The sequence below is a fragment of the Leptosomus discolor genome, chromosome Z (assembly GCF_034619465.1).
Source record: "Leptosomus discolor isolate bLepDis1 chromosome Z, bLepDis1.hap2, whole genome shotgun sequence".
NCBI classification, from domain to species: Eukaryota; Metazoa; Chordata; class Aves; order Leptosomiformes; family Leptosomidae; genus Leptosomus; species Leptosomus discolor.
In genome coordinates this window covers 43,471,388-43,543,476 of record NC_141419.1, presented here as the reverse complement: position 1 = coordinate 43,543,476, position 72,089 = coordinate 43,471,388, and the positions used below count along the sequence as shown (strand labels likewise).

The 72,089-nt window shown below is 40.1% G+C and overlaps 1 protein-coding gene across 1 annotated transcript; it reads left to right on the top strand.

Annotated features, from left to right (window-relative positions):
• The first annotated feature begins 16,259 nt into the window (after positions 1-16,259).
• On the top strand, positions 16,260-48,874 carry SLC71A2 (solute carrier family 71 member 2). The gene is made up of 12 exons (XM_086478941.1): positions 16,260-16,421; positions 27,204-27,299; positions 30,666-30,728; positions 32,998-33,125; positions 33,997-34,111; positions 35,927-36,145; positions 37,296-37,409; positions 37,964-38,035; positions 39,977-40,089; positions 41,000-41,097; positions 42,954-43,111; positions 47,363-48,874. The coding sequence occupies exons 1-12, from the start codon at positions 16,260-16,262 to the stop codon at positions 47,558-47,560; spliced, it is 1,536 nt and encodes a 511-aa protein (XP_086335067.1). The 3' UTR covers positions 47,561-48,874.
• Positions 48,875-72,089: the final 23,215 nt, after the last annotated feature.

Sequence of the window (72,089 nt, the reverse complement as noted above, 5' to 3'; positions counted from 1 at the left end):
CTCCCGTCTCCCTGGGCTCAGCTCTGCTCTCTTGCACAAGGTGTCCCCGTTGTTCCTTCCCCCTCAGGGAGAGGGGCCCTCGCAGCCCTCCCCTGCCCCACCGCGGGGTCCCTCTCCCGGCAGACAGCCCTCCAGGAACTGCCCCAACGCGAGTCGTTCCCGCGGGGCCGCAGCTCCCCAGAACCCCTCAGCGCGGGGCCCTCCCGGGGTTGCCGCCCTCCCACCGACGGGCGGCTCCAGCGCGGCCGCAGTCGCGCTCTGCTCCGGGCCCGGGCCCTGCTCCTCCGGCCCGGGGCCCTCCGCGGGCTGCAGGGCGACCTCTGGGCCACCGCTGGGCTCCAGGGGCTGCAGGGGCTCAGCCGCCACCCCACCGCGGGCCGCAGGGAACCTCTGCAGCGGCACAGCTCCCCCTCCCCTGCCTCACCGACCGGGTGTCCGCAGGGCTGTCTCTCTCCCATCCCCCTTCGCTCACCAACACAAACACACAAAACAAAGACAGACAGCAATCAAGCCCTTCTTTCACTCTTAAATAGTTATTTGCAGAGGCGCCATTGGCCTGGCCTTGGCCAGAGGCAGGTCCGAAGTTGGAGATGGGGGAGATTCTCGAAGCCTGTTACGGATCCACCTCTGTAGCCCCCTCCCTGATACCAGAACCATGCCAAAACCCCTCCAGACGCCAAGCCACCACATCTGATTATCCTTAAAAGTAATTAAATACATTTAACTAAATAATAAATAACTAAATAGTAATAAAAAAGATAACGTAACTGGGCACAGTTATTTTTAAATTAAATGAAAAAAAAACCAAAACCTGGGCACACATCTCTTATTATTGATTTCCCGTGATACTAGTATTCCAAATTGGAGTATAATTTGTGACTGTATTAAAAAGTAGGCATTTTTCATTGTTATGTATAGATTTTGAGGTAAACCAAAACTAGGCTGGATAGGAAACAGGATTTTCTTTTTAAAAGAGACATAGAAATGAATGGTGCACCCTGATCTGACGTACAAATGTTAAATATCATATGGGGTACCATAATGTATATGTATGTAAAAGTACATGTCGTTCTTCTACTGTCTGTGGTTTTTGTGAAGTTTATTCACAACTGCTTTACTTCCTCTATAATATGGGTTTGTGGAGAAATGTCTCTATGGAAAGGGTAAGACAATAAAGCATGGAATGGTCACTTTTCCACAGCAAAGCACATTTTCACTCAGTTACACAAAGCATTCCTGAATTCCACTCCTCTCTTGGATTCCAGGAGGAGGGGTCTCTATTATTCTTGCACTGGTGGAGTTTGCAGCCCTGAGGGATACGGGTCAGGCGAAGAGTAAAGTCAGGACCCTGAATTTTAGGAAACCAAACTTCCAGCTCTTCAGGGAGTTAGTCAATAGGACCTCCATGGACAAGTGAGCAGAACAGAGCTGACAGATCTTTAAGGACACTTTCCATAGAGCATGAGAGCTCTTGATCTCCAGGTGTAAGAAATCAGGAAAGGGTGGCAAGAGACCAGCACGGCTGAGTGGAGATCTGCTGGTCAAACTGAAGGGCAAGAAGAAAATGCACAGGCAGTGGAAGCAGGAACAGGTATCCTGGGAAGAGTATAGGGACGCTGCCCGGTTGTGTAGGGATGGGGTGAGGAAGGCCAAGGCGCAGCTGAAGCTGCACTTGGCAAGGGATGCAAGAATAATAGGAAGGGCTTCTATAGGTATGCCAACCAAAAAGGAAGGTTAAAGAAAGCGTACCCCCACCGGTGAGCAAGACTGGCAAACTGGACTGGTATCAATGGATGATGAGAAGACTGAGGTACTCAACAACATTTTTGCCTCAGTCTTCACTGGCAGCCTCTCTTCCCACACTTCTCCAGCGGTCGGGCCACAAGACGGGGACTGGGAGAAGGAAGTCCCTCCCACTGCAAGAGAAGATCAGCTTTATGAGCACCTGAGGAGCCTGAACATGCATAAGTCTGTGGGACCTGATGAGATGCATCCCAGAGTCCTGAGGGAACTGGCTGATGTAGTTGCCAAGACACTCTCCATGATATTTGAAAAGTCATGGCAGCAGGTGACTGGAAAACAGGGAAACATTGCAGCCACCTTTAAAAATGGTAAAAAGGGAGACCCTGGGAACTACCAACCTCTCAGCCTTCCCTTTCTATCTGGGAAGATCATGGAACAGATCCTCCTAGAAGCTGTGCTAAGGTACATGGAGGGCAGCATGGCTTCAGCAAGAGGAAGTCCTGCCTGACCAACCTAGTGGCCTTCTGTGGTAGAGTGACTACGTCAGTGGACAAGGGAATAGCTACAGATGTCATCTATCTGGACTTCTGTAAAGCCTTTGACACAGTCTCCCACAACATCCTTCTCTCTAAATTGGAGAGATATGGATTTGATGGATGCGTTGTTTGGTGGATGAGGAATTGGTTGGATGGTCACATCCAGAAAGTAGTGGTCAAGGGCAAAATGTCCAGATGGAGATCAGTGACGAGTGGTGTCCCTCAGGGGTCCGTACTGGCACCAGTACTGTTTAATAATTAATCAATGACATAGACAGTGGGATCGAGTGCACTCTCAGCAAGTTTGGAGATGAAATGAAGATGAGTGGTGCAGTTGACAAACCTGAGGGATGGGATGCCATCCAGAGGGACCTGGACAAGCTCAAGAAGTGGGCACATGTGAATCTCATGAGGTTCAACCAGGCCAAGTGCAAGGTCCTGCACATAGGCTGGGGCAACTGCTGGCTGAACAACCCCACCTGAAGTCCTGTGTCCATGTCTGGGGCTTTCAGCATAGAAAAGACATGGACTTGTTGGAGCGAGTTCAGAGGAGGGCCACAAAAATGATCAGAGGGACGGGACACCTCTTTTATGAGGACAGGCTGAGAGAGTTGGGGTTGTTGAGCCTGGAGAAGGCTCCGGGGAGACCTTATTGTGGCCTTGGAGTACTTAAGGGGGCCTATAAGAAAGATGGGGACAAACAAAACAACAATTTTAGCAGGGCCTGTTGCAATAGGACCAGGGGTAATGTTTTTAAACTAAAAGAGCATAGATTGAGATTAGATACGAGGAGAAATTTTTTTACAATGAGGGTGGTGAAACACTGGAACAGGTTTCCCAGAGAAGTGGCAGAAGCCCCATCTCTGGAAACATATAAGGTCAGGTTGGACAGGGATCTGAGCAACCTGATCCAGCTGAAGATGTCCCTGCTCACTGCAGGGGGGTTGGACTAGACGACCTTTAAGGGTCCCTTCCAATCCAGCTACTCTGTGATTCTTGCATTTTGAATGAATTACAGAGGTTACGTTAGTAGCTCTGTCAAGTTGACGTGTCTCTAATTAACATTAAGTGTAGCTATCGTGTATCCTCCATTTTGAAATACAGAGTTGCTCTATTAAGAAACTGTTTTATAACTGATATGGAAATTGAAATAGGAAATACCACAGAGAAAAATGTTAACGCTCACCTAACTGTTCCCTAGTCCCTTCCCCTGCTATAAGGTAATTTCACAACAAGCAGCAGAGAAAAAAATCAAGCCAAATAGTTATTACAATTCATTAGCAAAATTATTTTTGAAAACATCTACATGTTAATCTCGAAGGTCTTCTCTGACTACACTAACAACTCAACAATAACACTTGCTGCTCACTAGCAATGACATTTTTACAGTTCTTACAAGGATATTTACCTAAGTTTTATTAAATTAGTTATTTTCATGTACTTAACAATAAAGCAACATGTAAAGAAGTAACCCAAGACTGCTTTGAGGAGAAAACCTAAATTGATGTCTAAAATTGGATGTATTTCAATAAAAAAAGGTAAAAGGTGCACAAAACCTTCATCAGTTCACAGTAACTGATACTTTGTCCCTGAAGGATAAATTACAACAGTATTTCGTATGGGCAACCGATGGAGACGGAGAATGGCTGCTTTCTACTGCAGTGGGTCACGCAGACAGGGAAGCCAACAGGGGACGACGGAATATTCCTGTTCTTTCGCTTCTCTGCCACGGCGCTGCACAGTTCTCAAGGACCTCACAGGACAGATAAGGCAGCATCAATCCCTAGCAAAGTGGTGGTCTTCCAGGGATCCCCAGAGCCGCGGGCAAAGGGACCCCTGTGCCCATTTTCAGCTGATGCCATGGGACTGAGCTCCTGGCACTAGCTCTAGGGATGGAGTGGACATGCCACAGTGGGCAGAATGTTCAGGGTGGCAGAGGAGCAGCCAGGTGAGATGGGGAAGGGAGGGGAGGGCATGGACTGCCCATGGTGGTGGAGGGTGGCTGCTTTATACCGCAGCTGGATGAACGGACAGGGAAGCCACAAGGCCAGGGCACACTCCTGTCCTCTCCTTCCTCTGCCACTGAGCTGTACAGTCGCCAACAATCTACAGGACACATCAGGCGGCACCAACCCCTGTTCCCCCACGGTGGTCTTTGAAGGAGCTGGCAGCTCCCCCAGCTGTTGGCAAAGGGACCGCTGTGCCCTTTTTCACTGGGTACCCTGGGGCTGAGCTCCTGCCGCTAGCCCTAGTGATGAAGCGTCTGTGGCACAGGGCGGCTGCTGCTTTCCAGCCCCCGAGGACAGCCTTCAGGAGGCCTGCAGCTCCCCTCTCCCACAGCTTCCCGGGCCTTTCTTTGCTCTTCCGCTGCCAGCGCCACAAAAGCTCTAGCACTTCGCCCGTCTCTCTCGGCAGAACAGGGCATCAGGCAGCAAGGAAGACCTGGAGGGGAGCAGCTCTGCTGCGAGGGACGGCGGCACGAGCCGGCTGCCACCGGCAGGGCCGGACGAGGCAGCAGAACGCTCCCGGTGCCCCATCTGCCTGGGAGACATCGAGGACGCAGCCTACGTGGCCTTCTGCCTCCACCAGTTCTGCTTTGCCTGCACCCTTTGGCAATGGTGGCCACCAGTGGCCGGGACTGCCTTAGGAATGAGGAGTGCTGCCCGCATTTTGAGGGAGCAGACCCTTCCCCTCTCCTCAGCGCCGGTGAGGCCACCGCTGGCATACTGTGCCCGCTTCTGGGCTCCCTACTGCAAGAGAGACGCGGGTCTACTGGAGAGCACCTGGCCAAGGGCTGGACAAAGATGATGAAGGGACTGCAGCATCTCCCATAAGAGGAACGGTGGAGAGAGCTCATCGGCCGAGCCTGGAGAAGAGAAGGCTCGGGGAAATTCATCGAGGTCTCCGGCTACCTGAAGGAAGGGTGTAGAGATGATGGAGCCAGGCACTGGCCAGCGGTGCCCGGTGACAGAGCAAAAGCAACGGGCACAAGCTGAAACACAGCAGGTTCCTCCTCAACATGAGGAGATACTTTTTATTGTGACGGTGACTGAGCACAGCAACAGGTTGCCCAGAGAGCTGGTGGACTCTCCCTCCTTGGAGACCTTCAGAAGCCCCCTGGACAGGGTCCTGGGCAACCTGCTCTACATGAACACGCTTGAGCGGGAACACTGGACATGGGGACCTCCAGAGGTCCCTTCCAGCCTCAACCGTTCCGCTGTCTTGGGGGTTTTCCCTACGGTGAAAAGGGGCAGTTCCTTCTCCCCAGAGAGAGGCCCTTGGAGGAGCCTGGTCGGGGCACTCCACTGGCACCCAGGAGTCACCAGGGTTAACCCCCTGCCCACTGCCAGGTCTTTGCGCTTGCGGCAACGGCCTCTCATCACAGGACGCGACAAGCCTGGGGTTGAAACCCGCTTGCAAGGCCACGAGAAGGTGAGGTCTTCCGGAGCAGGCTCTCCGCCTTTGAAAGGGCGTTAGCCTTCCTAGCTGGATGGTTGTTAGGGGGCACCTCTGGGGTGTCACCGGGGGGGAGTGGCTGTGACTGCCTGTGACCTCACTGCTTTTCAGCAGCAGCAGGCTCTACCCCAGCGCATTTTGTCCAGAGCTCCTGCGGGCACACACGCAAGGCGTGCAGGCTCCTGCAGGACCTTTGGCTTGCTCTTTGGGCTTTGGTGTGGGCGCGACAAGCAGCAGCTGTGGGCGCTGAGCAAGGCAGCCCCTTCCAGCACTCCTCTCTCCTCTGCCCGGCTGAGCAGTGCTGTGGGGCCCATCGGTGCCTGTCCCGGGACTGCGGGTGCGGCGCGAGTGCCAGGGACATCGGCAGCGGTGAAGATCCCCTCGAGTTCCTGCGCCTTCCCTGACCGCCTCCTGCAGGTGCCCTGTGCTAACCTGGTGGTGTCTGGGGGGGGAGTGCGGGGGGCTTTGGGGGCTCGGGTGATCCAGCGCTTCCCCCAGGGCCCCCCGACAGCTGGCGAGAGCCCAACCCAGGGGTCTTACCCCAGGTGCCTTGAGCACTGCCAAGGAGATCCCAGCAGGCTTTTCCCCTCCTGCCCTCCATCCGTCCCTCCCTGGAGCCCACCTCCAAGGGGGTGCAGACATAGGGGCAAATCCTGGCCCAGCCCCACATCTCTCTGCCCTGCCCAGATCCTGCCGAGCTCCAGCTGGAGCCTCTCCCACCCATAGCCACACACACGCCCCCTGCCCAGGGCCCTTTGCCCAAGCCTGCCTTCCCCTGGCACCTCTCCGTCCAGTGCAGGCAGCCTGCCTGGGGAAGGCAGGGTTGCAGGGCAGCCCCTGTGGCTGGCCGGCCGGCCCACAGGGCGGCTGCTGCTGCTGCTTTCCAGGCCCCGAGGACAGCCTTCAGGAGGCCTGCAGCTCCCTTCTCCCACAGCTTCCCGGGCCTTTCTTTGCTCTTCCACTGCCAGCGCCACAAAAGCTCCAGCACTTCGCCCGTCTCTCTCGGCAGGACATGGCGTCAGGCAGCAAGGAAGACCTGGGGGAGAGCAGCTCTGCTGCGAGGGACGGCGGCACGAGCCGGCTGCCACCGGCAGGGCCGGACGAGGCAGCAGAACGCTCCCAGTGCCCCATCTGCCTGGGAGACATCGAGGACGCAGCCTACGTGGCCTTCTGCCTCCACCAGTTCTGCTTTGCCTGCATCAAGCAATGGGCCAGAAGGAGAGCTAGTTGCCCACTCTGCAGGCAGCGTTTCCACATGGTCCTGCACTCGGTGCAAGCGGACAACGACCACAAGGTGTACGTTGTCCCCTCGTTCAACCGCCGCCGGAGGCACGTGGTCAGAGAGAGGGCCCGGAGCAGATCCCCACAGCGGCACAACAACCCGCACAGCTCTGCCACTGACGACGCCCCCTCCGCGGGCAGAAGGGGGCCTGTGGGCAACCAGCAGGCAGAGGGACACGGCGCAGCTCCGGGGCCCTCCTCCCAGCAGGCTCCCGCACGCCATGCTTCTCAGCAGCAAACCCCGCCGAGCGCAGGGCAGCACTCACTCGGCCCTGCAGCTGCAGCCTACGAGCGGCTCAGCAGAGCGGTGCGCCGAGCTCGGCCTTTTGCCTCCTGTTGCATCCAGTAAACATCCAGATGCTTTCCAGGGCCTGGTTTTTCCCAAAGCCAAAGAGCTGCCCACCGTAGGGAATGCTTCCCAACGCTGTCTCAGCAGTGCAGGAAAGCCAAGCGGAGAATTTCTTGGGGGGTGGGTTTGTTTAACGTCAGTGTAACATCTTTGGTTCACTTGTTGGTTTGCTGCAACCAGAGCAGCAACATTTGTTCGTTCGCCGCTAGAGGGAATCTTTCCCCCGTGCTCTCCCAGACTCCCAAGCACCTGCGTAGGCTTGTCCAAGCCCTTCGAGCAGCCACCAGGCTGCGGGTCCCAAAGACCTGCGCGTCTCCCAGCTGCCATGGGCGCACGCCATGCTGACGGCCCGAGCCTGGGCGGGTCCTTCTTCCCATGCGTCCGCACCCAGATGTTCCCACTCGTCCTCCAGTCACACCAGAGGCTTTTCCTCTCCCTCCTCTAAAATAGCAGCCTGACTCTTCCAGCTGAAGACCCCATTGCTGTGCTTTGCTTTGCCTTTCTCTTGATACGCTGGCTGGGTAGCTACACCCACACCAGGAGAACGAAGCCCTCTTGCAATGCACATGTCTTGGCTTGATCTCTGTCAGGAGAGCACAGCTCCAGCCCTCAAGCCTCCCAGGGTCCAGGGGTAGCCCAGAAGCAGGCTGCAATGCAGGCACGGCACAGTTTGGCCACAGGCAGAAGCACTGCAGGAATGCGCATTCGGGAGCAGCACCTGAGAGCTTGTGTTGACGGGGAAGTATGGACAGCCTCTTTCCAAAAAGGAGCCCCTGGCAAGTCCCCAGGAAGTAGCTTTGGCCAATCACGCTCTTGTCAGAAGTCACACTCATGTGCAGAGTTGCTGAATAGCCCTGTGCAATAAAAGGTATGTATCCGCAAACGCTCCAGACCTCCTTGCTGCTGCTTCCTTGAGCAAGAGGTTATACAGAGGACATCCTGGCATCCTTTCCAACCTGGATTTTCCTACGGGCTCATCATTTTCCACCTCTGTTCCACGCTGCTTCCTACCGCATCAGGCAAGGAGGGGAGGGCACGGGGGCAGGGGCTGCCGGTGGAGGCAGAGGGTGGCTGCTTTCTACTGCAGTGGGACATGCAGACAGGGAAGCCAAGTTGCTTTTACTCAGAATTTGATCAGTGAATATTTTTAGTTTCAATGTATTTTGAGTAATTCCATTCTCAGAATTTGAACTAACATAGAACTCACAGTATTACTCAGGAGGAGAGATGTTAAATCACTTTTTAAATTAGAGTTTTGATAAATTTTAGATAATTTTTTTGAAAGTTGCTTTATTTTCCAGCACATTTTACTGGACGTCACAACATTTGATATTATCGTTAGATTACTTTCAGTTTCCCCGTGTTCCTGTCCTTGTCGAGATCCCCCTCCTTTTTTTTTTTTTCAGTGATTTTAAAAGCTAAATTTCATTTATTATCCTTTGTATTAAAAGTAGATAAAACTGGTTTAGTACTAATCAAATTAAATTAGCTTCTTTACAATGTCGATGTCCCTTGAGATTTCTATTATCATTCTTCAAGTGTAAAATGCAAAGGTATCGCTATGATTACCAATAAAATTGATGTAGGAATGAAAAGTGTGCTAAGCATAATAACAACAAATATGGTATCAGAATGTTAATATAGTTTTAAAATAACTACAAATCAGGCAATGTCAAAAATTTATTTTACCCATTTATCTCAATTTGTTTTCACTGCATTCAGGTGTATGCTTTCTTCCTTTTAGTTATTACTACATTTAGTTAATTCTCATTTGATAAAATCCTTTGAAATCTGAGCAGTAAACAGGGGTCTAAGAACATGATTATTACTTACATTCAATGTAATTATTTAGTATTTGCCTTCAGGTGAATTTGAACCCAGTCATAGGGCAACCCTATGCTAACCAGTCTTCCTTCACAAAAACGAATAAATGAATAAAACCTCTCTTTCAAATGACTCATAGATCATGGCACCAACAGTGTTAGTAATTCCATATTAAGATGGTTTGTGCCAGAGTTTTTTTCTGTAATTGCTATATGGTAGCACATAAAACGGTAGTGCAGCAGTGCTAGGGATAGAGAAGAAAAGAACAAACAAAAATGTAACAGTTTTTCACCCACTGGAATCACTAAGAACAGTGGTAACAGTGCCCCAAACACATCAATAATTTACTCAGATAAAGGTATGGTAGCTTGTGCTGAATGTAAGAATGGTCAAAAAAATCTACTGGTGAACTGAAGAGATGAAGAGAATATAGTCTAACTGCATAGAATTATGTAGGTAACTTGAACAAAATAAGAAGCAAAAAAATGCGTGTCCTCAAACCGCCTTAGCAAATACTCTTCCTTTGAAACTATAACCCCATCTAGTGGGACTCCTTTTTCATAGCTGACAGGATTTGATCGGTTCCTATGACTTTTGAGTACTTTGTTTTAGTAAAGACCATCAAATAAAAGCGGGAGATTCCTAGGTTTTGCCTACACCAGATTTCTCCTTAAAGTACACTATCTTTGCTACTGTTATGATTACTTTATCAGTAACAAAGGGTTGATGCATGCAGGGAACTGTCTACTGTATTATCTGGATGAGCTTGATAATTGAAATCTTTAGGGTTGCAATTGTCAATTAACTTAAGGAACAAAAATAAATAATTGATGTAAATCAGCTGGGTAAACAGTTCTTGGCAAGACAATGAGGTAGAAGGAACAAATGGACCTAAAACCAAGAACAAGAAACTTTAGTGGACCGATTGCCCAAGAAATCTGGCCAAATTGCATGCATCAGCTGAAATCTTGCCCTCTAGTTGAACTTAGCTGACTATAATATGAAAACCACACCTCCAGAAGTTAGGATACCCTGCTCCGCTTGGAGACCCTCACCCACTGAGCTTGTGCAGTAGCATTAAAAATTACTGTATCTTTAAATGAAGGCGAAAGTATTTTACACCAATCAGCTTTAACTGAAGGAACTATAAGCACCAATGAAAAAGTGGTAAACAATTAATATATTGTTTATGCTAATTTACAATGACTGTTTCAATGCTATGTGTGCTAGCTTTGCAGAAACATCCCCTAGCACCTCCTTCTGCAGAGAACTGCCAACAAACAGCTAGTACCTTCACTCTGTGTGTTACCCGCTTGCACATCAAGTAAAAAAAATCCCATGAGTTTTGGAACAAGACGCTCTGAAAAAGCTTAGAGTAACATTATGGAAAAAAATATAAGTATCCAGTTTTACAAGATGTAAGTGATGGTAGGCAGAAAAGTACAATGTAGAAATAGTGTTGGTCAGTTGTCCCTGTAGTACCCATGCTGCATGGATTTCCTTCAAAGTTGTCTGTGGTCATAGGAAATTAATTACAAGGGGTTCCAAGAGCACAAAAGAAAGTAATCTTACTGTAGTGAATGTTGGGGACTATGCAACAATGAATTCTGGCAGTGTACACAGCTAAATTGCAGTATCAGCACATTCCACTGGTTTTGTTCTTCTTGCCTTTAATGACAGAAAGAAATTGAAGAGGAAAGATGGCTAGTCAGTTCTAAACTCTTCACACCAAGAACTGTGATGTATAGAGCAAGGAGAGGTTGGAGGGTGGTCCTGGTTCATAACACCTGTATCTCACATTATTGTTACACATAGCTCAGACTGAATGCAGAAGCTACAGCAAATGTGCACCCTGCAGAGTGAACTGGCCCACCTCTTGCACATGCTATTGCTTCACTGATAGGAGCCTTCAAGTTATTTTTATTGACAGCTCACCGAGTAAGAGGACCTTCATCAGCACCCTGCCAAGACAGAGCATTGTCACAAGCTACAGCGATTGCTTTCCAAAGCTCCGCCTAGCTGGGCCCAACAAACAACATCACCTTCTATGTTCAAATGATTCTGTAATCTTTGATAATTCTTTGATCAGTAGTAATGGTTACCAGCACCAAATACAAATAATCATCAATTTTCTAGAGAGTGTACACCCAGTAACTTCTGTCAGACCAGCTGCTGAATACTTGCAAAGTTGGTCAGACAGTGCTGTTGTTGTTTCTGTCTCAAAGACTCTGAGTCTGTAAGACTGCCAAGACTCAAGCCTTAAAATAAAAGAGCAGATATGCAGACCTACACCAAAATTCCACCTATACTGGTTCTGAGGCATTAGTGTATGCTTATGGAAAGAGTGGAAAATATGGCAACAGCAGAGGGATCTTCCAACTAAACTCAGCCACCTTCATGCAGCCAGCAGCTTAGGGACTTTCTATTGCTTAACACCCCTTAATGGAGTTTTATTCCACAGATTTGTGTAATTGACTTTTAATCTACTTGTACTTTTGAACCAAAATATCCTGTGGAAATGAGTTCCATGATTCAGTGACAATTTGCCTGGAAAAACACTTGCTTGCTTTAAATTTGTTGTCTGATCATTCTGTTTAGTTCCCCCTCTTCCTGCATTACAAGAGAATATCAAACAACGATTACAGACACTTTCTCCACACCAGTTAGGATTCTATACTGTCGTATCGTTCCCTTCCCTCAGTTATCTCTCAATACCGAAGTCATTCCCTGACTCTGCTCATCCTGGTCTCCATGTTCTACTATAATTTTTTTTTTTTGTAATTACTTCCTTTTTGAGATAGGGATGAGAACAGCATAGAGACTTCATGGACTCATGATATGTTGACATAGTAATTTCAACTTTTTTCTCATCAAGTTATTTCCTAATATTTTCAAAATTTTGGTTTTCCTTTTTAACCACTTCTGACCATTCAGAAAACTATCTATACACTTTCTAGTATCTTTCCTAAGTAGAAATAGCTAACTCAGAGATCTATAAACCCATAATTCAGAGATCTATAAACCCAAAGACTAATTAGAATTCTTTTCCCCTAGATGACCTATCTTCATTCACCAGCACTTTCAGCTGACATTTTAGCATTCACTCAAGTTCATTATATTCTTTTACAACTCTTGTTTTGATCATGCTGAATAGCATTCTGCAATAAACTTTATATCTTCATTATTACTCTCCCTTCCAGATAGTTCAAAAATATTGCTTAGGAATATTCTAAGAAGCATAGAGCACGGAATTGAGAGGAACTGTACTAGTAATGTCTTTTCATAAACTGAGTATTTATTCCTTCTTTTTGTTTCCAGTTATTTGGTTAATCTGTTCTTAATAAATATTATACCTAGCTCAGCTTGTGAACAAAACCCTTCTAACTTCAAATTCATACGAGAAAAGGACATAATGACATAAAATTACTAGTAGCTGTCTTTTGAGCCCGAATCAACAGCCATAAAAGTTGATGGAAAACTTTCTATTAAATATATGTGAATTGGATTAAATACCTATGTGATATATGTAAATATTTTAACATTGAAATTTTCAAAATCCAATGAAGATTTCAAGCAACACTTTTTACACCAATCCAATGTGGTAGCCAGAAACCTGTCTACCTACAAAAACTGATATAATAACCTTATATATTCATCTTTCTAACTGAGGAAGCTGTTTGAATTTAAAAAAATTCTCACTATTTTGAAGCCTGTTAATTAAAAAAATCCCCAAACACCCAAAACTGTAAGGGATGAAGTCCCTTCAGTTTTCAAGCCAACAGGAAAATGGCCAAGCCTTCAAAGGAGCAAAAATATTATAAATTTCATAGTGGTGACTACTTTTGGAGAAATGAATGGTTCTGTAAGAGCTTCTAGGCTACCAGAACAAAAAAAGTGGAAAGAAAGCATGCAATTGTACACACAATTGGCTTGGGCTGGCTAGGAAAAGTAATTTTAAAGAACATGTGTGATTACTAATCCATATGTAATAAAAAAGATAATTTTGTGTATCTATTTAGTTCACGGTATCCTCTTAAATGTTCCTCTTAAAATGCTTATGCCTACTTCAAGCAAAACAAAGCTTCAAAAAAAGTCATATAAAGAAATTCTTTCAAGTCAACACGTGCTACTTTGGTAAAAGAGAACACTTGTTAAATTGCTGTGTAATGTATCATAGAAGATAAATTTCACAATGCTGTATTTAGCAAGTATATAGCTTGTTATACACTGATGACATAGCTACACAGCAGACAGAAAATGGAATTTTAAATTAACATTTATTATTCTAGCAAACTGAAAAGTTCTGATCCTGTAAACAGCTTGGTACTTAGCAGAGAACATCTGAGTTACCAGGGTAAACAATGGCTTGACCCCAGTAACATATCAAGACGGAAGGAAGTGTTTGCAGGATGAAAGCCTCTCAGCATTGGCCATACACCGATGTGTTGAGCTCCCTGGTGAACAGCTTATTCTGGACAGGCTGACTGGCCTGCTGTAGCGATTTTTCATAGTCTGTTAGTAGTCATAATCTCTGCTGTCAGCAGTACATTATCTCAAAGTACTCCGTTTGTGCATGTTTGGTGAATTGAGAGGTAAGCAGCTCTACTTCTTATGATAATCTGTGGTACTTCTTGGGGAATAAAGAAGAGGAGTTGGAGATGTGTGTACACCTGCAGGACTATGATCTCATTGACATCACAGAGACCTGGTGGGATGGTTTCTATGACTGGAGTGTTGGAATCGAAGGGTACAGGCTCTTTAGTACGGACAGGCAGGGGAGACAATAAGGGGGTGACACCCTCCATGCCAGTGACCAGCTGGAGAGCATGGAGCACTGCCTGGAGATGGATGAGGAGCCAACCGAGAGCTTAGGGGTCAGGATTAAAGGGTGGGCAGGGACAGGTGACATTCTAGTGGGGCTACAGGCAGTCCAACCAGGAAGACTGAGCGGATGAGGCCCTCTATAAAGATAGGAGCAGCCTCATGATCACAAGTGCTGGTCCTTGGGGACTTCAGCCACCCCAATATCTGTTGGAGGGACAACACATCAGGGCACAAGCAATCTAGGAGGGTCCTAGAATGCCTTGATGATAACTTCTCCAAATGATGGAGGAGCCAACCAGGAGAGGAGCTATGCTGGACCTTGTTCTTGCCAACAAGGAGGGGCTGGTGGGAAATGTGAAGCTCAAGGGCAGCCTTGCCTGTAGTGACCATGAGATGGTGGAGTTCAAGTAAGGACTGCACACAGCAAGCTCGCTAGCCTGGAGTTCAGGAAAGAAGACTTTGGCCTCTTCAGGGAACTGATCAGCAGAGTACTTTGGGATAGAGCCCTGGAGGGGATAAAGCCCTGGATGGAAGAGGGGCTCAGGATAGCTGGTCAATATTCAAGGATCACCTCCAAGCTCAGGAGCTAAGCATCCCAATAAGTCAGGCAAAAATGCCAGGAGGCCTGCATGGATGAAGAAGGAGCTCCTGGGCAAACTCAAACAAAAAAAAGGAAGTCTACAGAAGGTGGGAGCAAGGACAGGTAGCCTGAGAGGAATACAGAGAAATTGTCTGTGCAGCCAGGGATCTAGTTAGGATATCCAAGGCCCTGAGAGAATTAAATCTGGCCAGGGACATCAAGGGCAACAAGAAAAACTTCTATAGATAAGTCAGTGACAAAAGGAAGACCAGAGATCATGTGAGCCCTCTCTGGAAGGAAACAGGAGACCTGGTTACCCGAGATATGGAGAAGGCTGAGGTACTCAACAACCTTTTCGCCTCAGTCTTCACAGGCAAGTGCTGCAGCCACACTACACAAGTTGCAAGAGGTGGGCCTGTGCAAACCTCATGAAGTTCAACAAGGCCAAGTGCAAGGTCCTGCACCTGGGTCAGGGCAATCCCAAGCACAAATACAAACTGTACGAGTGGATTGAGAGCAGCCCTTCGGAGAAGGACTTGGGGGTGATGGTGGGTGAAAAACTGAATATGAGCCAGGAATGTGCGCTTGCAGCCCAGAAAGCCAATCACATCCTGGGTTGCATCAGAAGAGATGTGGCCAGCAGGTCGAGGGAAGGGATTCTGCCCTTTTACTCTGCTCTGGCAAGACTCCACCTGCAGTGCTGTGTTCAGCTCTGGGTCCCCCAGCACAAGAAAGACACAGACCTGCTCGAGCAGGTCCAGAGAAGGGCCATGAAGATGATCAGGAGGCTGGAGCACCTCCTCCACAAGGACAGGCTGAGAGAGTTGGCACTGTTCAGCCTGGAGAAGGCTCTGGGGAGACCTTTTAGCAACCTTCCAGCACTTCAAGAGGCCTACAGGAAAGGTGGGGAGAGACTTTTTACCGGGGTGGGTAGTGATAGGATGAGGCCTAACAGTTTCAAACTGTTAGGTGGATTTAGATCAGATGCGAGGAAGAAGTTCTTTCCTGTGAAGGTGGTAAGACACTGGCATAGGTTGCCCAGAGAAGCTGTGGCTGCCCCCTCCCTGGCAGTGTTCAAGGCCAGGTTGGATGGGGCTTTGAGCAACCTCGTCTAGTGGGAGGTGTCCTTGCCCATGGCAGGGGAGTTGGAACTAGATGATCTTTAAGGTCCTTTCCATCCCAAACCATTCCATGACTCTTATGATAACTGGCTGGCCAGTGAGTGAAAACCAAGTTTGCTATCACACCTTCCCAGTGATGAAGGGCCAAAGTGCCCAGCAAGGTTTAAGGAAGCCACACAGCGCGCTAGTTCGGAGCACATTCACTTTCCTGGAGGGTGGCGGGGAGCCGTTACGGTCCGTACCCCTGCCGGGCAGGGCAGGGCGGCCGGCGGCGCCTCAGCCGTTAACAGCCCCGCCGCGCACGCACCCCCTCGAGCCCGCCAGAAGGGCGAGCACGCAGCTTCCGGCCGGCTGGGAGCAGTTCCGCGGAGGGGGCGGGGTGCCGCCGGCGGCTCACGTGATCGCGCAGCTCTGCCCCGCCCCGCCCCATCGGCGCGGCGGAGGCGGCTGCTGCGGGCAGGGGCGGGGGCGGGAGGCCGCCCTCATCCCGCGCAGCAGCCGCTGTTCGTCCGGCCCGGCCTCTCCGGGAGGATGGTGCGAGCGAGATGAGCCTCGAGCCGGAGCCACCACCAGCCCCGGCCCGGGAGGGAGAGGGAGAGGAGGGAGAGGCGCCGCCGCCGCCGCCGAGGGAGGGCGGCGGCGCCCGGCGGAGCGGCTGCATCATGCTGGTGAAGAGGGTCGGCCTGAAGGCGGGCGGCGGCGGTGCGGTGAGTGCGGGTCGGGGCTGGGCGGCGCTGGGCTCCCCAGGGGTCGGCGGCGGCACGGCGGTGCGGGTCGCGCCGAGCCGGGGGTCCCGTGGCAGCCAGCTCCCGCCCCGCCGCCCGGCCCTTCAGGGGCCGGCTGCCCCCAGAGCGCCCTCCGGCTGCCCCCGCGGCCCTGGAGGCTTTCTGGAAGTTGGGGTGCGGCGGGGTGCCGCCAGCCGCTCCTCAGACCGGCCCGGGCGTCCCGCCGGCCGTGCCGCCTCGTCTGTGTTAGCCCCGGGTCTCTGCCGGCCCCGGAGTGTTCGGTACCAGTTTATCCTGGTCAGAGGCGACACCTGTAAGCAAATGGTTGTAAATAAGTTGTTTATTTTTTTTTTTTAATTATATAAATGCGAGGTCACTTGATGTAAAGCTTAGTTTTCCTTTTGAGTTCTAGGAGGCGCGTCTTGGTGAAACGAAACCGAAGAGTTACCGTGCAGTTTTAATAACTTACTACTCTTTCTGTTTCATCTCTTCCCACTACATTAAGCTATCTTTGTGAAAATAAAAGGAGCTGGAAAGGCGTGGTCTGTGCGCTTTGTTGAAAGCATCTCTAGGATAAAGTTGTGTGGCAGTGGTGCGTAATTACTTGCCAGCAGAAACGTCTTTCGAGTGAATTAAGCCTTTCACTTTCTATATGCATGCTCACAAAATGCCTTAGAAGCAGATCTGAGGTGACACTTCCTGAGCCTTCTGCATTAGGTGGGGACCGGTGACTTTTTTTCAGGCGGGATGGTCTCGGCTGAGATGATACAGCCCATCCTGTTTTGTTGGCAGTGAGCCCAGAGCATAAGATGGGAGTAGAGGAATCCAGAGGAACACACAGAATAACAAAACAGATGATCCTGTCTTGATGGTTTTTGAAGGGGTACAGATTCAATACTAAAGCAAAGTCTTGCCATGATAAGTCTCTTGGCAAGTTGCAATAACGTAAATTTTATTTGCAACCTGACTTAGTAGCTATTAATACTTTTTTAGATTCTATTCGTGTTTGGGTGTTTCTGAATAATGTTTTTAATATTAGTTTACTCAAAATTAGATATGCTGAAGGCATTCCTTATGTCAAAAGTTCTAAAACAATGTTAAGTTTGTGTCAGGGAGACAACATCTGGTAAATGTGTCACCTATCCTACCACAGATAAGCCTCTTTACTATGGGAGAGAGGATAGTTTACTGTTTTACGTTGATGTGAAGTGAATGAACTTGTAATATCTTTAGCGGAGCATTAATAGTGTAGCATTAATGTGGTGTCATGGATAGAGCTCAAGAATGTAAAAACGAAAATAATCCTAAGGCATGAATTCTGTGAAACCATCTGTTTGGTATCAGTAGGTTCTTTGTCCCTTACTCACACCTGATGAAGGTGTTAAGGTACTTTTAAGATGTGATTAACACAGAGAAGATGTTAAAAAAAAAAAAAAAGTTCTTCTATGGAATTCATTAGTCAAATAAGTTATTTTATGTAAGGTAGTTCTGAAGTGACTGCTTAACACTTCCTGTAACTGATCACTTCTGTATTCGAGTCTTTCAGTTGTCTTTTAGAAATGGTTATGTCTTCCAAACAGCAGGTTGGACTCATTCAAGAAGTGCAACTGATGTCTGCTGTATGATCTATTTGCTGTCCGACATTTGTGTACAGCAGCTCTTGTTTAGGGCTCTAGCTACATATATATGATGCAGTACCCCAATCTGAAGACAGAATACAAAAGTAACTCTAGAAGGGGCCTGTTAAGTTTTTAGTGAAGAAATACAAGCTTTTAGTTTTATCAGCACAGATGTGGTGAAAGAAATAAGGGATGCTGTCATTATATAGAAGAAAACCAGATGAATTTATTTAAATATGAACAGAGAGTAGGAAATGGAGGGTATAGGTAGGAAAATTTAAGAAAAAATAAAAGAACTTCTATTTCGTTAACTCTGAAGAAGAGTAAAATTCAAATGGAAGATAAATCCATAACTGACAAAGGCACTAACCTTTTTTAAATTATTTGAATGGAAACAATTTTTTATTAATAGATGGAATGTTTGTTAAAGTTGGATTAAGGATTACTTAAAGTATGCTGTTTTATCAATTTGAAAATGTAGCTTCTAAATGACATAAATTCTTAATTTATAAAATGACCTCAGGTTTTGCTTTGTGGGTGGTGGGTTTTGTTCCCTCCCTCCTAGTTGTGCCCTTAAGGGACTTTGTGTCCCTTTAATGCATTTCCTACAAGAGAGAAAGACATGGGCTCTAGTCTTATCTTCTGTATGTTGGTATAGCAGTGATGCAATTATACCTACATCAGCTTAGGGCCTGCTTCAGAATTCCTGACTGAACAGTCTGTTTCCTGCTTTGTTACTGCACTTTCTGCGCCTCCCTGTGATTGTCATGTGGCTGTCATACTGCTAGAACTCCCTCTGCCTAGACTTTGTTGAAAGAGATTATTCAGACTAAATATGAGGGGCTGGATCATGGCTTTAGATGTAATTGCAGAGATCTCTTTGATATCAGTGGGAGTGCATCCCTGACATTTGAAAGTGGAAGCTTGCCCTTTGGGCTGCTGACAAAGAAGTAAACACGGAAATGAAATTTTGGTGAGCTGCTTCTTTGGTCTGTGAAGGATGTTTTAATTTTAATTTTTAGTCTGATTCTTTTGTCACATCAAATTGGTAGGACAAAGTGAAAGAGTATGACTAAGTCTGTCAGGTTGTGCAAGGCTTTCTCCTTTTACTGCTCCAGCTTGGGAGTAACAAGCTTCTGGTTTTTGATTTCTGTGTAACTAACTTCACCCTGTTGAATGCATAGGCTTCACTGATTTGGAGAACTAAAATATAAATGCTGAACAAATTACTTTTTATGAAGTGAATTCCTCGCTCAAAACTAAGAACAACAATAGTATGTTTAAGTAAATTCCACTGGAATTAAGTCAGTTTCCTTGGGCAGTATTACCCAGATTTCAGTGAGAAATTGAAGTAAATGATGCCATGGACATTTTGTTGATGGTTATGCAATCTTGTTCCATCTGAATTATGAACACTGATAGTATAAAACTTAGCATAACATTCAGAATATTCATACCATGTACTACTTTTCTGTGCAACCTGTTGTCAGTAAAATAGTGCCACACTAAGGAAGCTTTTCAGCAAAATACAGTACTTTATTGTCTAAATAAAGTGCTCTTACGGGAGAAGTCCCCAAATGGGATATCTAAGGAGAAAACTCACCTATGTACCTCTTTGAGAATTAATCATACATTATTTTCATGTTTTTGGATGCTATAAAATGCTTCAGCTATTGTGAAGCCCAAGACCTCTGTGTGTTTTAGAGGTTAAAACTGTACATCTCAGAAGTTTGCCAGGCTTTACTCATTAAACTGTTTTCCAGAGCAAAGCACAACTGGTATATACCCAAAGGATTACAGCGTTTTACCTTACTGCTAGCATCTTTCTGTTTAATACTTCATAAAAAACAGCGTGGTGAAACTGAGGGAGCATGTTTAAGTCTTATGAGTCTTCATTGAAAGAACTTTCAGTCCAGTAAGCAGTTTCCTTAAATTTCTCGCTTGGAGGATTTAAACTGAATTGCTAGTAGTAAGCACATTGTTCAAATGGACAGTTTGGGTATTTAGTCCTTTGTGAAGCACTGTTTTCTCCCCCACAAAAATAATTTTTCGTCTTAAATCTGAAAAATTAGAGATAAATGCCTTTTTGAGACTGCCAATGTCATTCCGAATCTTCCCATCATGTTAAATTAACACTGAGTCTGAACTATTAGGAGTGATTAGCTGTTGTCTTTAAAAACAAATATTTCTTGCTTATATTTATGCTGAGAGGGCACTTTGGCTGTTCTGAGTTTGCTGTTACTGATCCTCCAGGTTCTAGCAATGTAGAAGGTTTTGTGTTCAGAGAGAAGTATGCTAGGCTAGAGAAATAGGAAGTTAATTGTATAAGAAAGACCTGATATTTTAGTACTGAATATCCAAACTTAACCATGGGCAATGAGCTTGAGTGATTGTGTATCCCATGGAGAAGCATGTGAATTAACTAAACAATCTGTGCTTTTTAGGGGGACTTCTCAGTGTCATACATCTTTTTATGTTTTAGGAAGAAAACCGTAGCAGTGAATAAATCAGCATGCAATTAGGTGTGACATAATATGCTGGTTATATATTAGGTCTTTAAGAAGTAATTTAATTAGACAACGCAGTACTGTCTAAAGCTGAGCTTTCAGAACGTAGCAGGGCATATGGTGATTGTTCCCTTGGATGCTCTTCTTGCCCTCAATGGCCTCAGCCTCAAAGAGTGAACCAGAAATGGTGTTTCCATGTTTTGCGCTCCTCAGAAGGTTCCTGCTTCATAAGCTTTTCCAGTCTAAACTTAAACAGGAATGTGCTCCCAGCAGAAAAAATGATGTGGCAAGATATTTTAGACCCTGAGAGTAAATTGTGTGAAGTGCCATGCAATTTAAACTTGCTGTCTTGAGTCCTGCTTTACTTATTTTCCTGTATTTTAATGTAAGACGGCAGTGACATTTGTTTTCTCTTCACACCCTTCATGTCACTCCAGTTCAATAAATGCCAATTGTATCTTTCTGGAGATGTTTTGACTGCAGCTTGAAGGAACCTACTTCAGCATTCCTCCCTACCTTTGACAGTGTTCTTTGTCCTTCTGTGGGCCTCTTTCACTTGTGCTTCTGTAAAATAGACTGTTCATCAATGTGTATTGCTTAAAGCTTCTGAACAAAACAATCAGTCCTGGGTTAAGTGAGAGGATCTTTACATAGATCTAATAAAAATGGTCAGAACACCAGGAGGAGAGGGTTAGCAAGGCAGGAACATCACATGTTTATGTAGTAATATAATACTAACTTTTTCCTAACAGGAGTGCACTTTGAATACACTGCTGTAAACCACTGCTGAATGCTAAACTGGTGTCTTGCATGGAACTGTTCTCTCCAGGATCACATTCCTAAGTAGTAGTCATCCTATATGTGGAATTAAAATTGGGGGTTTTTTTATGTTTGTGTTGGTTAGTTTATTTACATTAATCTGCCATTTAATTTGTTTTACTGATTCCATCAACTTCTGATGTTCTTCTTCACCATTGCCCCCTAACTTTTCTAACATTAAGTGAACTTAGTTGCTTGCTTTCACCCTTTTAACTGCTCGGTTATGAATGTGTTGGACTACATAGGCCCTAGGACAGAGCACTGGGACTCATCTGGTAACTTCCCTCTGCTCTGAAAACAGATTGTTGGTAGTTTTTTTTTAATTTTATCCTATTTCTCTTTTACTTTTTTTTGATTTTACTTCTTAATTCCTGTGAAAAGTTTGCACGCTTTTTTGCTTGCTTTGAGAGCCTTTGGAATGGTCTTCAAAAATGCTTATTTGAATTTTAGGCGTCTTGTTAATGTCATCTCCCGTATCCATACATGTTCCTTTGAGAACTCCAGGAATTTTTTAGGGCACTATTTCTGTTTACATAATCTGTGGAGGCTTTTTCATTTTGAAGGAGTTGTGGTTCTGACCTGTGGAATATGATTTAGCCTAGCTTTTTCTTGACAGAATGCATTATGATCTTACTGTCCAGATAGATATCTGCTTAAGGTGTTTCTTTTGCAACTGAAATACAGGTTTGGACAAGCTATAAGCTGAATTAGTTGTGATTTATATTCCCACTCGTGAGGTTCATCTGAAGTGCTAAAGGCTGTGTTGGATTGGAAGGTACTTTCGCTTGTGTTCGGTGTATTTTTGAAGTGGATACAAGTTACGTATCTTAGACTGGGGTTTGTGCACATAATCACTTGGTGATTGCTTCACGTGACAAAGGCAGCTAAGGTCTTCAGGGTGCCTTTTGCACTTGAGTGAATTCTTGCCACTTCCAAGAAATGGGGAATTTATGGGGAGCAGTTGCAATTAAGGTGGTTCCTAACTATTTGTTTGAAAATTAAAGACAATAGGCACTAGAAAGACGTAAACATGCAATATGTCTAGAGAGCTACCTGGGTAATATGCATGTAGAAAAGAGTATCCGTAATGTAGTGAGGTTGGTCACATAATATTTGTGCTAGAATAAGCTAAAATGATTAACTAGTGATTTAGTGAAGCCTACCAGGAAAAGTTTGCATTTGAAATGGTTGAATTTTGGGGGGAACTAAGAAAATAGCAGTGAAGATAAATGTGGAAAGGGAATGAGTTTTATACTTTGGCGTGAACTTCAAGGTCTGAATGATTTATACATGAAAGCATGTTTCTCAAAATGTTTCACTGATTCTGTTAGTTCATTTCTTTGTTTTCTTGAAAACATGAGAGTTGACGTAGTGGGTTGCAGTGCAGGTGGTTTAAAAAAAATGTAGCAGTTAATTTTTGTAGAGGGAGAATGTTTCTGTATACATTTTTTTTTAAAAGGTCAGAAAACTCTTTGTACTAATGCACTTGGATGTTGGTTTACATGCTACAGAAGGACAGTGGGTGCTGTTTGCAAAGTCATTTCTGTACTGGAAGCAGAACCAGCAACTAGCAGGCTTTTCTGAGAGACTCTCATGCTTGGTGGGAAAGAATTTCCTGGAGGAGGGTGTGGGGGGAGAAAGGCAAGTTCCTGTGATTGTCCGTTCAGAAGTTGGGCTTGAGTTGGTTGTTACCTGCCTGAGAAATAACAAGATTATTTAACTGGAAAGGCAGGGACATCTTATCCTCCTCAGGGCAGGATCAGCTGAGCAGGTTGCCTAGGGCTTTTCCAGTTGGGTGTTGAAACACTTTGAGGAGAGAGAACCTGTGTCCAGCTCTATGGACAATGGAGTCTGCTGCTTCATCCTCATGAGAGGAAAAAAGCATGCTGCATCTATCTTAATCTGCCTAGCAGGACTATATGACCCTCATCAAAAGGTGAGAAGTTTGAAAGGGTGATCTGGAGGACTTCAGGATTGATTTTGTCCTGAGATAAGCACGTTGCTTAAGAGAAACAAACAGTTAAGCATGTTTGAAATTGGATGCTAAGGTGCTTTTGCAGCCTTTTGAATAGTTTTAATTGTTAAATTACAGACTTGGATTAACAGATATAAACAGTTACCTGAAAGTTGTGTGAATAATGAATATTGTCAATTCTAGCTTTGCTCTGAAGATCTGGGTCTGGCTATAAAATTGTGTCTTGCTGTGGAGTATTTTAGGGTGAACTGTACTAGCTCTCCTTCAAAATGTCTGAGATAAGGTAGTCTTACTGATGCTATAATGCATTTTTCCCCTTTTCTATGAGCCATTACTCACCAGCTGGATTTATGATCTTGACACCGTCTTGTGGGTTTATTAATGTTCGACAGCTGTGTTCTGCTTCTAAAAAAACCCTGATGTTGTATTGCATCCCAGTAGTTCTCTTTCTTGTCTTCAAATCAACTTTTGGATTTATTCTGCCTTCAATAACGTCAGAAGAAAAAATGTTGTTTAAAATTGAATATAGGCAAAAAGAAGCATAGAAGGAGCAGAAGTGTAAAATTGGAGAAATAGTAGACATTTTGGTAGAACTTTAGATTTTATAATGATGGGCTTAAACTTTTATTGTTAGTCATTTGAAGTTATGTAATGTTTTGCTCAATATTGATTGTGCAAGTGTAATAGCTTGTTCAGCAGCTGCATTTGAGAGCAATCGTGATGTTGATACATAGTTTGTCAGCCCACACACTGGGCAGTCGCATGAAGATCTGTGTGAATAGAAAATAGGCCCGTAACAGATTTTAAGACTTTCCTGAGGGCACTTAATTTTTGATATTAGCGCTTTAAAATTTTGGGGTGGGGGATGATGAAAGCAACCTGTATGTTGGCTGTATCTGCGCTATTCCTAAAATTCCATTTAAAACTTTTTAACCATAAAGAATTCAGTAGGTTATCTCCATTTTGTCTAGTTCAAGAATCCTAAAGCCCTTTGAGCTTCAAGTTTATAATATTTTTTTTTTGCATGTGTGTCTTGGGTTCATTCTTTATGTAAATTGCATGCAGTTGTGTTCTGTTGCAAAGTATTTTGTCGATGCAGAAATGAACCACACCCATTATTTCTGGGGTAGCTTCATCTTAAAAGCAAGTGTGAAGTGTTTTTAGAAAGCTCTTTGATTTCAAAATGAGTGAAGGGTTTTTGTTGCTTTTTGATCAGTAGTCCAGGCTGTGTATGTGATCAATCATAAGCTACTTTCTTTTCTTGAAAACAACTTCATGCTTGATTAAAAATTGAAAGCTTTTGTGATAAGAGTTTTTAGGACCTACAGAAAAGATGGGCATCTAGAAGTAACTGTCTGCATTGGTCCATGTGACAATGTCAGTGAATTTTCCTGTTTGCGTGATTTTAGTTTCCTGATACAGCCATTTGCACAAGTGTTCTTGAATTAATCTAGATACTTAGGGCTCTCTAAAGAAAACTGATTCATCTGCAGTCTATGTGGGTCACAGATCTGTAGCTATTAGTATATCTTGTATGGAATGCTTAACTTCATTTTGATGGGTGCATGTTCCTTTCAGGATTTAAATTCTACTTTTCCAGGTTATGTCTTGAATCCAAAAGATTTCTGGGTTTCTTTTGTAGTTCAGCGCAACTATCTGTAAGCTGCATGATACTGCCAAAAATGATTTGCAGACTATTTTATTCTCCAGGAGATATTCATTTACGCTCAGTACAGCAAAATACTGTTCTTTCACAGAAGTTTTAAAATTATTTCTGAAAAAAAAAAAAACAGGCATGTTTGTTTGAATATGTATGTATGTCATCTTTCTGGTAAACCATGTAAATCTCAGATCAAATTTGTATGTACTAAAAACATTATAAAAAAAATCAAACAGTCCAAAATTTCATTTTTAGTGGCATTGGAACTGTTTGCTGAATGCAAACCAGAGGTTTATGGTCCAACATCATGCTTAGTGATACAAGTAAGCAGTGGGAGGAGAAAGGCTGGGGAGGCCTTTACCTACTCTTTACTGTAAAATTTGCCTTTTCCACAGGAAAACACTGTGGAAGGGATCTCCAGGCTTCAGTGTAATCTGTGTTAAGTGCTAGTCTGACTAACATACATCTTGGCAAAAAAACCCTCTTAAAATTGTTACCCTATTACATTATGTAGAAGTGTTTGCAGACTTCTCATATCAGGAAGATATTTTCCTCCACATAATCTTTGGAATCTGCTATTTAGAGATCAAAAATTGCATGGTTACCTAAGGGGAAATGTTTACAATCCTTGAACGTTATCAGCCTCCTAGAGATAATATTTTATCTATGGTGTTATCATATTATTTCCCATGAGAGAGAGAACTGTTTTCTTCAAATCCTCAAGCTTTGAAGCAAGCTGCAATGTTGACAATAATCTGAATCTTACTAGCTAGAAAAAATGCTGTCTGGATTACTTTTAGTTTACTGTTACAGGTTTTGATAAACTCAGATTTAATAATTCTTAGAGATCTGGGCACTTAGACTGTCCAGGCGGTAGGGATTTCTTTAAAAATCTTTACTCTAAGCAGTTAGCCTAAATGAATCTTGTAATACAAGTGTTTCCTAAACCTGTGATTCCAACCAATCTAGATGAATGTTATTGAGCAGGGGAAAAACACCAAATATGTCTGTTTCACCTTCATTGCAGGCTGTCTTGACTTTTTTGGGGTTCAGTGGGAGACCCTGAGTTTCATGTTCTTCCTACTCTCCGCCTGCTGAAATGACACATTCTGATTGTCACTAGATAATGTCTCTTCAACTGAATCTTGCATTATTAGTTTGCGCAGTGCGAAGAGAAGTGTCCTTTTATATTTTGGGTAGACTTTAGCTATGTATGGGAGTACCAGATGAGAGCGCTGTACTGGTCCTTTCTAAGAATTGCTAGTCTTGTGGGAGTGTAATGGCTTTGGATTGGCTAGAAACACCGAAAAAACAATCTTCTACAGGACAAGTGTTAGGGGAAAGGGAAAGAGTGATTTTAGAACCCAAAAACTTTGTAGAAGAGTTACTATGGCAAGGGGCACATGGAATTGGAAGCAAGGAGCAGTTCTTGCTAAATCCGCTTTACCCAAAGGTTCTGCCTGCTTCATGTAAATGAAAAGACTCCAGATCTCTCATCTGGGATCCAGTCCTTTGGTCTTGAATGTCATCAGTTTCACAGGATCGTTAGCACTCCTGTAGTTTGATATTTCTTCCTGGGACTACTTGTTGACTACTAGAATAACTCCTGGGTCTCTCCTCCATGGGCAAACATGAGCATGAAATCAGTTGGTCAGAAGTCACAGAAAGTAGTTGTACAGATGGTATAAGGTGCTGCTCCATTTTCTCATACTTTGGGAGTTTCAAATACAAAAATCGGCGCTCTTCTGATTATGTACATTGCCACTTTGTTGTAATGGTGATGTGATCTTCATAAAGGATCTGTTTCGTTGTCACTTGTGTAGGTAGCAGGGAGAGTTACATCCTTTGTCACCCTGCTGTGGAAGGGTTGTGAGTAGTGCTTAAGGGGGAGGATGCCTAAATGCACACTGGAGCTGAGAGCAGTACAGGGCAACGTCAGGAATGGGGAAAATAGTTTTATTCAGTCAGCAAGAGTTTCAGGGAACAAACTTTCTCAAGTTCCATGGACATCTTAGTTGTTTTGTAATAACTTTTCTCCACCCTTGTTTGGCTTATTATTGTTCCCAAGGGCTTGGTAGTAGGTCATCCTGAAAACCGGTTGTGCTCAAAATATGTTTGTAAGAGCTCTTTGCACATGTAATGAACTGGCTGTGTACAACCACTGCTTGTGTTTTTCTTTCTTAGCAACAAGGTATTGGTCGGCCAAGTGTATACCATGCCGTGGTGGTCATATTTCTAGAATTCTTTGCCTGGGGGCTCTTAACAACTCCAATGCTAACGGTAAGTATCACTGACCAGCTGTTGTCTTCGCAGTAATTACAAAAGTTCGTTTGCTGATTCGTGGGGATCAGGGTTTTAATTTGTTTTACACTTCCTGTTTACCTGTTTACCTCATTAACTGAATTCCAGGAGTCTTAACATTCAACACTGCACAATAGTAGTATACTACAGGTTAGATCTGGAATGCTGAAAGACTGAAAGATAGTGAAAAATAAACTAGCAAAATGCTGTACTACTCTAACTTTTATTTGCCTTTTAGAGTAAGATCAGTTTAGTGTCTTGATGACAGTCTCTTTGGAAATTCTTTTTTTTTTTTTTCTTTTTTAGACTTCATAGTTCAATTCATCTTCCAGTCATAACAATTGAATAAACTATGCAGCCGATAGTAAACTTTGCATGCTATTGTGGGCTGGCTGTTTTGCTAGCATGTAACTTGTAGTAAAATGTAAAGGCTTTTATGTAAAAAATGGATTTTATAAGTATTTAATCTGTCCCGGAATGCAGTTAGTTTCCAGATGAATAGATAATCTGAGTGTTTGGTAATAGAATATGAAGCCTTTCATATGAAGGCATGGGTTTTATTCATTGAAATCAGACCTGCCTGAGAGAAGTCATCAAAAATTTATTTGTTCGGCTTTTCATTAGATAATATCTGAGAGTGCGCGCTTTTTGCATACATGACAAGCGAGATTTTCTGGCACTGAAAGACCTTGGAGTTAATTATTTTCTTTCCTGAAACTCCAAATAAAATAATCTACATAATTTTTGTAAGCTGTTTGTCTAATCTTCCAGACAATCACTGATCTTTTTAACATAGCTTAATAAAAAGAAGGTCCATATAAACAGTTAAGATTTTGATAAGTTAGATATCTCAATAAATGACCTTCCTGTCATGCTGTCTTGTCAATGTCAAAATATGGGGAAGCTTACTAGATGATCTTTCTTTTTTCTTTTCTTTCCCCTTTTTTTTTTTTTTCCTTAACCAAAATGCTCTACTTCAAGTTGCCCAAGCTTGGATTTCTCATTTGAAGGGATAATGTGGAAATAGTTAACCCCCACTTTAATAAAACTGTATGTTAGGTGGTTTTTCAATAGTTTCTGAATAGTGTACTCCAGTTGAAATAGTTCCGTATGAATGTTTACTCTTAGTCACATGCAGCTGCAATGTTCTTGAAATTAGTATGTATCATTGCACTGTGTCTAATGGGAGTGCTGTGAAATGCTTCTAATATAAAGCTAAATTCTTGTTTTGACTGAAGTATGTGGATTCAGTACGATCGTGGTCTTGAATGTCTTGTATTTTGAATGTTCTCTTAGATTGTCTTGAATACTTAGGAGGCTGTTGCGTTGGATTAAAATCTTAAAGCACTGAGTTACATATAATAATGTAACTTATACAGGTGTAAATGACTTCTGTGTTCTTGGGGGTGATCACCTTTATTTGTAGTCAGCTTTGCATACACTGAAAGGCTGATGTTTGTTTTAAATAATATAAAATCTGATTTGATACTCTGCACCCTTCTGTCTTGTAACGTATTTATGGTAACTTGGCCTGCTGATCAGCCAGCAGTATTAGAAGTCATGTAGAGCTTTCTTATGAGCAAAGTTCAGCCTTTGAACTGCCAGCTGCCCACTTTTGCTCAAGCAGGTTAGTCTGGTAGGGAGGGCAGAAAAGGAAATGTCTGGCCTGTTGATTAGAGCTCATGATCATTCAGATTTTTGTGTTCGTGTTGTGATTCTCCTGGTCTTTGTCCACATTCAGTCAGATTAAAATGTTGTGTTGTGTATTATCAAAATAAATTTTGTGTTCTATGATAGCTGAGATTATTTAAAGTTCATTTTTTAGATGACTTTTTCTTTTGATATCTGTCAGCAAAGCTGTAGTGCTTGTTACATGACACTATACTTAGAGAGAAAAAGATTTGACATGCTTATAAAGCACAGAAAAGCTGTGTTGCTCACAGACTGCTCAAAGCTTATTTATGGACTTGTAAGCCAATATTAGTAAATTACCATAAGCAATATTAGTCACTTAATGGGATATTATGTCTTCAATATAATATTTTTTTGACTATGTAAATATTTGTATTGGTAGAACTTGAGTAAGGCAGTTCCATCTACCACTTTGTCAACTTGCATTTCTCTTGTCTATAAAGTAACAGAAATTAATCTCAAAAGCTTGAACCAGTATAACTGGTGGTTGCCTCCCAGAAAAATACTGGAAGCACTTTACAGAAAGATAATTAGATTTGACTCTGTGACAGCTTCCTGTTTTTTTTTTTTTTTTTTTTACTTGGAAGACATCTGCTTTCGCATTTTTCTCTGTTCCTATCATAAGATCGATGGTCAAACAGGTGCAAAACCATTTTAAATATCTAAACAGAAGATGAGACCAGAAGGACAAAGGGGTGTGAATAAGCAGAATTATCTGACCAGTAGTTAACATGGGAACAACCACCTTTATGAAACCTATGATTTGAGAATCTCAGTCATCCTTGAAAAATGATGCTGATACTTTTCAGTGACACCAAAGTTTTGTGTTTCTTGAGGCTAGTGGCTTTCTCAATATGCATATAAATAGTGTTTGTAGTTGTTGGCACTTATCTGTAGATAAAACCAGCAAATTAATTTGAAGCGTGTGTGCATACATGCTTTGATCATTGCAATAACTTTTTTAATAGACACAGTACCACCTGTGAGGCCTTTTAACTCTCTTGGATATATATGGTAAATCTGTTTAATATAGATTAACATGCTTGCCCTTGAATTAAGACTGGTGGTAAAGCACCTTAAATGAATTCATAGCTGCACTTAAAGGATACGTGAAAAACTCAGAACTGTTGCTAGTAGTTAGAAGTATCTACCTATTCATCAGAAGTGTTTCAAACTGTATGATTATTGAATATCTGCAATTCGTTCAGAAAGTTTGCACAGAGCATTTCTGGGCAGTTGTGAATATAGAGCTGTTTTTTCTTAACAGAGTAAGTTAGCTGAATCTCATTTTCACTCCTAATTAGTAACAATGAATGGAGTAAACCTTTTGAAGGAAATCCTTCTCAAATGTTCTGTGATTTGTACCACATAGAGGTGCTTTTTGCTTACATTGATGCCCTTTCTGAGCAAAGTACTGTAAACAAACCTCCACAGTACAGTGCAGGCTGTGCCAGCAGAGGAATTTATGCCAATAAATTTATATTAAACTTTGCCACTATTTTCTCATGAAGACAAGAAGAGTATAATTCTGGGATAAGATTCTTTATTTAACAAGTCCCCATAGAGCTATCCTGTTTTACAAATCAAGTTTAAACTTTGAACCAACTTTCTTCTGTATCTCCTGATTCAAATAATGGTTTTTTTCCTTGTTAGGTCTTACATGAAACTTTTCCCCATCATACATTTTTAATGAATGGTCTTATTCAAGGTGTTAAGGTAAGATTTTTTTTTTAAAAAAAACTGATCTAAATAATTCTGTGTGTTCCTGTATTGTAATTTGTCTCTCTGTCATTCTTCATAAGAACATAAAAATACTGAGAATGTAATTAATTCTTAAACCATTTTTTCATTATAATGGTTGTGTACTTCATGTCAGTGTAAGGTTTACTGCTGAACGGTAGCATCTTGAAACAAGTGGAATATTTCTCAGAAGTTTAAATTCCTCTCATTTGAATAGGTACGAGTTGAGCTATTATAATCTTGATAAGGATCCTTCTATGAATGGAGCTAGGCTTTTAATGTCTGCTTCCTAATGTTAGATGTTTTATATCAAAAGCAGATTAATGCAGCCATGATAATACCATTGAGATAAAAAATTAAGGACTTCAACACTGTGGTTTTTGTCCAAGATGTGGTATTAAAGCTAATTTTCAGCAGGGTGGTTCGTTATTTTTTTTCCTGGTCGTCTTTGTATCAGTTTTTGAGTGTTCTGTGATGGTCAAGATATTCAGGGCAGCTTATAGCTTACTTATACCACTTCATGCACACAGTGGTCATGCTGGATTGTTCACACAAAAACTTGCAATGTTTCTCTAGAGTAACTGAAACTTGACAGTCTCTTCTTTGCTAACTGTTCTACTGAGAGCCTTCAAAGCTCTTAGGGTAACTTATAACTAAGTTAATTTATAACACCCAGAAATTATTTAGCTTTTTATTCTATAACAAATCTAAAGCATTGTTTTTAGTTGGAAGAATGTAACGTCTTTAGGATGGACTTGCCATCTTGGTATCTGTAATGCTAGATTGGCAGAACATCATGCACTAGGGATGTCAGGATGTCTCAGGCTGAAAGAGGAAGTTAACTTTGCGTTGTTCTCTTAGAAGAACAGAGTTCGTGTTCCTCTTAGTGTTTTCTTTCAACTCTGCTCGTTCACAGTGTGGTGTAACTATTGAGTATCACTCAAAGTAGCAAATGCAGGGTTCCCCATGTATTTTCTACAGAACGTATCTGTAGAAAATTGCATTAATATCATGGTCTAAATGCATGTATTGCTCTAACAGGTGTAGTAAACAGGGGCATAGACCAGAGTGAACCCGGACTTAAGTGTCCAATATTTTCTTTAAAATTTTGCTTATTAAACATCAAAAGTGTTTTGGGTGACAGTTAGCAAAATATGTTAGTTCATATTTACTGAAATCTGACTCTAAGGAGCAAAACTATTAATTTCAACTGAGTAAGGTATCTAACTTTCCGAGAATCTGGTGAGCTGGCTTTGTGGCTTTTGCTCGCAATTTACTTACTGAAATAATTGGAATCAGAGTTGCTTATTGGTGATTTAGTACAGTAGTCTGTACCCATGTTAAACTTGAAGGTGACTATATTTGAATACCAGAGGTTAACTAAAGTTAGCTGGAGTAGACTTCTGGTGTATTGAGGTGCTTATAGTATTTACTAATGTTTGGATTTATGGCAGCGTTGGACTGATGAGGGCTCACTATACTAATTAGGAGGAAGGTGCATCTGTTCTGTAGGTTTCGCAGTTAACAAACCTGTGAAAGGCTTTGCTTATTTTAAATCTTCTGTGTAAGAGAACAGATTTGAGGCCTAGGTTCTAGGACTTTATGCAATGCTGAAAAATCTAGTATTTGTTCCTTAGTCAGTTTTTTCTATGGCAACTATACCTGTAAGTCTGACTTTTGCCACTGGGATATCATCATGGTGTTCCACTGTCTCAAGTTGTCCAGCTTTCTCAAATGGTCCTTACCATTCTTGCAATGTACAAGTGTCCTGTACATGATAAATATGCAGTATAAAGCAATGTGTTCTGTTTAACTTGTTTCAGAGGACAGTTAGGTTCTGTTCGTTGCCCAAAACTCTCCCTTAGGACAGTCCAAATTAGAGGGGAATTTGGGTTTGGGATCTAGCGCTAAGCCTTGCAATAGAGGCTAAGAAGATGTCCTTTGTGAAGCTAGACTGTAGATTTTGGATATTAAGAAGCTTTTGCGGTCTCTGGTACGCCTAGATTTAATCAAATTGATCTTGAAAAAATGTATGCCTTTTTTTTTTAATGCAGTTTGGTTTAATAGATTTGAAACATAATCAGAATCACAGAAAAGTAGACTGTAGAAGAAATTGTGTACAATTTAAGTTATCTACAATTTTGTGTTTGATTTCAAATCAAATTGCAATTTTAGTCCTTTTTTCATATTGTGATTAAAGTGAAACTTATAAATATAGACATTAATTGTTTTTCTCCTGTCACAGGGTTTTTTGTCCTTTCTCAGTGCTCCGCTAATAGGTGCTCTATCAGATGCATGGGGAAGAAAATCTTTCCTCCTCCTTACAGTTTTCTTCACCTGTGCCCCAATTCCATTAATGAGAATAAGTCCATGGTAAGTGGTATGGACTACATTAGCGAGCTTGTTAGTACAGCAGAAATTCATTCAGGGGAATAGCTTGGGGAAGTGGGAGAGGGATAGTAAGACAAGAGGAAAGTCACTTTTTCTCTCAAGACAGGATTGCATTATTCTGGAGCTTTTCTGTTTAAGAGGTGTTAAAACTGTGAATCTTAAAAGTAGAAATTATGGAATGCGATTAATTACTGTATTCACACATGTATAACACTAATTTAAATGGTTTGGTGGCCCTGTCAACTCAGTTTTGAGCTCAGCTGTTATTCCCCCCCCCACCCTTGAGGGCTGACAGTGCTGTGATAAACATATTTTTAAAGCTAAGTGAGCCTTAGAATTTATTGACCACAGAAAAGTATAATTGCTGCAAACAAGATCTTTTAACTCTTTGACCAGGCAACTTTGAAGTCTGAACTGAGTGCAATTGACTTGGTTTCAGTTTCATTTACATTCATTGTGAAACTCAGGAGGATTACAAAAGAATTTTGTGTAAACTGAGTACACTCAGAGTTCAGCTTCTGAAGCATTATATATGATAGTTTTATTCCTTAACTGGTTGACAGTTCCTGATAGATAGTTAATAGTTCCTGCTTCAGCTTTGAGAGTGTGAAAACATACAGGTACCATGTCCTGAAGGGGCCACTTCCTTTAGGCTGATGTAGAGTAAACAGTAGAATATAAAAAAATACTGTTTTCTAGTATTTAAGTGAGACTGCACAATCTTTTCTAGTAAAGCTCTGTGGTAGTTCTTGAGGAACTCTTCTTGTAGCTTAAATACAGACTTGCTTGATTAGTAAGAGAAAAGCAAGAGGTCTTAGCTTAAACTTTCTAATTGTTGCTTTTAAATCATTAGGTGGTACTTCGCAATGATATCGGTATCTGGAATCTTTTCTGTTACCTTTTCTGTAATATTTGCCTATGTAGCTGATGTAACACAAGAACATGAAAGAATTACAGCCTATGGACTGGTAAGATACACTAAACTTGGAAAAAAAAAAAAGATCAGATTATGACCTTCATATTGAACTTGTGTTTTGATGCGCAGTTTGCTTCCTGATGAACGTAATGAAGTTGATGGAGAAAGGAATGAACCATGCATCACAGCACTGCATTAGGATTTGAGAAATCTAATGTAGACTCCTTACTGCTGCGCAGGCTGCTCAGTGCTCGTAGGAACAGAATAAGAATTTGGCAACTTCACCTGCATAGAGGGCATGTGTAACAAGATGTTTTAAGTTTCACGACCAGAACAAGCAATGTTGTTAAAGGCAATGCAGGTTATTTGGTACTTGTTCTGGCAGTATCTTTGCACCACCCAAGAATTGAACTTTCAGTTTATGTGGTGTCTTTTTCATATAGACTGGCATTTTCCATAGTCAATACAGGCAAGAAGGGCAAAAATGCATAATGCAGTATTTTTAATAACTTAATCATGACTTTTCTTAATTAGCAAGAGAAGAGGAAAATAGTTCTGTTAGCACAAACTAGCCTTTCCAGTAGTAATTCCTGCTTACTTTGTTTTCCTGAATATCTGTATTGGTTTAGGTTTTGGAGGCCCATTGGTAGATGCCTTTAAGATGTCATTCACGCCTTCATCCTCTGTGTATCTGTTTTTACTCTACAGATATTCATGGCCTTGATTTTTGGCTGACCGTACTGTTCTTTGAGCTGTTAAGGTTTCCCTTTATTTTGTAGCCTTAGGGACATATGATTCCTCAGATGTTGATTTAACGGTTAAGAAAATAAGGCACTCTGTTCTCTTGAACCAAACTTGTGTGTATTGTTGTAGAAAAGCACAAAACAGGTTTAAAAGTTCTGGACTTCCCACTTTATTTCTCCTGCCCATAAAGAGGGCTTTAAGTATATTTGGGCCATCTATTTGCCTGCCTTCAAGCAGCTTTTTCTTAACAGAAACACCTTGATGTAAAATTCTATAAAGAGACAGACAAAAATGCAGTTGTTTTAATGAGGTCTGTATCTCTTTTGATGACTTTCTTTGGTTTACCTTTTCTTTAGGATTTTTTTTTTTCTAGCTTGGCATGTAGAAAACTAAATTAAATTTCTAGCTCCTGTTCTTACTTATTTTATAGAATAGTTGTGCAGAGTGTTTTTGTTTTGGGGACTGGAAAAGAGTAGTAATTAAAAAACCTGAATGAACTAGCTTTATTCTAACTTTTTCTGATGATTTTTATAGTGAAATTTAACTACAGCACTTGATTTTTCATCATGTTCCACTGTATGTGAATATAGTAAGTGATCTGCTAGTAGCTGTGTGTCACTACAACGTAGTATGAAGCAATACAGTGTTGTTGAAGTTGTTGCCATAGCTAATGATTTCTTAGTTTGCTGTGCTATGCAGTGGTAGCTATGTATTTAAAATGCAGAGCATTATGTATTGCTCTATATGTATTACCCAGAGTGCTGAGGCTTAGTTCATTTAGGCAGGCATTTAAATGTGCTGACAACTTTATCAGTGAAATCTCATCAAATTCATAACTGGAAAACAAAAAACATTTTCATTTGAGCCAAACTTGCTCTTTGAGTGCAAATCCTGTTTCGTGTGGTGGGCTGTGGAGGAGATTGGAGAAACTTTATTTGGAACCATATTTAGTGTCGTAAGTTTTTTGGTTTGTTTTTTTTTTTTTTTTCCCCTTAAATTTTGACCGGTGTTTTTTTAAAAGCACACTTCTGGGGAGGCATGACGGTGTTGAGCAAGTTACTTCATTTTTCTGCAATGGCAGAATAACCATTTTGGCAATTTCGTAAACTCTTCTTGTGCATAGGTATCTGCCACTTTTGCAGCAAGTTTGGTAACTAGTCCTGCCATTGGAGCATACCTGTCTGCCCACTATGGAGATAACCTTGTCGTGCTAGTGGCCACATTGGTGGCTGTTGTGGACATCTGCTTCATCCTGTTAGCTGTGCCAGAATCTCTGCCAGAAAAAATGAGACCTGCTTCATGGGGAGCTTCTATATCATGGGAACAAGCAGACCCTTTTGCAGTAAGATGCACTTCAATAAATAATTAATAAATAATCAATGATTAATAACAAGAATAAGGATAATAAATAAGCATTTTGTAAGCTTGAGAAATCATTAATTGTGTTGGTAGCTTGGCTATTAAGTATACCATAACCTCTGTTCTCTGTTCTTACAGAAAAAGATCTAGCTACATTTAAAAACCAGAATCAAACCAAACTTTGTGGATTAAATGATTCTTGAATTAGAAACCATGTTTGGTGTGAAATTCAAAGGGAGAATGCATTACTTTTCTAACTTACTTTATTTTAAGAGAAATGCTGAATTCTTACACTGCTACAGACCACAAAACCTGATATTGTAAGAGTTTTCTGTATTCATTTTATGCTTTGCACTTTTGGTTGGCCATGTCTTTCTCCGCTTTTGATTCCACTTTTTATTGTATGTGATTTGTTTTTAATACAGAATGGAGCTATCAAGCCTAATTTTTCTACAGACTTATAGGAGAATTACATATCATGCAGTCTTTCTAGTCACGTTTTCACTTATACACACTTGCTCAGCTCATTTGTGTTTGTGTTACACCTTGGTATCTTAAGAGAGGAAAGAGTGATTGTTCTTCATGAAATCCATCCTGCTCAGAACAGTTTGTGAATGTTGAGAGATCAGTAATATGCTTGAAAGACTGCAGTTAAAGAATTTGATTTCTACAATTTATTTTTTACTCAGTGATTCATATTATGGGCAAACAAGTATAAGAAATGTGCAAAGGAAAATACTGTTACTATTTGGGAAAAGGAAACAGTTGTAACGAGGATATATTTTTACTAGCATCTTTCAGAACAGATTATTATGGGGATCAATTAGAAGATATTATGCATATTCCTAAATATTATATGATGCTGTTTTCAGTGAATACTTGTAATTCGGCACTGAGCGATAGCTTCAAAAATCTTAACGGAAACTTTGCAGAAGAATCAGATACCACAAACTTTATATAACGGCGTTGTTTCTAATTTAATGTTCAGCATAACTGTTCCTATGTGTGATTTTTTTTGAGTCATATGCATGGGTAAAGATGGATTTAAAAAAAGTTTCCACCTTCTGCTTTCTTTGTTTTCATTAGAGTTTGTATAAAAGTGCCAATACTTACTTTGTTTCTTTGTTTGGCAGTCTTTGAAGAAGGTTAGAAAAGATTCTACTGTTCTCCCGATCTGCATTACAGTCTTTCTTTCCTATCTGCCTGAGGCTGGCCAGTATTCTAGCTTTTTTCTGTACTTGCGACAGGTAAGTGTTGGCGTCTTCAAATCTAACTAAGGATGTTTAAATAAGTATTCCCTAAGACTTGCTTCTTGTTGAAGACTGCTCAGAAAACTGCTTTCTGGCAAAATGCAGCTTTAAAAAATAAAGATAGGGTACTTTGCTAAGCCAAGAACTGAGTAACACTTGACTCCTGATGCATAAACCCCGCTATGGCTTAAGATATATTCATAAAGTTGAGCAGACGTTTGTTCCATTCAGTGCAGCAGTTTGTATGACTTGGGGTGGGATCTTGTCTGTGGAAGACCTTTGTGTCTGGGAGAAGATAGAGAGCTTCTCTTTCCAGATACATGACTTTGTCTCCTTTTTTTTTAAGACAGTTTGTTGTTTTTTTTTTTCTTCTTGTGTGGATTTCTTGGTAAGCAGTCAAGTTAAGGATTATTTTTGGGAGTGGATGCTTCCTGTATGGATTTAGATTATAAGTAGGGATCAATATTTTCTTTGAAGAAGATACCTCTTTGCTAGTGGTTGTCCTGTATTGTGTTTGGCATTTGTTTTAAGCGTTTTCTACTTCTCTTTAGATTATAGGTTTTGGATCTGCTAGCATTGCGACATTTATAGCTGTGGTAGGCATTCTGTCTATAATAGCTCAGGTAAGTTTTATTCCTTTTAGTGTTTTATTAAACAGTACAAACTGAATGCTGAGGCACACTCTTCTGACTATTAAGCTTGTCTATGCACTTCTTACATGCTCTAAAATGCTAGTGTATCTTGCGTGCAGTAAAGGTTGTATTCTTATATAGTCTTTGTAAATGTCTTGCTTTAAATGTGCTTCCTTGGAAATACTGAGCCTGGACATCAGAAAATGAAATTGAAATTTGCTAAGCTTGGATCAGTAAATTTACTTGAATTCTGGCTTTAAATTATTAAAATGAAGTATGAAATTGAGTACTTAATGCAAGGCCTTCTGAAAGGGAAAAGTGTTATTTATTTTGAGCAAAAGTCATGCTACTTGCACCTGTTCAATTGGCTCATGCTATCAAACTTTCATAGAAACAACGTAGGTATGGTCTGTCCAGGGTTACTTAGGCCCAGCATGGATGCCTTGGTGTATTGCTTTCATACCTTTTAATTGGCAACAGTGAGTTGGTTTTTGGACAGGTCCTTTATACCTTTTAGAAATCAAACAGTTTTTGATGATCTTGTGTCTTGATGGATACAGTTTATATTCCTGTTGTGATAACAGCAATGGCTCATACAATGTGCTGTGACCTTGTTGCCATCCTTAGCAGAGTGGAGGTTTAACTGTTTTGATGTAAACAACACAGTCCTCAGCGTTCACCAGTTTTACTGGTGTGAGTTGTGTCCTTCATTATCAATTCATTATTTTAATCCTTGCTGTGTGGTTTGTTCTGATGCAGTGATGTGTGGTCACATTTGTCACTCGTGCATTATTCAGACTGGTATTTTTGCTAAAAAAATCTCTAAAATGGCTGCCTTTCTGGTTCATAATTTTTGATGTTAATATGAGGAAACTCTGCATTGATTTTTGAACTCTTTGAAGAGTGCTGCTTGTCAAGATAAGCTTTGCTTCATAAATACTGATTTGTGTTGGCATGTTCTTCAGAAAGAACTGATCACATGTAGATAGAATTACTGTATTTTTGCTATTTAGCTTTCAAACTAGCTTTGTCTAAGAATGAGAAACAAAAAAACTAGTGTGAGGAAGATGTACATGGGAGAGGAAGTGTGCTCTGCTCTGAAGTCCTTTTGATTCCTTTTCTCTGGCTTTTTAGTGATGCATTGCTAAGTTTCTCATGTTAAAGAAAAACGTGTGCTCTGTTAACTGGGTGAAGTTGTCCCTATGGACTTTTGTCTTGCTAGAAACAGTCTGCTTCTTGCCATGAATGTATTGCTGTCATATCTGAATTGGGACCTCCTTCCCCCACAACAGTAACACTTTTTAACAGATGAAAAACAGTGGTCTTCCTTTAGGATTAGTTTCCATGTGCAAATAAAAGGTCATATCGGCCGTATAAACAGTCAGCAGAAAATGTAATTAAAGGTGCCTAGAAATTGGCCTTGGCCAAATTTCAATGGATGTGGTGAAGTTGGAAAAGCAGCAGGATTTACTTGTTGGTGATAATTGTAAATTTGAATAGTAATGCACCTGACCTGAAGAGATTACTTTTTTCCTGAGCTAACAGGTTTTTTCTCTAGTATTTGTGATACTAGTAAATTAAACCCATATCCAACACCTACTGCCTTCACTTGACACCAGCATTTGTTGTGGAACTCTTGTCTGTAATGAAACAGAACTGCAGAGGTAGAAACAAAAGCCTGTTTACAGTAGAAATAAACACTGAGATACAATGTCCGTAGAAAAGAGCATAAATACACTTCTTGATGTCCTAATTAAACTCTTTAATAGTTAAGAATGTCTGTACATCAAATGTTGGTATGACGAGTCTGCATTTTGGACTTAATAAAGGGGAAGTAAGAGCATGAATAGTGTGAATTTCCTCAGCAGCTGAAATTACTTTGACAACCTGGCTTTTAAAAATAACTTTTGGGTGAACCAATTTCTGTTGCAGACTGTGTTTCTCAGTGTCTTGATGCGGTCTATAGGGAACAAAAATACAGTTCTCCTTGGCCTTGGCTTTCAAATCCTTCAGTTGGCTTGGTATGGTTTTGGATCTCAGTCTTGGTAAGAACACATTTTCATAGGTACATACCTGTTAAGGAACTGAAAATATTTTTCCAAGAAATTCTACCATTTAGTTCTATCATCATGAATATTAAATGTTCTGTGAATTAAGCATTCTCATCTGCATTACACTAGCAAAGTTTGGTTTGTATTTTGCACATGTATGAATGACAGAATTTTCCAGGTGTGTAGTGTAAGTTGCAGACTAACAGCCCTTTTGAAAAAAGAGTCTTTGCACCATTTTGGTTGACTGAGTTTTATGTCTACAAATGTGATTAAAACCTTTTCTTAAACTCACAAGCTAGTAAGTAATATCTTCTCGCCAGTAATTCCACTCGATCCAGTCTATCAGTCCGTTACTGGATTTTTTTTTTTTCTGTCTTTTCTAACATGTCATTCTCTTGCTGTAACCATATTTGGTCTAGAGCTGCTTTTGTTGGAAAAACTGTATGTAAGTAAAGTGAGCTAGAACTATAAGCTGGAAAAGCTTTTTCTTTACAAAGTTTGTCCTGACAGTGATGAAGGCTTGTTCTTTATCAGAGCACTTCCTGGTGAGTTATGTAAGTTAGAAAACTGCCTCACTGGGACACCCTGTGAAATTGTTCCTTTGTACAGCCTTTGGAGAGGGAAAATCTGTGCATCACTTCACTCCCACTCCCCTCTTTTCCTCTGCTGTAATAGCAGAATCAAATGTGCTTCTGTTCCAACAAGCTCAGGGCAATTTGTAGGTGGGGAAGCAGGAAGAAAGCTGTGACCAGGTAATTTCCAGTCTTTAGGTCTTTTAATAAGAGTACTTTTGAAAGAGCATTAAGCCTTAAATGAGGGTACCCTTGTGGCCCTTTTTTTAGGGGGGTGGGGAGTAATTATATGGGCAGTCTAATTTTTAATTCCAATTATTCATTTAATACAGGATGATGTGGACAGCAGGAGCTGTAGCAGCTATGTCAAGCATTACGTTTCCAGCAATCAGTGCTCTGGTTTCACGAAATGCAGAGTCAGATCAACAAGGTGAGTATTGAATTAATTTGTTTCAGCATCAGACTGCTTTCTTGGGTGACTCCTCTGTCTAGAAAGCAGAGCGCTTACCTAGGTGTACTTTTCAAATATGTTGATGAGTAGTGAGTTTCTTTGGTAGTAGCTGTGGAAGTCTGCCAATCTATGTAGAGAGGCAGGAGATACATAGATTTACCAAATTTGCATTGCAAAATACAGTTTCTGTCTGACCAGCTAGTTCTCTTCTAACTTCCTGTAAAAGTACTACAAAAGCAACAAAAACAGATGTGTTAACTTTCATGGGTTTTTTCCTTCCTCTTTTTTATTTAAAAATATTAATTATTTTATTATTTTTTAAAAAAATTAAATTCTCTAAGTAGCTCATGAGGATTAATGTAACAATACCATCTTTTTAATGGAACCTAAACCCACATTTTACCAGATTAAAATAAACCTATACAAGAAGCTCTATTCTGTGTGGAAAAGTTGGCCTTATTTTTATAATACTCCAGATTTTCAAGGCATAAGAGAAGGAAGCTTAAGTAAATACTTGAACTAAGAAGACAGAAAAAATTCATTGGTTTTGATGTGAACAGGAATGAACAATCAGAAAAAACTTTTCATTTAAAATGAAGTGAGGGAAGGAGTCATCACAAAGTATGACACTGGTATGTAATAACTGAATTTAGTGTTCTCTTTTAAAAAAATCATGTACGTATAAATTATAAGTATCATTGTTGCTTTAACATTGTACAACTTGAAGTTAGGTAAGTGCAATTAATATGGGACGTACAAAGGAGGTGCAGTTCTAAGAGGCAGATTTCTATGGAGTTTGAAAGTTGCGAAAGACAGTATTTTATGTGTCTTTTTATCATTCCCTGCTCCTCATTTTCTTTCTAACAGAGACATTTAAAATAATTTTGAAAGACTTGTTTTATGTTTGTCATGAAACAAATAGTTTAGTTAAGTTGATAGAAGTCATTGATCTCTCATTTTATGTTGAGGAAGCTACTGTTAATAGCTCAGGCATGCAGTAGTTTCTAGAGTGTAGTTTTGCCATCTAGTGGCACGAAGATTTTAAGCTTAGATGTCAGTCTATGAAGAAAAAACTTGGACAACTCTTTGGGATGTTTTCTTTCCTTGCATTTTATGAGTTACTGTCTTAAGAATGGAAGGGGTTAATGCAGACTACTGATGTTGTAAAAAGAGGGTTCTGTAGAATCTTAATCTGTAAGATCATCAAAAAACTTCTTACACTGTTGTCACGATCACTTAATGAAGTTGAAACAGAAATACACCCATAGAACTTTGATAAATTAAGATTTCAAAATAATCTAATGCAAACCTGCAGCCAGTCTAGTATTGTGAATTTACTGCAATACTGCTGAATTTAACACCCTAACGCCCCAAATGAGTGACTTGGTACTGCTTTTAAACTGGTGAGGGGAAGAAATCCTTTACAGTTTGTGCATATTTTACCAATAGCAACCCTTAACCCATAGAGATGTTACTCTAAATCTCACTTGAAAATAAATTAGGCAGGTTCCATGTTTAACCTCTGCTTTCTTCATTGTAGGCTTTGGGTGAGGGTGGAAGAATTCAGATCAGAAAATTAGATTTGCATGTCAATTTAGTCACTCATTTTCAAAACTTGTGTCGCTTCCAGTAGCATGCAAGTACAGTGACTGAACTGTCATGCAGAAGATGATTTTAATCCAGTCAAAATACACTGAAATTGTCTTCAGTGTATTTTGTGAAATCTTAATATGTAGAAATAATTGAGGTGTGCTGTTTTAGAATAGCCATTAGAATACAGCCATTAAAAAATTAAAAATATAAATAATTCTATCCTTAGTTTTTTTCTTCATTAGGTGTTGTCCAAGGAATAATAACTGGAATAAGAGGTCTGTGCAATGGCCTGGGACCAGCACTGTATGGCTTTATTTTCTTTCTCTTTCACGTGGAGCTCAATGAATTGCCACCTGATCAGACTTCTGGAAAAAAAGCAATACAAGATCCCAGTGATGAGGCAAGTTTAAAATTTGATGTGAAGTTTGCAGTGTAGAACTCATAAGGATAAAAACCTGTCATTTTTGATTGATTTAAAATCTCGATAGCTAATTCTGAAACTACTTAATTCTCACTTGTCAGCTTTGTTAAACTAATAAGGTAGCTCATAATTTAAATTTGATGGTAAATAATTAGATTTACAGTAGTAGCTTTGGTTTCAGTATTTAATAGAACCAATTAACTTCTTTTGATGTAAATCCACTAAAAACACAGCTGTAATCCTGAATTACAGTGAAACATGAAAATTTGGCAATAGGAAGGTCATTTTTGTTAATTCAGTAGATGCAACAACTTTTATCTTTGAACCTCACAGCAATAGGTTAATTATTCATGCATACAGTAATTCAGTAAACAGTTGAGATGTGTTGTGTTGTGTTTGTTTTTTTTTTTTTTTCAGTGGCAGTAACAATGCTGTTCATCACCTTTCCTTAGCTGTATGAAACTTGGGGGAGAGGGGACAAGTCAATCCTATGCAACATTTTTTTGGAACTCTCTTCAGTCTTTTCTTTTATCCCTGCCATCTTTGTTTCAGGTCTGCGTTTTTGTCTACTTTGTTCTTTCCTATTTGGCTTCCAAAATATCAAATGTATGCTTATCAGAGTTTGGAGAATCTTATGGACCCTTTTTTCTTTTTAGATTGATCACTCTGACCTCCTCAGCTACAATTTCATTGCTTTTTCAAAATCTAAGAATGGTGATCTCTTAGCTTGTCACTAAGTTGGCTAAGAAAGGCAACAGATTAGTTGGATGTGTAAATAACTTGTGGTAGTTTACTGTGGAAACAACTGTTTGTTGTTCATCCCCCAGTCCGTGCGTCTTTCCAGGTATTAACTGTAACCAGTGCTTGAACGTGTTGCTCACTGCAGTACTTATGGTGGGGTGTTCCATAATTTGCTCAAGCAAACCAAGTACAGTTTTAGAGTAAGGGGACAAAGATACTCCTTGTTGTACAAAAAGGAAACTGTAGTAAAAATGGGAAAACCATTATGATAATGATTTCAGGTTTTCAAGAGCTTTGTCATGCTTTCACTAGTTAAAATTTTGATCTTGAACTCTGTTTTTTAAAGCATCGAGTCACATAAGCTTTTCTTGGGGGCACAGTGTTGTGGCTTTTTGACCTTGTACACACGTTTCTGTTACAAGTCCTTTCAGTATGTTCTGTTACTTTAAGAATGTCCATGCGGGTTTTTTGTTGAGGTAGCCCAGATGTATTACAGTGGAGCAACTGGCTGTTCCAGTAAGTTATAACAAGTCAAAACTTCTGTTGTGGAATTTTCTAAGGCTTGTGGTAGAAATTCCTGCACTGAAGCCCGATGTATGAGCTTCCTTATAAAATAATGATTTTTTTCTAAGCTGTAAGTGAAAATTAAACCGTCGTTTCAGACATCCTTGTTTTCTTGAAAACCTACTTAAGAAGTAGACGGTTTTTAGTTAGTAGTACAGCAAAATCAGAAAGTATTTGCATAACTAAGATTGCCTTTTATTCTAATTTCAGTGGGACAGCTCTTATGTTTAATTATGTATGTACTCATAAGCTTTGTTAAATGCCTGTAATTATGTCTCTCCCTGTTAATAGTTACCAGGCACTTAACACATGAAACTATCATTCAAGAAAGTAACAACACAATTTTTGTTCTTATGTTCAAGCCTAACAGTGGAAAAGAACTCTACAGTTTAAATATTATATAGCTTTAAAAACTGATCTAAGTAGAATGAGTGGAAGTGAAAACCAGGGAATGCACCAAGATTAAACAAGGAAATTAGCAAACGCGTACAAGCCTCATTTACAAGACTAGTACCTTGGATTTGCAAGGCCCAAACGCAAGCTAACTGTCTCTCGATTTTGTTCAGTGTTTTAAATTGATAACTAGGAGTTTCTTTACACATATACATAGTCTTAAAAATGTTTTATTTATTTTATTAAATGCTAGTAAATGTTTGGTAAGAAGCGTTTTAATAAGTGTAACAGGTCAACTACCTTGTTTTAAAAAGTTACTGGATGTCTGTGGAACTGCAGATAACTGATATAATGTGTTTTAGTGATAGCACTGTTTTTGGGGTTTTTTTTTGATGATGAAGCTTGTATTCTACCCCTGTTCGTCAAAAGGAACTGAACTGAGAATGCACCATTACTGTGCTGAACCTTGATCAAACCCAGTGTGCTGTTGAGGTGGCTTAAAAACAGTTCATCCTCCTTTGTTTCCACTGCTGTAATACCGGGTGTTACTGTAACTACAGCAAATAGATTTTTAAGTCGTTATCTGAAATAGTTTTTTTATATAGGTATTGTTGAAATTAATCATGTGAAGAATAAAGCTGTTTGGATAACTTTTGACACAATTTACTTTGAAAGCTGTCTTGAAAAACAAAAACATTTAAATTTAACTTAGCTAGTGAAAGCTGATTATTGTAATAACTTAGCATTATACCTTTCAAATATAAAGTCTTCTGTGTTCATTGATAGAGTGCTAAACCAAATTGTTAAATATAATGGTTTTCTAACTCTTCATATTCAAACAGTGGTGACAGGAAGTCCAGATGCAAATTTCAGTTAACATGTAGAGTAAATAGACTAGAATACATCTTAGTGGTCATTTCTGGTGGTTTTTTACACAGCTCAAAATCAATTTTTTTTTCTTTTTTTGACGTGCCTTTAAGTGTTCATATCTTTTACTCTAGATGACTTGAGAATAGGTATTTACCGAGTATCACTTTTTTTTTCTTTCGTGTGGAAGTGGGAGAGTTGCGATGTTACCACAGGTCACAGTTGTGATTCTGTTCTGTCAAAGAAAAGGTCTTACTCAAGAAAGACTGTGCATCTGCTCTGCAGAGCATAAATAGTAAAATTTAAGCAATCTGTCTTAATTCCCATTTAAATGTTTTTAAAACTGGAGAGCCTAAAGAGAAGAGTGAGGTTGCATCATTACAACTATCAACACAGCCCTTACAGCAAACAGTGCAGTCATAGGCTGTGTTTGGAGAGTAATAATAATACTTGGCAATGCAATGAGCAAGGACTGCTCTTCAAAGCTGCTTACTCCCTCCAGTGAAACTGCAGCCGTGGAATATTCAGAAGGTGCTCTGATAAATCCACTGTTATACTACAAATGAGCATATTAATTTATGGAAGTTTATTACATTCCTTAAGTACTTATGGGCTTAGCACCACTTGAAGATTTTAGTAATATTGTTAGTATAAATTATGTTAATATGATTATATAAATTTAGAGACTGTCAGCTGAAAAATTAGGCCTCTACTTGTAACAAGAGTTGAAGGAAGGTAAATACTTTATTACTGTATGCTTAATTTCAGCTGCTTTCCCGCTTCATATTAGAACAACTTCCTTTATTTCATTTCGTAGAAAAAACAGGGGATTGACAAGTTTCATCTTTTGATGTTTATTTAGTTGTAGTTGATAAAAACACAGAAAAGTTGTTTAAGACTAAAACCAAAGAAAATCACTGTATTAATAGCTGACACTTTCTTTTGCAGAGTTTTGTCATAAAACCTGGCTGGTTTAAAATTAGTCTTAACTTTTCTGGGGCTTGTTTTTAATTGTGGTTATGAAATGTAGATAAATTGTATTTTAAATTAAAAAAACCCAGACTGTTTAGAAGCAAGAGAGAATAACTCCAAATACATAGCTTTCATACATGCCAACAACCTGTCTGTGCAGTGAGACCGGTATGTACTGCATAGCCTGCTGTTACTTTCCTCGCTCATGTATTAGTTTTTGGGGATGTTTGTTTGTTTGGCCAGCTTGGTTCTAAAGCATGTCAACCATTGAAGCAAGTGGAAAAAGTGAAGTTAAGTTAAAGATTTATTGAGCATTTGTACTTCTGGATTTTGAAACCTTATCCTACTGATCTTGAGAGGAGTCTTGCTGATTTAACAGGCATGTTGCCTAAAGAAGAAGAAAAAATTACAAAGAAGCATCAGTCAATGTCTGTTCCATCTGCTAGGCAATCCCATTGTCAATTGATAGTTATGTGCATGTTTCTATTTTTTAGCAGACAGATCGAGTGATGAATTCATAGGGACTGTAGATGCAGAAAATTCATGTTGCAGTGCACACATGAACTTGTTTGCGTGAACTTTATCATCACTGTAAATACGTCTCATTATCTCCTGCCTTAGTGGTATAGTTCTTAATGCAGAAGTCAATGTCTAAAACTTTATGAATTCTTTGATATGCTTATTTCCCTGCAGAGAGCAGTTGTTCCTGGGCCACCATTCCTGGTTGGAGCATGCATTGTTCTTCTGGCTTTTCTAGTCGCCTTACTTATTCCTGAGCACAGCAAAGCCAGCAGTACTAGGAAACACAGCAGCAGCAGTACTCTGAGTAACAACTTAGACCGAAGCAGTGAAGAGGACATTGAACCATTGCTGCAAGATAGCAGTGTATGAAGGCTGACTTGTGAGGAGACTATGGAACAAATTCATGCACTGAATTGCGGCTCTGGAAGCTTGGTGGGATGTACGGAGTATCTGGCGTCTGAAAGGAAGGCAGCTGTGTACAGGGGAAGGTCACATGCTGTACGATAGTTGAGGTTGATACCATACTGGCAGGAGAGTTTGTTTAGCGTGGCAGGTCACAACTAGGTGTGATTCTACCTGATATTGGACTGCAAATGCTATGTCAAATCCTGGTATTGGGTGGAAACCCAAATATACAGACATAATGAAATTTTTTTAAAGTTTGAATGTTCATTTCCCAAAGTTACATGCGAAATAATCAGGTTTGAGGCAGAACAGTTTCTGCCACCACTGTTAAAAGTTGTTCTGTGTTTCTTATGCCTTTTGTCTGCATGTATGCCACACGTAGTCCTCACGATGTGAGAGGGACTGATCTATATAGTTCTGGTACCTGAAATAGTGCTTATCAATAAAAGTAATTAAATTTCCTGAAGACACATTCTCAGATATTATTTAGTAATGAGAAGTCCAGTAGTTACCAGAGAGCAATGATGAAACAGATGACTGCTGAGGGTGTGTGATCGCACATGACAGTCATTACCCATAAATGACGGTCTTAAACCCACATTCCAGAACAGTCAGTTCTGAGTGGTTAAAGCAAATCCAGATGGCACCTAAGGGCACTGATCACATTAATATTTTGCTGATAAAAAAATAGAATTTTAATTATAAAATGAGCAGTAAAATGAGCAGTGTCAGAAATACAGACACTCCTGACTTCTGAGGCAGGAAAAATGGTGCCAGAGTAGTTTACATCAAGAAATATGTATATTTATTGCATTTTGTCACTTTATCTGCCGTATGAAATAATCTTTCCTGTTAATTCTTTTCACCCCTGCCTTAACTGCTACTTAGTGTTCAGTTATTAATCATATTTAGCCTTCATATCACTGTCTTACCTGCTGAATCTCATGGGTATATTCATATCACATGTCCTTTCTAAAAGATGCTTTAAAGGAGTTATGAATGGCTGAAAATGTGCTAATTTTTAGAGACATTTTATGAAGAATACACAGATTTATATGTATTTTGCTGCAGTATAAATGGACCATTAAACCCAACTTTAATGAAGTACTCCTATGAATGTTTTATATGTATGCAATATATGTAGATATTTGTAGGGACTTTTACTTTTTCCAGATGGGGAGCTGTGTAAATCATGTATTTATAAATGTAATGAGGGTACTGCAGATATACACTTTTTTAAAGGATTGTGTATTGACTGAACAAATTTTAAAAAATATATATATATTTTGAAACTTGTTCCACATTGAGCAGAGATAACAAACCTTTTGTACTATGCGGTTTGGTTTTTAAGTTAATAAGCTTCCTAATGCATAATAAATCTACATCTTAAGCTTTCTAGGTTTCATGTGTAAGTGTGTGTTCTTCAGAGTTCACTGCTGTACCTTCCCTGCTTCAGAACAGATGTGATGCAGTTCTAGTGCTGGATTACAGTACCTGAATTCCTCTTGTACTATTGTTGTGTGTGTTGTCATCAAGTATGGTGAAAAGCATGCTTTGCTCAGAAGTCGCTTTGGTGTCTGACGTGGTGTCCTCTGCAGTAGAGAAGTGGAAAGAGTGAAAAGGAGTGGGTTAAAAAACAAAGCAAAACAAAAAGGTGTTGCTGATCTGAACAGTACTACAGAATTAAGATGCTTTTTCTGATGAGGCTTAGGTTTTTCTTTTACTTTAAATTCAAGCCTGGGCTTTTATGCTGGATATTTTTTTTGTTTTGTTGCAGGCCAGACTGCGTTCAAGTGGGTTTTGCATGATCCCAGTGTAGAATGTCTTAAACTTGATACAGAAATTAAGAGATCATACAGTATGTTAGTGTTAAAAGCAACAGGTGGCAAATTTATTACTGCTAATAGTATTCCAGCAATGGATCAAATTTAGATTTTTACAGTAGAATCTCAGAATCACAGAAAGATTTGGGTTAGAAGGGACCTTTAAAGATCATGGAGCAGGGACACCTTCCACTACACCAAATTGCTCCAAGCCCCATCCAGCCTGGCCTTGAACACTTCCAAGGAGGCAGCAGCCATAGCTTCTCTGGGAAACCTGTGCCGGTGTCTCACTGCTCTCATCATAAAAAATGTCTTCCTTATGCCCAATCTAAACTTTAAACTTTTCAGTTTAAAACTGTTGCCCCTTGTCCTGTCACTACAGGCCCTGGTAGAATGTGTCTCTCTGTATTATAAGCCTTCTTTATATATTGAAGGGGTCTCCCTGGGGCCTGCTCTCCTGCAGGCTGAACAACCCCAAGCCTCTCAGCCCATCTTTACAGGAGAGGTGTTCCAGACCTCTGATAGTTTTCATGGCCCTCCTTGACCTGCTGTAACAGGTCCATGTCCTTCCTGTGCTGGGAAACCCAAGAGGTAGATGCAAAAAATATTTTGAGCATGCTGTATCTATTTAAAAATTATATACAAGTACTGCTGTACTAATAAAGTTCATTATACAAAATTTTTAAAATGAAAAAAGATGAGACATTAAGTTAGTGTAAAATATTTTTTAGTGGTACGAAATACTTTTTTGCTTTCACTAGAAAATTAGTGACTCTCAAGTGATGCTGTAGAATGTGCTTTTATCTTTGAAAATCTTGGTTTAACACTGTGATACAGAGATTCAAAGGCCTAATTCCAAGCTCAGTTTATTTTGATACTTGGTTTTAATGGTTATCATTGCTGAAAAAGGTGCCTCACAAAGATACATGGAAGTATGTTGCTTCATGTGCTGACTAAATCGTGATGCTCATGTTTCAATCCCATCCACCAGTTATGCAAAGGTGTTCGTTAAAATTCAGCTATCAAGTTTCCATCTTCCCAGACGTCAGTCAGCTGTTCTTGCAAGCTAACTGGAAGGTCTTGAATTTTTTGTGTTTAACAAAAGGATTGAGAACACACTAAACCTCTTCGTTTGGAAGGTTTTTAAACAGGTTAAAAAATTGTTTCCAAGTTCAAGTGAGCAAGTATGAGAGTTTTTATAGGTGACACTTTTGCACTGCTTTTCATAACAAAATCACATGATAGAAACATTCCTAAACTTGTGATTTCAGAATGCTCTCTCCACACAATGAGTTTCTTTAGAAAAGCAGTTACTTTCTCATGCATTGTTAAAATGTCACTTTTACCTTGAAGAGACAGATTAAATGGTTTTATTTTTCTAAACTATCGGCCTAGGTGCCATAGTACTGACAGGCCCTTTTCATCACAGAAAAGGTCAGCGGATTTGGAACACTTGCTTGTCTTTTCTATGAAAGAAAATTGTGTACTCAACTTTGACAGCTCTTTTAAGTACTTTGCCACCAGATAACCAGTGAACCTCTGTGGTACAAAAGACTTCATGGTCACTCGCCATCTCTTTACAAAGTGTTGTAAAGAGTATTGAAAGGTCTTGTTTTTTATAAAATTAACAACGTTGATGACATCTTGTAGTACTTTGTGCACTCCGGGCTCCAACTTACTTGCTGCCCTAGCTTGCCCATGAGTGATCCAGTGAATGAATTTCACTGTAACCTTATCCTGGGATCCTTTTTTTTATTCCAGTCAATGCAGCCACTCTCATCAGTGGTTACACTTGCGGTTTTTCTATCAAACACTTTTATTACAGAGACCCTTTACTGCTGAGAATGTATCTTCTCCAGTACGTCTTTTCTTTAGTGACTGACAAAAGTATTCCGTCATTTAAAAAATGTCATGTATTTCATCATTTAAAAAATCTAGAGAATACCATAAACAGACAAGTTAGAACTCAAGTTAGAGCATGTTTTATTGTAGCGTAAAAATGTGCAATAACAGTAAGACAGTGCCTCACTTCCTCAGGGACGTAATGGGTATGCTTCTTCAGGGCAGCTGCTAGTCTTTGTGTTGAGCTGTGCTTCCCTAATGCAGAGAAACAAAGTTCTAGTTGTTCTGGTGCAATGTATCTTTCTTCTTTTTTTTTCAGGAGAAATCAAACCTAGTCTTGCTCCCACAGAAGTAGAGAAGGGGAGGAGAAAAGGGAGATTAAAGATCTGGAAAACTATGCTCAGGATACTTGTTTCCTTTTCCTCTTCCTCTTTGCAGAGATTTTATGCTGCTGTGTACATGCATTTATCACAAAAATATGATGCCACTGTACTTCGATTTTAACGTACTGGGAGATTATAATAAAACCTTAGATGGCTTAAATAAGTGTGTTAACCAATCTGTTATATATACTGGTGTCAGAATGTCTTAATGAGAAGAGAATTTGATTTAAAAAGTTGTTAAAAAAAAATCTGCTCAGACTTTCCTGTTGATGCAGTCCAAAAGCCTTCACTTATAAGATTTTCCACCCTACTTGGCTAAGCTCAGATACTTCCTAGTGAATCTGAAAATGTTTGGGAGCGAGGATGAGAAGACAAGGGGAATAGCCTATTTTTCATGTGATTGAGGAAAAGGAGCATGGATTGTAGTCCTCTGTTTATTTGCATGCTGTCTCGTGTGTTGTATTTTGTGAGCTTGGTGGTATGGAGATTGACCTAAGAGTAGAGGTAAAGGCTTGAATCCCATGTGTTTAAAAGAAGTATATTAAACCAGTTTTTTATTTCCTAGACAATTTCTCTTGAGTAAGTGTTGCAGAAAAGAAGGTACTACTTGTGTTCTCTCATTGCTTCAAAAGAACAGTCTTGCTCCGTTCTCTAAAGGAACACTTTGCAGTAAGAGCATAGAAGATGTTGGGCAGGTTCAAGATACACTCCAAGGCCTAGTATTGCTACTCCCTGGCCCTTGCATTCTGTTTGTGTTTGTATAATGGTGCCATTATCTTATGTATTGCATATTCAGCATTAGCACCTTAAAGCAAGAGTGTTAAAATCCTTCCTTAATTTGAAAGTAAGTGCTGGATCAGTTGCTGAATTCCTGAGAAGTACACAGCTGGTTAATGCAATCGACTGAATTAGGTCCTAACAATTCTGAAGTCAGAATGTTTTTTTTGTAACCCTTGGTTTTGTTGGTAGGAAATGATGGCCACTTCTAATTGCATACTCAAATGAGAATTTAGGCTTATGGATTTCAGAAAATTGCTTGTATCTGAAGTGTCCTATAATTGCTGCCTTATGTATCCCTTAGTGCTTATGTATCAATGTAATTGTTTAAGAAACAAGCTGTACTGGAAACTGTGCTGCTCCATCTGAATGAAGGCAAAAATCTGCTCAGAAGGACCTGATTTAGTGATGATGCAGCAAAAACTGATACTGAACAAAAAGACAATATCAGCCATGTCAAATGACTATTCTACACATGTGGAAAGTGTTGATGGTCTTGAAAACTTTTCTGTGATTGTATTTTGTCCAGAAAATCTGTCTTACGGGCAGGTTTGGTCTTACAGGCAACTATTTTTCTTATTCTTCTTCCAGTTCTGACGAAGAGTATTTTTAAGAATATTTTTACACTTTGCAGCAAAATACTGCAGTCTTTTCTGAAAGTGATGAGTTCTGTTTTGTTAGAGATACTTAATCATATATGGAGGTATCTGTTGTATTGTATGCAGATAACCACTTTTGGCAACTTGATGCCTTTTCTCAAAGCAGCCATTCAAACATCCCTGTGAAAAATAGTGAAGGAAAAAACCATGACAAAATTTTTCTAGTAACAGACTGAAGTGTTGAACGCTGGAGAAAAAAATGAAACATGCAGGTCTAAGCTGCCTTCCATGTTGCTTAAAACTCCAAAACAGTTTTTTCGTGCTTACTTCTTTATGCCTGCATAATAACTGACATGTCTTTTGTAATCATTGGCTGCATCTGTAACTGGCTTATAAGCAGCTGCAACATCAAACTTCTGTAAGATTGCCCAGCATTGGGAGTTTAATTCAATGCAGCTAGTGATCCCAGAAAGATTTAAACATGCATTTAAGTGCTGATAGAATATTTTAAATACAATATTTTTAAAAGTGGACAAAAGGTGTACATTTTATATGTTTGTTAACACTGAGAGAGAAAAGGTAGATTGAGAAACATACATATTCTCTGTACTATGCCATCTAAAGCAAATTGCATTCTGCAGATCTTTGCCAGGCACGCATTTTGCCCTCTGACAGAGGTTGCAGTCCTTGGAAGCAAAAGCTGTTTACAGAGCTGCTAATTTGCAATCTTAATTGAGTGGTTAAGGATTTTTTGTACTTGGACAATGGATTTCCATTTTTCCTCAAGAAGCAAGCTTTCCCAACCAATGAGTTAGCTTTCATTTTTCAAACATGAAGGCATGTTGGGGCAAATACCTTGGGAAATACAGAGCACTGTGAACTCCTAATGATTATGGAACCAAGAAATCAAAAGTAAATTAAGATATTTTTATTTTTAGTACAAATCACATGAAAACAGAAGATACGGCAAGATCAAGAGAGGAGTTCAATTTTTAGTATTTCAGAATAATTCTGAAATTATTTATCTGTATATTAAATACGTCAGCAGCACCATAGCTGCCCTTCCTGAAGGTGAAAGAAAAGAAAAACCTGATAAAGGTCAGACTGTCAGGCAGCATATTATGGGCAAAGCATTTTCCTAGGATGGAGCCTCACCAAGAGTGGGCTGATGCCACCTTGACATTACAGCATCTGTCAAAAGGAAAAACAACTCATGATGCTAGGCAATAACTGAAGGTAGTAAAAACAACCCATTGCCCTATTTCTCCCATCTCTAGGGGGAAAAAACGTCAAGCTACCATGTAGCAATGATATTAAAATGTTCTGCACAGGTGCCTCAAGCAACTGGTTGAAGTCTCGGTCTTTTATTTTATTAGGAAATACACAAAGGTAAAAGCTTGTCTCTAAGTTTGTGGAAAGAGCACAGAGCAAATATCTTTGAATTTATTTGCTTTTATTCAGTGTTGAATGTAGTTGTATTTGGAAAAGGGACTACAAAAACGGAACAGGAAATATTCCATGTGTACCTTTTCAGGTAACTTTTTAAAATTTTATTTTTAAATAGGTTGTTTATTTTTCCTCAATTGCAAAGACTCCAACCTGAGATTTTCAACTTGTGCTGTTATATTTCTAACACAGTTACCAGAAATGCTGACCTACCTAAGGTGTAGGTAAGTCTGCTAAAAGTGCATTTGAGATAGCATGAAGAGAGAGAAGGAAAGAAAACAGCTTGACTTCCTTAACCAACTGAGTTTTCAAACCTGATAAAAATCTCATGAAGTGAGCAATCTTTATCTGGAAGTTGATACAGTAAAGATTAGTACTGGGTCCAAGAAGTTTTTGTTAAAATCATTTAGTTAAAAAATGCTTTACTTGTAGTATGACCAAGCTTTGAAATTAAATATTTTTGACATCCTGTTGATCCATGACTTTGGCCAAGGTTATATCTGAAATATATCTAGATTTTTTAGAATTAATCCTATGAATCAAAAGCTAGGAGGAAAATCTGCACACCAAACTTGATCTCTGAAAACTGAAAAACTTGGACTTCAAAGAAATAATTCAACCCCATCTCACAGAGCCATTTTCCCATGACACCCTGGGTGCCATAAGCTTTTCCAGTATTCGTTCATCCCTTCCGAGGAAAATTTCCAGCTTCAAGTATCAAGTTCTTTAAAGCTGGGGAAGCCCAACGGCTGCAGTCTCAGGTGTCCATTTTGCAGCTGATTCCAGTAGGATACACTTCCTTAACTCCAGTGCTGTAGAAATGTCTTTTGTTTATTTGCCCATACTCCAATATTTTTCCCCCCCTGGGTTCACAATTTTTTTCTGACTGTGTGACTTTTGAGAAGATTTTTAGTAGTTGGTACATGGCAGAATTTAGCAGCAAATAACCATGCTTGAATCAGAGTGTTCAGATGCTTGATTTCAGACGAATGCTAGTTTAATGCTTTCTTGTGTCCTTTTTGTCCTGCATAGAAAAGATCTACAAGCTAAGGAAAGGGTGACACAGCAGTAGTATTTAGAGCATTGTATGTGCTGGTCATTTAAGCCTTGACTGCATCGTTCCTTTACTAGCCAAGGTTAAGATGATTAATCCCATTTACAGCAGGGACACTGCTAGCTGCGGTGCCTGACACCGCTAGCTGCAGCTGTCTAAAATGCCTAGTGTTAGTAGTAAAAATACCAGGAAATCTTGACTTTTGTTGTCACAGTGTTAGCCTTTACATCCTGGTCTCTGGAGTACTTCAAGGTGTAGGTGTCTTTGTAAAAACATTGTACCACTTTATTCTTAAGTAGAATTAGTCACAGGAGAAAATCTTAGCTGAGGAATTAGTACATCCATCCACAAAACACAGTGTGTTGAGTTAGAAAGTGCCTTAAGGCACTGAGCGTCAAACGCTTGGGTAAAACATCGCACACACTTCTTGGATATTAGTCTGAGACCTTCTTGTCAGATGCATTACGGCAAAAACTATTGATCTAAAAAAAATTGTATCTGGCATGATCATTTAACTCAAAGGACCACAAAAAGCTTTACCAACTAGATGCAAATTTTGTTTCTAATGCTACACAGGACAGTCCCCAGCAAAGGACAGACTGAGGCAGTGAAGAGTTCTTGTTATGTTGACCTCTTTGAAAGTGCCAGTTGTGAAATCTGAGGTCAGTTTCACTAATGCATTCTGTGGGTGAACTGAAAATCATTACCTACTCATACACAAGGCAGTATACTTTCTGTTGTTAATATCTTGCGAAAGTTTTAGTAAGCTTGCATAGTTGTCTTCTGTCTGTTTATATACAGATTAGTCTGGATTTCACTAAACTGAAAAAAAATGAAAATTTTCAAGAATAATCACCCTCTGTGCAGTAAAAATGTATTTGCCGAAGCAGATGACAGAAAGTAGAACGTGTTCCTGTTTTATGATTAAACATGGCAAAATAGCTGAATGTCTTTGGTAAGAGTCAGCTGTTGTATTAAATGATCTTGTGATTGAAAGTAGTCAGACACAGAAGGAGCCGTGCTTCTGTGGGGTTAGATGGCTAAATTACTGAAAAACAAATGGAAACACACTAAGACAATTAACCTAAAGAATGTATAGAGATTTGTACCAAAAATATTAAGACTAGTATGACTGAAGTGTGAAAAGAATAGTATGTTAAATCCTTAGAAACAGCAAAACAAGGTGTCCTGGTTTGGGCTAAATCAGAACTAATTCTGTTTTAGTGCTTTAACTTTTCAGTTAAGTCTCTTCTAACTACCAGCACTTTCTGAAACAGCAGCATGTTTTTCCAGACGGTGACTGCTCCTAGCAATGATAAGGCCTGATGTTTATAGTTCGTACCAAGGAATGGTATGCAGAGAGGCCCTTGCTTATACTTGTTCTTATGGCGACCAAGGTCACTGCTGAATCTTGTACTGCGTGTTGGGGTGCCAGGAGTGAAAAGAGTCGCACCTACAGGGAGGAGCGAACTGGACAGGTGACCCAAACCTGACCAACAGAGTATTCCATCCCATAGACGTCATATTCAGTATAAAGCTGAGAGATCACGAGGGTCTCGCCCCTTCGCTGCCCTTCGCTCTTCTTCGATGGCCGACATCTGAGGAGGACTGATCCGTGCATCCCTGAATCCAGTGCCTGAGTCCAGCTCCTGCATCCCGTCCCTGTCTGCTGCCGAGTCCAGCCTGGGACTGCCCCAGTGCCAGCCCTGCGGTGTGGTGGTGACGTATTGTCATCGGGGGCGGGGGGGGGGAGTTGGGTTCGGTATTGGTTTTGTATGTATTTGTACATACTGTATATATTTCATTTTTTCCTTATTCTTATTATTATCTTTTCTGTTATTGTTATTGTTCCATTAAAGCTGTTTTAGTTTTCTTTTCCAAACCGTAAAGTCTCTCTCCCTTGTTCTCTCTCCTTTTCCCTTTTGGGAGGGGAGAGGGGTTAGTAGAGAGCGTCTGTCATTCGTTAGTGGCCGGCCCAGCCTCAAACCGTGACACAAGGGTATGGTGTGTGTTAATTGCTACAGAACGCTGTACATAATTTCATTCATATGGCTTGATAGCAAGAAGAAAGAACCTGAAATATTTATGCTGTCAAGGTGTGGGGTCTGGAGGCATAAAATACCCATATAGGAAAACAAAAGAACCACAAGCCTTGGGCATTTTGCTTGAGGTTTACAAGGGGTGAGACAAGATACAGAGGTGAAAGGTCCCAAGCAGTGTCTATGCTGAAGGATTATGAAAAGCATATCCACCAGTCATTGTGTCATAGTCAGCCAAAAAGACAGCAAGATGTGTGAGACCTGAGAGGACAGCCTTGCTTGCCCTCCATGTTATATCTAAGCAATCCCGGCCAGACTGCTTAGCTGCATGCCTTGGTGCTTGTTAGTATGCAACTGCATCCACAGTGTATCTGAGATAATTTTGTTAAATGAAATCACCTTCCTTTTCTGTTGAATTTTGCTGTGCTAACTTCCCACAAGCACAGAAGTGAGCTAAAATCCCTGCTGTGACAGACAGCATTTTAGCAGAGTTGGTGGTGGCTGGAGAGTGCTTTGCTCTGCGTCTTCAAAAGCAAGTGGTGCCACCAAGAAAGAAGGCTGTCCAAAGATAATTTGATAGCAATGCTAGTTCTGAAACAGTTTGGTTTCAGTGTCTTTCTATTACCTCAAGCAGATAATCTAATTATGCAACTGCATTACAGAAAATTTAGGAATGCTGCTGTCTGTGCAGAAGCAAAGCCTACATCAAGGAAAGCTCGAAGTATAAAAAAAGAAAGAAAGCCTATGTGTGTGTATTGATGGCACTTGTTGTTGGAAGGAGGAAAATGAGTCCTGATCAGGTATTGGATTGTTTGGGTCAGAGAGTGAAAACTGGAAGTCGAGATAAATGAGCCTTTGGCACTCAAGAGTTTTTATGCTGTAGAGAGTGAAGGCTGTGGAGGGCATTGTATAAAACATTGTAAAAGTTGGCCAGTGCTGGCACAGCACAGTGTGACCCAAAATGTGCTAGTCTTTGTAGAGTCATGGATAGCGCTGGAATGGTGTGACTGTCAGCCTGAAAGCACTCTTCTGAAAGCTGCTGGGAGCTGCACAAGCTGGCAACTACCGTTAGAAAAGTGTTGCCAACATGTTTCAGCAAGCAAATGAAAACATAGACTTCCTGTAATTGAGAATGGGGGAAGAAAACATAAGGCATACAGCTGTATCACAAGAAGACTGATGCCACCGTGTCTGACCCAAGAAGGAAGCTGGAAGTACAGAGCATCCTTGGGCTGGAGGATGTGGGGCACTGATGCAAGTGCCTGAAAAACATAACTTAAAAATAAGCATCTCCCAGCAAATACTTTTGCAAATATTTAAGGAGAATCTGAGAACTTGAATGAGATGAGCTCCACGGTGCGCTGTGATGTTTAGCAAAATCTAAATCATCCCTGGGCACTTGCTGGGATGGCTATGGCCCATCTAGAATTATTAATTTCAGTGCTTGACAATAAGTCTGCTTGTGCTTTGGGAGGCTTACAGATGTAGTTCACAGTACCTGACACTGCTGAAGCTAATTAAATAATCTGCTAAGGAACAATGTTTTTGTGTGTTTGAAGATCTACATTCTGTTAGTGGTGACTAACAATGTAACAGGAGCTTGGCTTTGTGTAGTTTACTCAGTACCTCTTGTTATACCTACATTAGGACATCATTTGCACAGAAGGAGACCGGTAGTTGGAGGCTGGTCCTGGACTTCTGTTTACAGTGGTGTTTCAGGGAATTTATTCTGAATTACAACGTAGCTTGGTCCCCTGGGCCAAAAGTCTCCATCATACAGGTGGTTTGGAGATAGCTAAAAGTAAAGGTTTAGGGGCTGCCTAGATGTTCCTGTGACAGACAGCTGGTACAAGGCTCAGGGAATCTGTTTGGTGTACAGGACAACCACTCTGAGAAAAGAGACTGTTAATTAGAGACAAAACTGCTCCAAATCAAGTTGCTAGTGCAGATGCAGCCTGAAGGGAACAAATTTTCCTTTGCCTACTTTAATTGCTCTCACAGGGTAAAGGGGGAAATCCGCCTTCTTTCCCCTTCTTAAAGACTGTCCTATTTTGGCTAGGACCAAATCACAGCCCAGCCATGCTAGGCAGGCTGTTAGCAGTTTCAAGTCATCCAGGGGAGCTGACCTGAGCTAGCTACAGGTGTAGCCCATCCCATAATGTTGTGGGCATTATAAAGGGGGAAGGTTGGCTGAGGAAGGGGAGCATCTGTGGGGTTCTTGCTGGTGTCTGCTTGGGCCTCCTCTGGCTTTTCCCTGTTCCTGAGGATTGCTCTTCTGTTGATTGTAACTGCTGCATATTCATTTGGCTGAGTATAACTTTCTATAACTTTGTTGGTATTAGTGTTGTTTCATTGAATCTGTTTCCACTTCAACCCATGCGTCTGCTCTCCTTTTTCCTGGTTTCTGTCCCTGGCTGGTGAGGGTTCATCGGGTGATAGAGTGACTGTACAGTTTAGCCCTGGGTACAGGCTAAACGCAGACACAGGTACCTCCTAAATTAGAGCTTCCATCACAGGTAGTGGATAATTTTAAAGGGCTCTGAGTTTAGCACAGATATTCTGTCCTCAGTGGTAGCTCTGTGCCTTTATTGATCTATCTGTTCCTCTAGGCATGCTCCTCATATGAATATTAATGGTAGCACAATTTTCCAGACAGCTGTGGACTTGTCCCTCAGTATCTCGGTTCACACCTCATACTTATCCCAGCTATCAGGATCCTTTGGGAAGATGCCTGCTATGCTTGTATTCATCCATACTGAGTAGTCTTACTGAACTCGGAATAAAATTAGATGGGTATGTAAATTTTTGCAGAATGATGTCCTGAGGCTGGAAGGGCCTGACGCGGACTGTTTTTTAGGGTATGTTTGCCTGGTCCTTTACTGGCAAAACCAGACTGGTCCTGCTGGCACTTCCTGCTAATATGAGCTTGGTGTGTTCCCACTCTGAGCTGACCAGGCCGCATAAACACAGCTAGCTCAGAAATGAAGCCCATGCAATAAATCTGGCTGCGAGACAAGATGAATGAACACAGATTTGTTGCAAGATGATGGTAGCTCCCCATCCTGGTTGATGCAAGTATGAACAGAGCCAGTTTAAACCTGCTTGCAAATGGTGGTGTAGATATACCCTTTAGTGTACTAAGGCAGTATTAATCCCAACAATGCCTTAATAGGAACTGCTTGGTATTAACTGTCGATAGCATCATAGGCTTGCCTTTAAAATTTTGCATTTGTTGTTATTTCTTATGTAATTTCCTGCAAATTCCATTTTTCTTAGTATGATCTGTAGGAAATGTCTGCTTCCAAAATGTATTCTGTTCTATGACCTTTACATCCTGACATGCAAGTGCTGACTGACTTAATTTTTACAAAGGTAGCGTAGCCAGCAACACTATCTATAGAAACAGAGTTAAGCGTATATGGTTTTGCAGGACATGACATTTAGCTTAGGATCCATTCTTTCTGCTCCTTTATTCTCTCTTACTGTGTATTTTGTGCTAGTTGGTGTTCATGTTCCTTTATAACCTACTTCACAAAACAGCCTGTTTGAAGTTAGACCTTAGATTACAGAGAGAATTCAGAAAGAGGCATCATTAATATTGTAAGTGTAATGATTATAAATACATGCCTTATTATAAATGCATGCTCCTGCATTTTTCCCTGCCCCTTTAGTACCCATTTCATGTTTGTTTTGCTAATGTCTGTGCCTTTGTGAGAGTTCACTTTTAATTGATAAATAGTATTTATCAGCAACAATAATTAAAAAAAGTATATTATTATCCAGGTGTCAGTATACATAGCTCAGAGGTGGCACAAACAATAAAATTAAAGAACATTAAGCTATAATACAGTGTCCTGCACTGTGGGTATCAGTGCTGTTATGATCTTAAAATATCCATGTGCTCTTGAATTGGAAAGCTGAACATAAATGCAGGACTAATATTCATGAACTAAATGTTACCTTCATGTGGATTTTTAGGTTCTGCAGCTAAGCTGCTGAAATATGTTTGCGATTTATTTGTCATCTTCTTAAACTACGACTATAAAAGGTTTTATTACATTTCAAAAATATTAAAACTGTGCTAGAATTGAGTTATTGTGCTCTGAAGTCAAGTGACCACTAGCTGGCAATGTTATACAGCTCTTCCTGTTGCAGATTCATTGCATAATATATCATGGTTTGACTCAAGACCTTTAATTTTAAAAATAGAAAAAGAAATTGGATTTCAGTGGGGCTGGGCACTTCTGAATATTTTACTGCTAAGGCTCCAGTGTAGATTAGCAAGAAAATAGGAAGGACAGTGGACAGAAATAGTTTCTGAAGTAATAACCTTTGCTTATAGGATTTCTTTTGTTTCTCCAGTTGTGTGTGTTTAGTTTTAACTTTGATTTTAAATGCCTTTTACTTACCTCAAATGATCCAGTGTGTTGAAAGTGAAGCTTATATAATAATTTCATCTGCCAATAGCCTGGATGATGTTAGCAGCTCTTGGAAATTCCAGTGTAGGTGTCCTTCATTGCACTTATTCAAGTATCTTTCCCTCACCTTCAAATGTCTTAAAACTGTATCCCTTCCTGCCTATCCACTATTGTTTGTTTCCTATGGCATAATTTCATGTCTTTTTCAACATTTAATCAAGGGAGAAAAACAACGGCAGCTGTTCCAGACTTTGGGGCAATGAGGATGGGTACCAATGGCAGAAGCTGGTTACATTTCTATCCTCATGCACTACATACTCCAACTACCATTATTCACTGTACTCTTTTATTGCTAAGAGGTCTCTTACTTGCAAGTGGGTAGAGACTCATGCTTGTATGAAACTCAGTGGTCAGAGTCCATTATTTCTTAATATGAAGAAAAATATAAGAGAATGAAACACTAAGACAAACGAGTTTTAAAAAAAAAATGCAGTATCTTGTACCGTAAACTCATATGTTTTATCCTGGAAAAGACCAGTGTGGGCAACAAAAAGGTGGGATAAAACCCTGCTTTTAATTCTGAAGGGATTCTGGAAAAGAAATCATGCTTATGACTGATTCTTTTATCTACAGTTATTACATGATGTGTATTGAGATTCTTATATCTGTAAGATTTTTGGAAACAGGTTGATTCCCATTTGTTCACTTGGTGAATAGGCTTGTGTACACTCAATTCTCAGTGTTCACTTTTTTTCTCTAGTCAATGCTTTTGTTTGGTCCCTTCAGAAACAAGCAGGAGAAGAACAAGGCCCCGGTGGAGCAAAAACTGTTACAAGGAAAAGAAAATGTGACTAAACAAATTAAACAGAGGCTTTTAGGAGGCAGATGTAGTGAGGGGAGACATCTTGAAGTCAACTTCAGCATGGAATAGGCTCAGCATAGAGACCAATTAATATTTGCTGGTCCAAGGTGGTGGCTGAGCACCCTGTAAATGCGGTGGGAAATCTGGGCTGCGGTGGCTGAAGTCAGCTACTGAAGGGCTTCTCTACACATGAAGAATCCCCTGCTTTGAGAATATTGCAATCGTTGGAGTGAATGGATATTTGAACAGCACAATTGTAGCCTAGATGTAGCATGCTTTATTTAAAAATAAAAAGTGGCTTTCAGCCAGCTGTTTGCCTAGTGGAGTTTGGCCGTGATTGGGATGGTAGCAAAAAGGTAGAGTTTTTGGTATGTAATTACCTACTTCTGTATCTCTTAGGTTTTCACACTATTGATATCTGCCAGCTAGTCTTTAATATGAGAGCTCTTTTGATCATGTACCCTGCTTTGCCTTTCTTTTATCTGAAACATGCTTTCTCTCTTGGGAGAAACTGTTCACTTTAGAAAGGTTAATGAAATGTTTACTTCAGGAAGCTGTTTAGTCAGTAGATGTATGTCTGTGCTGGATGAATTTTCAGAGAGTGCTCACCAGTAAACAAAGTGAGCAAGTTGGTGCTCAAGTCATGTAAAAACTACCCTTGTTTTCCTTCATAAGCATTCATGAAGGAGGGATGCTTTTTAGTGCAGTGATAGAAAAGCTTGCTTACTAATGAAATATAACTCTATTGATAATTTTAAAAATGTCCTTAAATTATAGTAATTACAAAGATTATTCTGGCACCAGGATAACTGAGGAAAAAAAAAATCCTCTCTATCTCAGGTGCTGGGATTTGTCCTATATTTTTTTCTGAGTCTAAGAAGATCTATACTAATGATCTACATCTGTAGCAACACTTAAAATTGAGATGCACCCTCCAGGTTTTTTGACATTAAAAAAAGTCTCTTCTCATGGAACAGGCCACAAACAGATCAAGCCTAAACAACACCTTGCTAAATTACACTCTTGAAGTGATGCACTAGGCAAAAATTGGTATTACAGGCTAGAGGAGATTTATATCATCAGAAAATGACAATTCTATTCATCCTTTGATACCCATTTTCCAACACATGCCTTCTAACTGGCTTCTCTTCAGATCACTGCAGTTGCAAAGAAAATAACCAACGCTAGGCTAGTATGTTATACTTCCATTTTGACTTCTCTGCCGTCTCACTGAGGCAGCATCTTCTCGGAAATGGTGACGTTGGAGCTAATCGAGACAGAGTTTATTAAAAGACTTTGGTTTGATGTGTTACTGAAAGAACGAAGCGTTTGCCAGAGGTAGCTTATCAGAGATGACATGCTCAGTTTTGGCAAAGATCTGGGCCAATAGGTGTGGAAGGATATCTACGAACTAAGGGACATGTGAACAATCCAGCCTTTCCAGAGAACCTGAACTGGGATGTGCCGGAACTGCAGAGAGCATAAACAATTTCTAGATGCAGGACAAGATACAGCCGCCATTAATGATGCAATTTTAATTTCTTGAAGAGATGGGTGTGGACGTGTGTGAACGTGATTCGCGGTATAGTCAACCATGTTGGAGTGTGGTCTGTTGCTTGCCATGTGGCCAATCAGAGCTTACCAGGTGTGGCTGGAGGCTATAAATCACACCGAGTATGCGGAAATAAAGGTTCACTTGTTAGATCACATTGATCGTGTTAGTGGCCTCTTTCATCTCCCGCAAATAGGCACAAATAAATAGGAGAATTATGCGATAAAATGTTGATTGCTAATACATTTATTTATAATAAATGTCTTTTACTATTTTGACACTAATTGTACTGCTCCACTCTTCTGTGGATTCCCACCAGAATTTCTTAAAAAAAAAAAAAAAAAGAAAGAAAAAAAAGATGGAACTGTGGCAATGGGGAACTTTTTAATTTGTCCAAGAATCTGTGGAGAATTGTTTAGCCAGAAACTATCAAAATTGCAGAGAGATGTACTCTATAGCTGCCATTCTGAGAAGAACCCACACTATCAGTCTGGTTCTATTTCCACAATATTTTTGCATTCAATCAGTTTTATTCATTAACTGGGTTTACTATTATTATTGTTCAGTTCATTGTAAGGATTTGCTTGGAAGGGCCAGCGGATGGTAGAATGAAACCAAAAAAGGCAGTTAATTTCTGTGTATACCTCTAACCCTTTGTGTCTTGCTTACTGCAACAAGAATTTAAACAGATGCAAAGATTATGTTGAATGCTAGCTTGCTGGATTTTAATGTGTTGTGAAGCTACATGACTTGATAGAAGACTTTTCTAACAGGAACCAATCTATCTGCACATTTACTTTATTGAGATACAGACCTCAACAGTAGACAGAGGTTACATAAGCAAGCTGGCTCAAATGTACAAAATGATGTTGTGGCTTTCATTTCTCTGAAATACAATTTGTTCAGATGGTCTTCTCATTTTCAAACACTGCTTGACTGCACCTGGTCACTCTCTGAGTAGATTTTAGTAACATAAAATCTTATTTAAAATTTTTCCTTTACATCTCTTCTGCAGTTAAACTGTTTGTTGAATCTGGTGAAGAGGTAAGATTTTTCATGTTGTTTCTGTCTTGAATGTGAAAATGTGATAATTGGAAAGTGTAATTTTCTTGGCTTGAGGCTGAAAACTTACCACCTAATAAATCACTGGAATTTTTTAATGATGTCTTCAGATATGACTACCTAGTCTCTATTTTATTTATTTTTGATCTGTTTACCATCTCAAATTACATAATACTTCCTTCGTGCTTGTGCATTTCTAAGGAATGTTTTGTTTTTCATTTGCAGCTAAGCACTCTGTAAGTAAAACAGTTTTTTCATTACTCTATACAATGTGTTAGATTATCTTGTAAAGGTCAAGAGTCATATTGTATTAATGATAGAGGTGTTTTGAGAATAGCTGATTCATTATGTTCTTAGTGAAATTATTTCCACAAAACCAAGTCTCCAAAGTACTGGGCCTACTTTAAACAGTTTTTTTTTGTCTATTATCTTTTCACTATAATCTGTGAGACTTGAAAATGAACAAGTTATTAGATAATCAGAGTGTAAAACATAATTTTAATACTACCTGTGAAGTACAGTTCATCCTCATTCTGCATCAGATTAGTACTGCCACCTTTGATTGTATTCCCCTAACTATTTGAACTAAAGTATAGAGTATATCAGTGATTTATGAGTAGAAAATCACAAGATAGGTTACTTTTGAATTTGGCTCTAAAGCATCTTTTCTCAGAACCTCAGAACAGTTAAAAAAATAATTTTTAACTGTCCAAAATTTAAGATAAGTTAATAATTCTGAGTAGATTCAGAGAAGAGTCAAGAGAGTGAGGAGTTTGCTGCAGGTTGAGAGACTACAGGAACGATTTGGCTTATCAAGAAAAAGGGAAGGAATTATGTTTTACAGGCATTTGAGAAAGGACAGACATCTGCTAATAAATATGTGAGAAGCAGAAACTGAAGTTACAGATCACAACCCAAAGTCTGGAAATTGAAACTTCCAAAAACTAGTTTCTAGGTGAATTTGGATTTGAAATGAAGACTGTCACCAATGGCAATGAAGTACTGGAACAATGTAATAGATGGTACAGTGGATTTTCTTTTCAGTTTCTTTGAGATTTATGCGTTTTGATGCTCTTTAATGCAGGTAAGAACTTAGGTTCATGGCCTGTGCTGATGTAGAAGGTTAGGTCATAGCAGTACCTTTTTGGTAGTTCCGTCTGCCCATCTACTCTAAAATTTCTCATGAATAAAATCACTACTCCACTCCTAGAGATAAGATTTAATATGCCATTATCTTCTGAATTTTTTGCTATAATACTGCCTATTTAGGGATAAATTTTAAAGGGCTGATATTGATTGCACTTTCAAAAATACATTTCCACATAGTGTGATATACAGAATAAAGAGCCTATAATCTGGCCTGTGTGGGGACAAGATGTATTATGCATTTTACTGAGCTGTGTAATCTTTTTTTGCAGCTTAATTAAAAAGTCTGTGTCAGCAGATTGAGAGTGTAGAGCATAAACCGTATGAACCCAGGAGAACTTATTTCATTATTAAATGTGAGAGTCAGGTTTTTCAGCACCTTTGCTATCATCACATCTGAGTTACGATGAAAGAATGAGTACAGACCTGCAGTGTGCAGGAACAAGCTTCCTTGAAACTGTGTCCACCTGGTGTGTGAGGAGCAGTGGAAGTACCAGGCAACATGTTTTCTCTTAGGCAGATTTTTGGCTTCGTTGATGGGTTCTATGTGAAGTACTGTGTCAGCTTCTAAGTGGAGGAGTTTTCTCTATGTGACCTCCCCCAAGGGCAGAAAATTGCTGAATCCATAAGATCCTTTGCACTGACTGAAGTCTGGTTGTTGGGTTGGATGGCAAAGCCGTCCAACTGTAGGGGCCGATATCCTTGTGTAACGCAAAGCCATAGTTGATAAACCATCAGTTTATTCATAACCTTCCCATTTTGACAAGGAAAATCTGAAGATCTGAGCTTGCTGACAGCCCCGTTCTGAAAGAACAAGGGGTGGGGAGAGGTCTCAAAAATTTTTCACACAGGTAGGGTAAAGATGCAATTCTACATTGTAATGATAAGGAGGGCAAAAAAACCTTCATCTCCTTCTGGAAATGTTAACTTTGGTGGCAAAGGTTTTTTGAAGGTCTGGAAGGGCTTTGTTTCAGATTTATTATTTGCTTGCATCTGTATTACTGCTTAAATTTTATTTGCTGTACTTACTGAAGTGATCAAAAGTAATTTAATTTATGTCTGCAAACAGTCCATTGTTGTTACTTGTAAAATAGGTATTTCTCTTTTTGTTTTGTATTTTCTTTATGCTATTAATCTGCCAAAGATTTCCTGTAATTACTTAAGCGTTATTACTTGTGGAAATCAAATTTTCAGAAGCACTCATTTAAAATTCTTTCTGTGGAAGTCAATAGTGAAAACAGCATTGATTTATCTGGGAGTAACTGGGGAGATATTCAGTACTTTTAATAATCCCAATTAAGTCTGTAATTGGGAAACCCTGGGACACGTGAAATCAGTGCTTATAAAATTCCCAATACTCTTCATGGCCTGTTTTTGAAAGCCAGTTCTTTATTGCACCTGGAAAAATACACACATGCATTCACAGTTGAAACAGAATGCAAGAGGTCACATCTATTTGCCTAATTACTTAAGTGTAAATTTTGTGCAAATGATGTTTTATTGAACTCTTAAACTCTCAGAGTCATTAACTTGAGTGAAAGTATGAATATTTCAGGACTCTTGTCTGTCAGTGTACATCTTTAACCGTTCCAGATGAAAGTTTTATACTGTTCCTCCTAGTACAAGAGATGTACTAAAACGAGAGCAAGGTGGAATTCATCTTGAAATGAAATAGTAAATAGTTTTGTACATATTGATGCATTTTGGTTTTTATTATAACTATGAATATTAATTATCAGATTTTGCATTGTAAAAGTAGTAATTGCTTTGCTTTTGATCTAGTCTTAGGTATTTTTGATAGCTAGAGAGCAAATGTGTTGTTTATTTACAATGCACTATTTTTTTGACATTTCTGTAGGAAGATAGCACTAAAAACTGCCACAGTCATTGCATTCATCCCTTATGTGAAATCAGGGATGAATTTGGTCATTGTGATGGAAATTTTTAAGGCAAAATACAGAGTATATCTTGTCCCTTTGTCACTTGTAATTTTCTCTTTTAGATGGGCAAAAATATTGTTTTCTTTCTTTCAGTGAAGACAGATTTTCTGTAGAATTTAGAATTGTACTTCTAGGAATTATGATCAATAATCTACAGGGTAGATTGTCTGGTAGTATTGTCATAAGGTATGTGAGAGGTTACTGTCAACATTTAGGACTACAGAAATTGCAAAATAGCTCTTTCTGCCTTCATTAAGGTCTGCTTTGTTCAGCTTGAGCATCATCAAAATTTAGGAAACCCAACTATTCCTTTAGTTTTTCTGTTCAACTTGGAATCTTTGAAAGAACCCAAGACAAGTTGGCTGAAAAGACAGTAAAATCAAAGAACATTTTCTCATGTTTCTAATAACAAAAATAAATTTGTCATAGTTATTTTTTTGGAGGAGTATTTTTTTGGTAAAATAATAAAATACCTAGCCACCGAAATTCATATAAAATAATTTCTTCATCTGGTTTCCCAATTAGAATTTTTCTATAAACTGTATTTTGTATAATATTAACTCAACTGCACAATGATACAAAGCACAGAAAAGAGTTCTTGTTTCCTGCATGTAGTGGAGCACCCTGGTTTGGGCTTAAACAGAACCAATTCTGACTTAGTAATTTTACTTTTCAGTTAAGTCTCTTCTAAGTAACTGCACTTCCTGAAATCAACATCATGTTTTTCCAGACAGTGTCTGCTTCTCATAGTGATAGCGCTGGAGGTTTGTAGTTAATACCAAGGAATGGTGTGCAGAAAGGTTCTCTTATACTTGCTCCCATAGCAACCAAGGTCACTGCTAAATCTTGTACTCCATGTTGGAGTCCCAGAAGTCAAAGGGGTCATAATGAAGAGAAAGGTCGCACCTGCAGGGAGAAGCGAGCCAGACAGGTGACTCAAAACTGACCAACTAAGTATTCCATCCCATGTATGTCATATTCAGTATAAAGATGAGGGATCACGAGGGTCAAGCTCTCTTCTTCGATGGCCGACATCCAAGGAGGACTCTGCTCTGCTGGCTTCGATCCCAGTCCGTGCATTCCTGAGTCCAGCTCCTGCATCCAGTTCCCACCTACTCCCAAGTCCAGCCTGGGACTTCCCCAGTGCCAGCCTGGCAGTGTCACTGGTGACGTATTGTCATCAGAGGGGCTGGGTTCGGTATTGGTTTAGTGTATGTTTGTACATATTTTATAACTTTCTTATTAATATTATTTATCTTTTCTTTTTATTGTTATTGTTTCATTAAAGCTGTTTTAGTTTTCTTTCCAAAAAACCTGGTAAGTCTCTCTCCCTTATTCTCTCTCACTTCACCTTCTGGGAGGGGAGAGGGGTTAATAGAGAGCGTCTGTCATTTGTTAGTGGCCAGCCCAGCCTCAACCCATAACATGGAGAAAATGGTAATTTGACTGACAATAAGAATGACATTGGGGTTTTTGAGATTTTTCCAGGTCCAAACAGACTGTCTTCCAAAGTGACCAATGCACAATACACAGGCATTTGCAAGAATATCAACTGTACTTCTTTACTGCCTGTTTTATTCTTGAAAAAGAGAGAATATATCTGTGAATAAATCTCTCACCAAACCATCAATCTGCACAGTCTTTCCCAGACTGCAGTGTCTTTTGTATTGATTATTTTGTGTCTGATTTCTACAGGAATAAGTTTTTGCTGTAGCTGTGAGAAAATCAAAACTGGTGTGTTTTCCTGTTCTGCTGTGAGTGAATTTGATGGCATTTTTCTTTTTCTGAGACCCAATGCAAATCTAGAGGGTGATTTTCTTATTTGTTCAGAGGATGAGAATTCTGGTTTCATAGCATTTAAGCCAAAAATGAATTTTGGTTAGTGTGCTCTTTCTGGAGGGCTATGACTTTGGAAAGGAGTTGGAGCTGGTTTGAGAAGTGATTAAGAAAGACCCTGTATCTTGGGCTTCCTCTAGCCGCTACCTCTGGAGCAACTGGAGACTGGGAGACCAAATATTTTCTTCACTGACTGTAAGTGGCCTGCTTCCCCACCTGCATCTCAACTTTGATTTCTAGGGCCAGAGTGGCAGTCAGACTGCCTTTCCAAAACAGGAAGGCCATGACCATTTAGCTCTCTGGAGAGACCTGCTCCAAGCAGCTATTGACTTTGTCTGTTGGCAGAGTCTGCTCTGTTGGCTGTAACGTGTGGATGAATCCTTTCCATGAATTCCAGTCCTGGCAGGTAAAGAAGAGCTTAAGGAAAGCAGTCAGCATTTTTCTGTCATCAGAAAGAAAAACAGGAGATCAGCCTTGAGTCTTAACGCCCCTACTAGTTACTAGTTAGAAAAACTGAGTGATTTCTAATTAGTATTTTAACTTTAATAGTAAGGAAATACACAGTTTAAAATCTTTTTTTTTTCCCCTTAGGAATTTCCTTAGGCACATCACTGTGTCATACTTCCCTTTATTTGGTTCTCATGGATTTCATACCACCTTTGTGGAAGACTTTAGACCTGATATTACGGCACTGGGTTTTGATGAGACCGCAACAATCATGTAATCAAGAAGTAAATGGTTTATTCTTGCCTCAGTCTCCTTTTTTTTTTTTTTTTTTTTTGTGGCCAGAATCATTCATAGGGTACGGAAACTGATGTCTCTCAGCTGAAACAGTCTTTCTAGACTCCTTAAAAGATACTGGAACCTAAAAAGTTAAATGCAGAAATTTGAATTTGATCCTGAGGAGGAAAAAACAGGAACATTCTCCATGCACTGACTCTTTTCTGTGTGCTTTCTGGCAAAAATATTGGTCAACTGGACTTCATAGTCTTACTGGAAAGTATCAAATCAGAGGGACCTTTACCATATGAAGAACTTTTTTCTGGCCTTTTATGACAACATTTTTTTGTAGTCAGTTGAAAGCATTTACTTCATTTTGGGAGCACTGTGGTGTTCATAAACTTGGCATGTACTTGTATTCATAGTGTAATTTCCAGTATAATCACATGTTTCCCCCTTGTGTCTGTTTTGGGCTGTTTGACACCTCCTAAAGCTCCCTCTCCTGACTTTCAAATTTTCTTTTTAAAACTTCCAGTTTTATTCAAAGGTGGCTTTATACTTGCAAATGATGCTAAATTTAGAGCGTGAAGAACACTTGAGGGAATGAACATGGACCATTTGTAAGGAAATCATCTGCACTTCAGCAGAACGTGTAAGAGGTTTAGATAATTAACTTGTTTCTAAGGTTTTGCCTCTAATCAGGAAAAGAATTGTAGGAACCCTTTTTTGCTTCTGCTCTTGGGCTGTGGGGGTCTAATATCACATGGTTTGTTATTTCTTAGCATGACTTTCCAAAATCAGCATGAAATACCTCATATAAGTTTCTCTCTAAGTTAAAAGCTTCACATAGTTATCTTTTGTAAGGGAATAGAAAGACTCATTCCCAGGGGTCTCTTCCATATTTCTTTAGCTCTCTAAGAAGAAGCAATCAGCAATACCTAAGTATATCTGCAAGGCACTGAAGGGACAGAAATCTCCATGTTTTTGACCCCAT

Excerpts from the sequence above, each read along its gene's own strand:
- SLC71A2 (XM_086478941.1), top strand. The coding sequence starts at position 16,260 with ATGAGCCTCGAGCCGGAGCCACCACCAGCCCCGGCCCGGGAGGGAGAG. Across the intron at positions 33,126-33,996 it reads TTAATGAGAATAAGTCCATG|GTGGTACTTCGCAATGATAT; the intron begins GTAAGTGGTATG and ends TTAAATCATTAG. Across the intron at positions 40,090-40,999 it reads GGTTTTGGATCTCAGTCTTG|GATGATGTGGACAGCAGGAG; the intron begins GTAAGAACACAT and ends CATTTAATACAG.